The sequence below is a fragment of the Pleuronectes platessa genome, chromosome 23 (assembly GCF_947347685.1).
Source record: "Pleuronectes platessa chromosome 23, fPlePla1.1, whole genome shotgun sequence".
Classification (NCBI taxonomy): Eukaryota; Metazoa; Chordata; class Actinopteri; order Pleuronectiformes; family Pleuronectidae; genus Pleuronectes; species Pleuronectes platessa.
This window is the reverse complement of record NC_070648.1, coordinates 2,463,795-2,532,659: the sequence shown is the minus strand read 5'-3', so window position 1 is coordinate 2,532,659 and position 68,865 is coordinate 2,463,795. Positions and strand designations below refer to the sequence as shown.

The 68,865-nt window shown below is 43.5% G+C and overlaps 6 protein-coding genes across 7 annotated transcripts; 3 read left to right on the top strand and 3 right to left on the bottom strand.

Moving 5' to 3' along the window:
- The first annotated feature begins 20,320 nt into the window (after positions 1–20,320).
- LOC128430400 (FERM domain-containing protein 7) lies at positions 20,321–26,735 on the top strand. The gene is made up of 12 exons (XM_053416444.1): positions 20,321–20,449; positions 22,715–22,819; positions 22,939–22,981; positions 23,289–23,367; positions 23,470–23,567; positions 23,775–23,889; positions 24,007–24,154; positions 24,687–24,782; positions 24,865–25,028; positions 25,241–25,294; positions 25,333–25,447; positions 25,539–26,735. Exons 1-12 carry the CDS (start codon positions 20,321–20,323, stop codon positions 26,733–26,735), a joined length of 2,343 nt encoding a protein of 780 aa, XP_053272419.1.
- Positions 26,736–27,711: 976 nt separating this feature from the next.
- Positions 27,712–42,041, bottom strand: stk26 (serine/threonine protein kinase 26). 2 transcript variants are annotated; one of them, XM_053416446.1, is made up of 12 exons: positions 41,676–42,041; positions 34,503–34,571; positions 34,228–34,389; positions 34,025–34,081; positions 33,479–33,587; positions 33,237–33,394; positions 31,156–31,341; positions 30,479–30,621; positions 30,283–30,379; positions 29,928–29,990; positions 29,415–29,551; positions 27,712–28,852 (listed from the first exon to the last, which is right to left on the bottom strand). In XM_053416446.1, the coding sequence occupies exons 1-12, from the start codon at positions 41,694–41,696 to the stop codon at positions 28,837–28,839; spliced, it is 1,218 nt and encodes a 405-aa protein (XP_053272421.1). In that variant the 5' UTR covers positions 41,697–42,041; the 3' UTR covers positions 27,712–28,836. The 2 variants fall into 2 exon arrangements, with proteins under 2 accessions (XP_053272421.1, XP_053272422.1); XM_053416447.1 differs by having other exon boundaries at positions 29,424–29,551.
- Positions 42,042–42,733: 692 nt separating this feature from the next.
- On the top strand, positions 42,734–48,604 carry zgc:77880 (zf-DHHC domain-containing protein). Its single transcript, XM_053416443.1, has 9 exons — positions 42,734–42,883; positions 43,446–43,534; positions 43,667–43,740; positions 43,957–44,069; positions 44,170–44,231; positions 44,582–44,702; positions 44,785–44,857; positions 44,970–45,150; positions 45,243–48,604. The coding sequence occupies exons 1-9, from the start codon at positions 42,759–42,761 to the stop codon at positions 45,332–45,334; spliced, it is 930 nt and encodes a 309-aa protein (XP_053272418.1). The 5' UTR covers positions 42,734–42,758; the 3' UTR covers positions 45,335–48,604.
- A 190-nt stretch (positions 48,605–48,794) lies between these two features.
- Positions 48,795–53,914, bottom strand: LOC128430481 (uncharacterized). The gene is made up of 11 exons (XM_053416558.1): positions 53,646–53,914; positions 53,000–53,187; positions 51,941–52,081; positions 51,704–51,842; positions 51,439–51,616; positions 50,554–50,695; positions 49,950–50,093; positions 49,785–49,837; positions 49,627–49,683; positions 49,209–49,288; positions 48,795–49,126 (listed from the first exon to the last, which is right to left on the bottom strand). The coding sequence occupies exons 1-11, from the start codon at positions 53,760–53,762 to the stop codon at positions 49,058–49,060; spliced, it is 1,308 nt and encodes a 435-aa protein (XP_053272533.1). The 5' UTR covers positions 53,763–53,914; the 3' UTR covers positions 48,795–49,057.
- Positions 53,915–53,978: 64 nt separating this feature from the next.
- On the bottom strand, positions 53,979–59,367 carry LOC128430480 (location of vulva defective 1). The gene is made up of 12 exons (XM_053416557.1): positions 59,327–59,367; positions 58,808–58,943; positions 58,162–58,349; positions 57,753–57,893; positions 57,514–57,652; positions 57,249–57,426; positions 56,463–56,604; positions 55,860–56,003; positions 55,695–55,747; positions 55,393–55,593; positions 54,992–55,071; positions 53,979–54,689 (listed from the first exon to the last, which is right to left on the bottom strand). The coding sequence occupies exons 1-12, from the start codon at positions 59,350–59,352 to the stop codon at positions 54,621–54,623; spliced, it is 1,497 nt and encodes a 498-aa protein (XP_053272532.1). The 5' UTR covers positions 59,353–59,367; the 3' UTR covers positions 53,979–54,620.
- Positions 59,368–60,292: 925 nt separating this feature from the next.
- Positions 60,293–65,108, top strand: LOC128430296 (type I phosphatidylinositol 4,5-bisphosphate 4-phosphatase-B). The gene is made up of 7 exons (XM_053416332.1): positions 60,293–60,410; positions 61,608–61,789; positions 62,116–62,222; positions 62,337–62,448; positions 62,523–62,575; positions 62,654–62,744; positions 62,964–65,108. The coding sequence occupies exons 1-7, from the start codon at positions 60,308–60,310 to the stop codon at positions 63,105–63,107; spliced, it is 792 nt and encodes a 263-aa protein (XP_053272307.1). The 5' UTR covers positions 60,293–60,307; the 3' UTR covers positions 63,108–65,108.
- Positions 65,109–68,865: the final 3,757 nt, after the last annotated feature.

The following is a 68,865-nucleotide window of genomic DNA, read 5'->3' as shown; positions in this document are numbered from 1 at the left end:
AGAAAAAGTAGATGGAAGGAAGGAAGGAAGGAAGGAAGGAAGGAAAGAAAGGAAACATTTCGGATAGAAGGATGAGGAAAGAAGGATGGAGGCTGAAGGAAGGAAAAGGATGGATGTTTTTAAAGAAGGGCAAATTGGAGATAAGGAAAAGAGGAGAAGAAACAAAATGAAGTGGTGATAATTATCATCATAAAAGAAGAAAAGAATGAAAAGAGAAAAAGACTCAGAGAGAATTTAGTGTGTGTGTGTGTCTGTGTGTCTCAGTGTGTGTGTGTGTGAGCAGCTAAATGGGATTGAGTGGTGTGGATTACACACAGACAGGGTTTTATAATCCCGTGTAATCTCATTACACCGAGAAACTGCAACTGAATGAAAAGCGAGAGAAATAGACAGAGAGGGAGAAAGAGGATGAGACGGTTTTTCATAAAAAAAAAGAATAAATTGAATCTGAACATCAGCGTCGCACAAACCAATCGTGAGGCTGCGTCTTCACAGTAAAAGATGGTGAAACCCGGGGCTTTTATTGTGAAGGTTGGCGTTGACCCTTACTACGTTTTGATGCTTTATACTGTAAATAAGACCCAGGTGAAGGAGGGATGAGGGGGTCAAGGAGACGAGGTGGGACAGCAAAGAGGAAAAAGACAAAGGTAAAGGTAAAGAAAGGAAGAGGTGGCACGGAAACAGATTTAAAAAAGGAGTCTGAGGGACATAAGAACAATGATTTTCCTCTCAGGACCAATAAAGATCAAGCTGGACTCGAGTTGGAAGGAGGACGGGCGGACAGAGAGAGAGATGAGGTCTCAGTGGAGGTGAATGTCCCTCAGCGGGGTTATAATGACCCATGTGAACTTGGAGTTGGACTTCGGGGCGTTGAGAGCGAGGAGGAGAGGAAGAGGAGTAAACGAGTCGAGATGGAGGAGGATGAGGTGAAGAGGAGGTGACAAGAGAGTGAGAGGACGAAAGTGGAAAAACGTGTCTGCAAAACGCTTCTCGACCCCTGAGAGACGGACTGAGGACGAGACGTGTGTTGTACATGAAAGACCATTTTGCTTTCTATTGTCCTGGGTGCATTAAATAACTGGGCACCTTGCTCCTGCTGTCTCGATCCTTGCAGTGCTCCGACCCAACGAGAGCCAATCAGAGAGCTGCTGTGGACAAGTGGACAGACTCTGATTGTCCTCTGTTCACTGCAGTTCATAACGTGTCTGTCCCTTCTGAGGAGACACAACACACTTTGTGTCGTCTCTGTTTATCACACTTGTCTTCTGAGGCCCGACTGAGCGACGGCAGGGAGGTGAGATAATGTCATTTATCAGCGGAGAGAAACTCCCGGGGCGGCTGCAGGAAGTACAGCGTCCCCCTGACAGTGATGTATGTTCCAGGAAAGTTACCTGGATTTTAAATGATAAGATTAAAGTTTTACAGTGGTGCGATTGGGGGATTGTTGAAGATACAGATGAGGAATTGTTTTCTTCACATGTTCTGGTTTTACCGAAATTGTTGTTACGTTAGTGTAGAGTGGAACAATCATCAGATATCTTTGTGGTGACCTGCAGGTGGATGCTGGGCCGGTGGAGAGGCAGCGAGTTCCTGAATTAGCTCACAAGCGTCGCTCCATCTGTGGGACGTCATTGCTTCCTTTCCTAAAGACTTGCCTGTATGCTAAAGGACATAGGAAAGGAAGCATTGATGCACCTTTCCTCTGTCTTGTATATCAAACCACCATCAAAATCCAGAATGCATCATAAAGGGGGCGGATCAGGCTTTAGAGAAGCTGAAGTATGTGGCTGAGGGGGAAGAGTGGTCGTCCTCCAACCAGAGGATGAGGCAGAAGAGAATCAAGAATAGAAAAGTGCTATATAAATACCATCATCACTGGAGGGCTTTGCCCACTGGGAGCAACTGGTAGCAGCAAGATGATGGATAGCATTGATTACAGAACAAGCATGGGCCAACTATTAATGATAAGAAGACAGTAAAACAGTGTTCTTGGGGTAAAGATGCTAATAGAAGATCATCTAGTATCTCATAGAGGAAATTAAGAGTTTATGTCCTTTCAACTTATTATCACAAACCTTTACTTTACTTTACCCCTTTGATTTCTTTTTATTGTAGCCAAGACGTCTACGATTTATTGTTTAGTACATTTCATTCAGTCTGAACTTCCTCTGGACGTCTTTCATCCAAGGTCGAAGAAGCAAGACCCCGAGTTTGCAAAGGGAAGAGTCTGAAAGAGTGTTGAGAGGGTGTGAGAATGAAAAGAGATGAAGAGTGTGTAGCAGAGCTGAAATGTGAAGAAAAGAGGACAAGAGAGAAAAAGAGAGGGAGAATATTTTAGACTCGAGCGTCGGGTGACATTGGTCTGCTGGGTTTTTATCATTTTCTTTTTTTGTTTCACTTTGGGACGGAAACATGAATGAGAAAGAGCTGCAGGCTGTGTGTGTGTATGTGTGTGTCTGTCTGTCTGTCTATTCGTGTGTGTCTGCGTCTGTATGTGTGTGTATGTGTGCAAACTCTTGTCACATACACACACACACGCTGCTGCATCTCACTCATCACTAGAGGCCATCAGGATTTATTTAGCCTTTATTTATACAAGCTTAAAGTCAAACCATCCATCTCACACACAGTAGCCCCCAGCTTTCATTACCGTGTGTGTGTCTGTTTGTGTGTGTGTGTGCAGGCAGCAGATGACAACGCGTGCATGTAAGCAACTTTGTGTTTGTGATGATATACAGTAATTCTGAGACGACCAGCGTGTGTGTGTGTGTGTGTGTGCATGTGTGTGTGTGTCTTTTCCCATCATCCTCAGCACTACCTCCAGCGATGATGTTGACGACAGCGGCTCAAGTTGTGTTCTTTAATAATCTAATTCAACAACGCAATTACTAAGTGTCAAGCTGCAGAGCGAGCGTCTCCGGGCCGGTCAGAGTGACAGCGGCGCTTCGTCTCTATACGTGGACACGGAGCCTTTTGTTTTTTTCCAGCTAAATTACAAGTCAATAGATCCAACAAACATCCAATAGAATCTCTCATGAGGCGGAAAATGCTTCTGTTGAGGGTGAAATAATACAACAACAACAATTTAATAAATAAAATAGGAATAAAAACCTGTGAATTTAAATTACTGAGGAGGAAGTAGCCTGGTGATCTTGAGTGCAAGCGGGTCGTCCACTGTACAAACTGTCGGCTGTTTGATCCCAGGCTCCTTTATTCTGCAAGTTGAATAAAAGACACCGAACCCCCGAGAACACACCTGACAGCAGTTGGTGGATGGGATGTGTGTGTGTGTGGGGGGGGGGGGGGGGGGGGTATCCAGAAGCCCTGAATGAATGTGTGGAGCACTTTGAGAGGTCGTTACAACTCAGAGAGCTCTTTATAAATGCAGTCCATTTACTGTTTACTGTGCCCCCCCCCCCCCCCCCCCCTGATTCATGTAAAACTATAAAATACCCTTTCAGGAAGCTGTGGGTAATATCACAGATGTTTCAGCCTCGACTCTATTTTTCAAATCAGCCTAAAAGTTTCAAATCCGAAATAAACCTTGAGACCGAAAAGGGACAGACAGATATTTAAGCCGTAAAAAATGTTCTTGGCAGTTTCCAGTCTGGTGTAATAAAGACTGAGCTCATCCCCGTTTCCACTTCTTTCCGTCCCCGTCCCTCTCCTCCTTTCTTTTCCCCCTCTCCGTCCCCCTCTGTCCTCCACCTCTCCTTCCCTCTCTGCCCTTCATCCCCCCTTCTCTTTATCACTCTGCTCATAAAACCCGCTCATCCAGAAAGAACAGAGTTTGGAGGAGGATGGGGGAGAGAGTGGGAGAGAGAGAGGGTGAGAGAGGAAGAGAGAAATGAATGAGGGATAAAGGCAAGGACGGAAGGTAAAGAGGGAAGATGGAGAGACAGGAAGAGGAGAGACTTAAAGGAGGATACAGAGAGAATTAAGTGTCCAATCACAACAGAGTTTGTCAGAGGAATCAGATGAGTTCATTTAAAGATTAAATCACGGAATCTCAAGGAAATCTGCGTTGAGTTTCTCTTGTGGAATCGAACTTTGGGCGAAACGTGCACGGTGGCGCCGCTGAGCGATGCCCCCCCCCCCCCCCCCCCAACCCCCCCACGCCGACCTTTGAGGGAACTCGCAGCCGGAGAGTCCTAAATCGAGGCGGCTCTCATTTTAGCTGAGTCGCATCATTTAATTTCAAATAACCTGCTTTGCTGGCGTATAAACGGTTCCACCAGAGAGGAGCAGCACGGGGCAGTCAGTCACACTCACTGGTCAGTTTATTAGGTACACCCGGAGAGAAGTGAAGCAGGCCGACACAACCGTCCTGCCATAAATCCTGCATTCAAGACAGCTCCGTTTTCATGGAAACTGTTTTATAGAGGTGTTGATGCTTTACAGTCGTCTCGGTGGCTGCAGGTTGTCGAAGTATTGGGACGAAAATAAAAAATCATTAATATTATGGAGGCTGGGATAGAGGGGCCAGAGCTGCTAGAGGCCCCCGGGCTCCAGCCTTCAGTCTGAGGGGAACGTTGCTTGTTGCAAAGTCAACACACTGCCATAAATCTGAGCTCAGAAAGAGACACAAAAACAGATGTAAGCTGACAAACAAGCTAACGAACAACCTAAACAAACGAGATGCTGTGAATAGCTGTTTCCCCTGTGGTCAGTCTTAATGCTAAGCTAAGCTACAGATGACTAAACCTCATACATAGTCCTTTTAATTTCATTCTCACGAGGAAACAATTTTTTTTTTTTACCAACGCCAAAGTTCTCCTTTAGAAAAATATTAAACATCATAGTCTCTGATGTAGCCTGGGGGAGGGGGGGCTTTTACAAGCCGGTATACACAGGTAGTTACCACATCAACCAAACTTTTGTGAATTTCCTGTTTTCATAAATTAATTTTAGCACGCTACTTTTTTTTGATGTGACTGTGACATGAAAAACTGTGAAAAGAGAAGGACGGAGGAGGCAGAGAGAGAGACATAAAGAGAGAGAGAGAGAGAGAGAGACTCTCAAGGTGACGAGTCTTTGTCCTAATTCCTCTTTTAAAACCGCTAAAGAGGCCAAAAACATCTCTCTCTCTCTCTCTCTCTCTCTCTCTCTCTCTCTCTCTCTCTCTCTCCCCTTCATTCTCTTCTAATGCATCTCGCTCATCTCTCTTTTCCTTCTCCCTCCATCTTCACTAAAACAGGTTAAACCATCACCCGTCTGTCCCTCTCCCCTTCTCTCCCTCTTTTTTTTATATTTAACTCGTTCTCTTTTAGCATTTACATCCCTTCATCCCGAAGCCTCCCTCTCCCTCTCTCTCTCTCACTCTCCCTCTCCCTCTCTCTCTCTCTCTCTCTGTTCCTGTCGCCTTTGCCAGCAGCGATGTCTTCAAACTCTGATTGATGATGGTTGCCGTCGGTTAACGTTGTGTCCTGCTTTTCTGTTTTTACCAAAATACTTTTTTTTTTCTTTCTCTCTCTCTCTCATCTCTCGTCCCTCCCTCCCTCTCTCTCTCTCTCTCTCTCTCTCTCTCTCCCTCTCTCTCTCTCTGTCCTCTCAAAACTTTTTCAACTTGTTTTTAAAGTGCTGATATGAAAGCTGCCCCCTGCTGGGTCATGTATGTGTGAGCGGGGCTCAAAGTGACGCAAAGGACTTTCTCTTCACGACCATGAAAAGTATGCAGTTGAAATTACGACGTTGGGTTTAACAGTGTATGTTTGTGGAGTCCAGACAATATGCATTTTTTTTTTTTTTTAAAGGGTCAAGCCTCAGGTTTAATGTGAGGAGGTTTACATCGATGTGTGGGAGATATCGTGAATTCAACGTTTAATCGATTACACAGACTTGATCCTGGATGCCTCCGATTATCCAGATCCAGACGTAGCGTTGTTTGGGCCCCGATTTAACCCACATCACCAAAGACAAAGGATTTGTGCACAGGTGTAGTATAAAGTCGAAAACAGAGGCGGATCGACCGAGAGGACCAAGTCATTCCAGCGAATCAAGAGTCGCTCTCCAGGATCCACAAGATCCAAAACTTCAGCTGGAGCTTCAACACTCCGACAGAGTTCTGGAACAAATCCTACTGAGTTATGGATGAAATCATGGAGCTCGACCTTCATTAATAATGATGCTGAGTTTATTTGAAAGAAACCCAGACAGATGGTCGAGGGCTTGATCCACTCGATCGCTAACATATGTCGTTTTTGGGACGAATCTCTCGCTTGTGATCGCTGAGGGCAAAATAAAATAAATAAAGGGCTCCGCACAAGAAATGTACATAAGAGTGAGACTGAGTGAGATATAGATGGAAAGATGGATAGAGTCATTGATGAAGAGCGTTACTGGATGTGTTTTTTAATGTTTATTTCATTATTAACATATAATCAGTGCCATCAATCACTGTGACAGCCACCTATTGTCAGCCTGACTGTCACACCGCGCCGCTGTGTGTGTGTCTGTGTGTGTCTGTGTGTGTGTGAGTGTGTGATAAACAGAGAGAGGCATGTGAAACAGTGAACGTGCATTTGACGCAATTATAACAAGGTGTGTAAAATCAATAGTCCCCATCTTTGGGCGATGGACAAAGGAGGCAGCGCTAGGAGACGAGGGAGGGAAGGATGAAAGGGAGGAAGTAGCCGAGAGAGGAAGAAAGGATGGAAAGATGAGTGGAAGTGGAAAAGGAAAGAACTGGGATATAAAAAGAAGAGATTAAAAGCAAAAGGACAAAGTGAAGGACAGAAAGACGAAGAACGAATCGATATTATATTTAACTTCATCACTCGGAGCTCCAAGTGAAACCAGTGTCGTGAAGGTCAAAGGTCACGAAGAGGGGTTTAGCTTCCATGCTAATGGTAAAGAGGACATCCAGGATCCGGGGACAAAAAGTGAAGACAATGCAGAAGTCCCTCAAACCCTGTTTTCTGATGTCTCACACAGAGCGTCCCGAAAATATAAATATGCAGTTTTATTTCAGGATATATGTGTGTATTATCATTTACACCTTAGACTTCCCTGTAAAAGTATCACAGTACACTAGAGTCAATTCTGATCCGTGCCTCAGGTACAAAAACAAAATCCCTGGGTGTTGCTGGTTGAAATCCCAGCCAGGAAACTGACATCACAACCTCGGGAATGTCTCAAACTGAGTATTTGATTGAAGGAATGTGTTTTTCAGGAAACTACCACTCGTCCCCTTAGCTGCATTAAACAGAGTCGATCAGGAACTCGTTAAGAAGCAAACATTAAACAAAATAAATCAGAGTGGAAAAACACCTTCAATGGAATAAATCAAACCCAAAGCCGATTGTTGTTGGGGGACGAGGGAGGTGTGTGTGTGCTCGGGCGTCCCCAGGTGGTGCTGCACATTTCATTTCCCCCAAAAAACATATAATTAAATAACAGCAAAAATCAACAGGGACTCGGAAATGGCAGAGGAAGAGGGAAGGCGTTTGGACGAGGGCTCGTTTTTTAAATTCGACTCGGGTAAAAAAGAAAAAACGAACTTTATTGATCCGGGTGCCAAACGGAATTACGGAAACGAACCCGGAGCTTTGAAGAGAAGTTTAGCTGTCGTTATCGTAAGCCCCTATAATCCATCATATCTGGGAAATCAAATTAACATATATTTACACGAACACACACACACACACACACACACACACACACACACACTTAGACACAAGCTCTCACATAATTTCTCTGTCTCTCTCACACACACTCACACAGAGGCCAAATCATTAGTTGTAGGTTAATTAGTGTTATAATGAATAACCCAGCAGACTTGTGTGTGTGTGTGTGTGTGTGTGTGCACGTGTGTGTGTGTGTGTGTGTCTGTGTGTGTGTGTGTGTGTGTAGGATGGGCGTAACGAGGGGTCGGGAGTTAAATCATATTAATTTCAACATTGATTAAGCAATAAAAAAGACTTTTAACTAGCGGGGGTGTATATCACTTCACCACACAGGCATCACAATTTAAATCTATGTATTAATTAAAGTGCGTGTGTAAGTGTGTGTGTGTGTCTGTGTGTGTGTGTGTGTGTCGCGGAGCTTGACGCCGCGGTTTCTAGAGCGAGAAAGGGATCAACACTCTCTAGCAGAGATAAAGAGCGGGAGTGAGAGATTTGAAGGAGAGTGATAGCACAACATGGATGTGATTCAGAGAAAAGGAGCAGAGGAAGTAGAAGAAGAAGAAGAAGGGAGCAGGATCGAGGGGATGTGTGAGAGGTATAGATAAAATGAAAGAAAAGAATGAGGGAGGAAAGAGGGGAGGGAAGGGGGAGACTGACTGCTGTGTGATTGGATAAGCGCCAGTGACTCTTTGAAATTGCGATCTCCTCAGATACGCATTTCAACGTATAGCTTAACTTTTCTCATATAGATAACAGCCTCGTTAGCCGAAAAAACTTTTGCCCGGGCACCAACTTGAAAGCCGTCGATCGAGGCGTTTACGCTTTAATTTCCGATTCGGGATTTGGTGACTGATCTGCTTTGAAGGGTTTTCCATTTTTTTTTTATGTGAAAAGATGCGAGAGGAAGTGATGTTTTTTTATGGCCGCGGAACTTGGTGCAGGTTCACGTGGCGGCGACGGGGGGTTTCTCAGAGAACCGGTATGGGACGCAACAAGAGGTGGAGAGTAATTGAGTCCTAACCGCGTTGCTGGAGCGCCGCGGTGAGTTATTGGCTGTGTGAGGCTGCCAAGGCTTTCCCGAGACCCTGCGAGGCCTCGCTGAAGGTAAGCTCAATAAAACACCGCGAGCTGGAAGGTTAAACCTGCGGCAGGTGAGATTCTAAGGCTAAAATATGCTCGTCTTATCAAGAGAGATCACAAAGTTCAGTCTGCGGGAGGAGAGAGCTGGAAGAGAAACAGATTCCAAATGACCTTTATTTAACCTCTATCCAGGAACGACAAAGAAGAAGACAAGAGGAATACTGTAAATACACGGAACATGGAACCAAAATAAGAAAGAGGAATGAAAAGAAATCATGTCAAACAAACAGATTGATGTTTGCAGTAAAATTAGAACGGGAGTATTTCAGATCGTCAGTATCCCATCAGAACATCCTGGATACGTTTGCCGCCATCTTGTGTTGTCTACGTAATCCGGAGTCAGAGTCGTACTGATCAGGTGATGAGGTATCAACACTCGACCAATCACGAGTCAGTCTCAGCTGTCAATCACAACATTTCCATGGTTGTTCTTCCTCTTTATTCGTGGTCTTTGGGTTCGAGAGCAAGACTTGTTGATTTCACGTTCAGAGTTTAAGTCGCTTTCACTCTAAACCCTGCGCTTGTTCTCAGATATTTTGTCGTTTGTTCAGTTTATTCAGCTTCAGCTCTTCTCTCAGTACACCTGGTTGGAGAATCGAGCGTGAACGCAAGGAGGAGAGCTGAAGCTTGAGTGCAGGATATTTGAGTGCAAGCTCACAGTTTGAGCAGAAGCAGATTATTCGTATTCTTTTTCTTATCCGTTAACCGTACGTCTCTGTTGCTTTTGTTGAGTTCAGAGCAGTTGAAGTTCTGGGGCTTCATTAGAAGAGCTCACATACTTCTGTTAACGCCCAGGTGAAATTCCAGCTTTGAGTCCACCTCGCTGTGTGTGTGCGTGTGTGTGTGTCTCTCTTTGTGTGTGTGTGTGTGTGTCTGTGTGTGTCAGAGAGAATATCCTTTAAAAATCCACTGTCTCTTTCTGGCAGGTTTGAGGAGGAAACACTTCAGCCGAGCCAGTTTGTCTCCATGGAGATCGGTGTTTACCAGCAGAGACACCATCAGGACGACGTGAGCAGAACATCAGCATCGCTCTGCTACACCAGTTCAAACTGGTGTTACACAGCCAAGGAACAAAGTGAAAGACTCGTCAGTTTAAAGAATAAAACTAAAATGTGGCATCCAGTTCTATAGTTTATTATATATATGTTACATATTCTTATTAACTTCTCTCTGTATGTTTTATTGCATTGTGAACACATTTTTATTTAACTTTTATATTTCTTTAAAAGGTCTGTGTGCATATTTCTATTTTTGGTTGGAGCAATTGTCACAAAATCCAATAAAATATTTCTGATTAATTTGATTAATCAGATTATTTGATTTTAGTGGTGTGTGTGTATTTTAAATGTGTCTCTTTGCACAAACACATTTGTGTTTGTTGCGTTTTACGTGTTAGTTTCATGTTACATGTTTTTTGGTGTTTAATTGAATCAACCATGAAACTGATCAATAGCCGATGTAATGTATTGGTGTTCAGGTTTTAACACAGTCCACTTTTGTGTGCGTGTCTGTGTGTGGGTGTGGATGGGTGTGGGTGTGTGTGTGTGTGAGTGTGTGTGTGTGTGACAGTGAGTGTTAATCTAACCAGTATAGTTAATATGTTGTTCTCATACTCTATTAGCCACTGTTGACAGCTGATGATTGATCTTCTCATCATTTCTCCCTCCAACACCCTGCGGAGACTCTGTGTGTGTGTGAGTGCGTGTGTGTGTGAGTGCTTGTGTGTTTGTGTGCGTGTGTGTGTTTGTGCGTGTGTGTGTGTGTTTAAACCTGGCGTGTCTTTGCCTGAATTCCCGTGATCTGAGCTTGTTTGTACCAGCTCTCATTTCACCGCTGCTGTAGCTGGTTGAGATTTTCTGATTAAACATTCAGTTGAAAGAAAAACAAAGTAAAACGACTCCTTGACGTTTTTTTTAAATCGAACCATAAAGGAGGAAATAGAACATTTGTTTGGGACTACTTTCAGTGGTGGATGAATCCACGTTTGCTTCACGGGACAGTGTGTGTGTTCACAGTAACGAGGGAAACACGTTTTTGGAGAGTAACTGCTTTGGATATACGCACACACTCGATACGCACACACTCCAACAAACATGTATGTTTTTATTCAACTTTAAATCAATCTTTACAAGCTTAACATTTTTGGGAGCAGCATCTAGTGGACGTTAGTGGTACTGTCTATCATGAGAATCCACAAACATCTTAATCGCCCCCTGGTGGCTGGCTGCAGTATAGGTCATAAACCCATCTCCTCCATGTTAGCAGATAGGACATGGACAGTAGAAAAATTATATTTTATCAGAGCAATTACCCTATTTGGAACAAATACACACTCATCACTCAGGTGTGTGTGAGGGTGTGTGTGTGTGTGTGTGTGTGTGAAGCGGCATTAATGGAAAAATCGCATCAAACTAAAAATACTATTGACTCTCAAACAGGAAACTACAGCAGCACTCCTTTCTTTGACCTCCTTAATGATCCATTACAGCAGCTTGTTTGTGTGTGTGTGTGTGTGTGTGTGTGTGTGTGTGTGTGTGTGTGTGTGTGTGTGTGTGTGTGTGTGTGTGCGTGTGCGTGCGTGTGTGTGTGTGCGTGCGCTCTGACCTTTCCCCAGTGTTAGCCGGTTGGAGCCATCACAGGAGGTATTAATGGACTAATCACATTAAACAGAGAATCATTAATCATCTCCCCTCAGCGCTGTCACTGCCACGCAACGCCTAATCAACTCTATTGTTTACACACACACCTCACACACACACACTCACACACACACTGGCATGGGGCTGCCACTGAGCACACACACACACACGCACACACACACACAAACTGTGTGCAACTGTGCATACAGGACACACAAAAACATGAAATGTGTAGTTTTGTAGCAAAAAAGACAGAAAATGCATCAACCTGAATCTTAATCATCTTCTTTCTTCTATTATTTCTCTATTATCACATTTTACGTCCTCTGATAATTTTTCCTGTCCATTTCTCTCCATTTTCTGTCATTTCTTTTCTTTCCCTCTCTCTTCGCTCATATCTACTGTCCATCTTTATCCTTATCACCCCTCTTTCTATCTCTCTCTCTCTTCCCTCCCTCCCTCTCTCTCCATCTTTCATCCTCTTCACTTTGTACCGTTTTTTGCTGATTCAGCAGCAGCGTCATTAAGATGCCGGGTAAAAGGCAAAGACGCACACACACACACACACACACACACACACACACACACACACACTTTGCATCTCTAATAAACACACACATACAGCTCTAAGTGACACGATGCTGAGTGAAGCTAAACGCCTGAAACTTTGTCTCAGTTCTTATTGAAAGATGTTTCAGTGAATGTCACTAAAATTATCTAAAAAATGTCATGATGTCTCAGAATTGATTATTTTAGAAGTTTAAGCTCCTGTTTAATCACATTTTAACCTAAATGGACAATAACTCGGAAAAGACATAACGTAAATCACGTATCAACACTTCCTCCTCCCTCTGTACAAAAATGAAGCCAAAACATATCGGATCTGAACGCTGCCATCTTTAATTCTTTTGGAGTCAGAGTCTCTGGAGTCGTGATCGTGGAGCAGAGTCACTCACGTAACTCGACACTGAGAAAACCACAGAGCAGCGTTTCAATGGGAGGTCAGAGGTGGAGGGATGAATCCAGATGTGACAGATGATGAAAGTAAAACAATTTGAAGCTGATATTTTCCTGAGAGACGGAGGAATGTTTTCTCTCTCTCTCTCTAAAGAGCTGCCATGTGAACACGGCTCAGATCTTCCACCTCCTCGTCCACGCCGACCATCAAAGTCCTGGAAAGAGTGAGCGTGAGAGTGATTAGACACGGACGGAGGGAGGAGCGGAAGGAAAGAACGGGGGAATTCCTTCACTGGAAACCTCCGTCTGCTGCACCTGCCGACACACAGGACAGGACAGAATCAAAAAGAGGGGAAGGAGAGGAAGAACAGACCAAAGGTGTCAGGGAGGAGATGAAGAAGAGAAGGAGAAAGAAAGAAAGATTCATTTGAATTTGAAAAAAAAATACAGGAGATAAAGAAATAAGAAGAAAATAAACAAGGAAAAAACAATGGATGGAAGTCGTATGAAAAAAGGAGGATGAATAAATACATATATAAATGAATAACAGGCAATAAATAAGGTAATTTTTGTTGTTTCCCAGAGAAATTAAATAGATATTCAGTGAAAATAAAGGTCATAATTACAAATCTCACAAACAAGCAAAGTTATTGTTGAGACCAGGAAACATTTTTGTGGTAGAGAAAGAAAGAAAAGGTTGACAAAGTGAAAAGAGAGTAAGAGCTGAGGGAGGAACGCAGAGAACAAGGAAGAGTGTCGGTGTCTAATTTGTAAGATGAGAGAGGGAGAGTTAACCAAGTGGAAAACACCATCTAGAAAACTATGATTAAACCCTTCCACTGTAATAATGAGATCTACCGCAATCCTTTTAACATTTTCTGTAACCGTATAAATTTGAGGTCAAGTCAAATCATTTTAAAGACGTGTAATTTAAGTCTGAGTCTTACTGTGTTTTAATCACTTTGTGGGCTATTGAAGTGTGTGTGTGTGTGTGTGTGTGTGTGTGTGTGTGTGCGTGTGTGTGCGTGTGTGTGTGTGTGTGTGTGTGTGTGTGTGTGTGTGTGTGTGTGTGTGTGTGTGTGTGTGTGTGTGTGTGTGTGTGTGTGTGTGTGTGTGTGTGTGTGTGTGTGTGTGTGTGTGTGTGTGTGTGTGTGTGTGTGTGTGTGTGCGGGTGTGTGTAAAGCTCGTCCAAATTCCTGAGCACAATCTCTTCTTTTCTTCCTTTTTAATCTTCTGCGTGTTTTCATATTGAATTTTTTGGCATTTCCTTTGATTTCTCTATTTGTCCTTTGATGTTTGTTTTCGTCGTGATTTGGGATCTTAGGATTAAGCCCTTACGTGAAACTGTACGAAGTCTAAAGGTCACTTTCTCAGCTGTTTCTCCGTCTTTTCACCAACAAGTGACAATAAGCTCCGCGTGTTCTCCACGTTTGAGCCAAACGACTCGAAGAAGAAGTCTAATTTTCTCGGTGTGAAATCGTCCGAGCTCATTCCTCTAACTGGCTTATGACTCGTGCACAGATTAGTCTTCGGGAGCCGTTTATGTACCAGCAATATGTGAATTAAATCCAGTGTCATGCAGCCGTAATTACTCGTTTCTCCTTTTTTCTTTTTATCTGCGTGGCTCGTGGTGAATGCGGCTCTATTTTCCGGGTGTGAAATAGGCCGCGCTAACGTGCTAACTGGCTTAGCACTGCTCTCCGCTGTCTCAGAGACAAATCCTGTGTTCTGCCCCAGAATGAATGAAAACAGATTCAACCCATTTAAATTAATGTCATTCACTCTCTCTTCTTCTGCTGCTGACTCGAAAGGACACGTTACTTTAATCTGTTGCAGGTACATTTAACTTTATATTTCATCGTAAAACGTGTAAAGATTTATTGTGGATACAAACAGGAAGTTCTGAATTCAGCGAATGCAGCTTTCAGTCAGTTCTGTGTTCGATTCCCTTTCTGCTCCTGGACTCTCTCTCTCTCACTCTTTGAGTTTGGTTCTTGTCCCATTTACTAACATGGAGGAGGCTGGGTTTATGACCTTTTCTGCAGCCAGCCTCCAGGAGGCGATCCAGACGCGACGATAACACAACAACTTTCATTTCATTTATGTCCCTTCTCCGAACTACAACTTTCTGTTTAATCCTTCCCGATGTGCCCGTCGTTAAAGTCGTCACCTCGTGGTCTCTGTTGTTGTCGAAGCTTCGCAGCCACGTCCGTCCCCTCAGTGTGAAACAGGCTCTTCAGTCGTCTTAACTGGCTTAAAGACGTCCTCTCTGTTTCAAAGACAAATCCTATTTTCAGCCCTCATCAGTCAAGAACAAACGCAGAGGATGTCTGCGTTTCAATATCTCATTTAGCCGCGCACTCACACTCTCACACATACACACACACACACACACACACACACACACACACACACACACACACAGCCTGTTGCTACAGCTGCATTTGGAGACAAATCCCTTTTTCTGCTTTGCCCTCTCAGACAAAAAACACTCGTCTCATTTCCTAACCCTGCCTGTTGCACAAGATAAAAGAGGAGTGTGTGTGTGTGTGTGTGTGTGTGTGTGTGTGTGTGTGTGTGTGTGTGTGAAATCAAATGCCTTCGTTTATGTTCCCTCTCTCCCTTTTCTTTCCACCTCCCTCCATCCTCTTCACCTCCTTTTGTTTCTTCCTCCTCGAGGCCGAGTTCTGCTCAGTGCGTCAACACATGCAACACATTTATTTCTAGAAGCGACCGAGCCTCCAGCAAAATGTGTATTTTAGATTAGATGGATTATAACAATATTTAAAAAGTATAAAAAGGAAATAAGTAATAATCATACAATGAATATTTTTCAAATCAATTAATCTGAATATTAATTAATGATATTGTAATTAGATTAAATGTCAAATAAAATTTGAATAAAATGGGTTTTACCAGCTATCGGGACAAATGTGGAAAAGAAACAACTTGAGTATTTTTTAATATCCTGGCTTTTTGGCCACTAGGGGGCAGTGTAAACAAGCTGTAAACACCAAACTGACACGATAACAAACTATAAGGTTTATAACATTAAAATAAAATAGAATAAAATAATCGTACACACACTCTCACGCTCGTCTCATTTCCGATCAGCAGCAGTACACATTTAATCTCCATGTTTGCTCCTGCCGTTGTGTTCTTCTTCTGCTGCCACCTGGTGGACTGGAGTGGAACAGCTTGTTGTAGCTGATGGTTATGTTAATGAAAAATGTTTCCTCGTTATGTTAAAAAAGAAGCTGGATCCACTTCATCACTTTCACACTGTTTGGTTCTCTGAGCCCCTGTGAAGATGAAGATGATGATGAAGAGTATGATGATGCTATCTCTCTCTTTACACTTGTGACCGAATGCTCTTTTAGTTTGAAATCCAAGTGAACCGTCCCTTTCTTGTGATCGGCTGCTGGACGTCAATCAGACACATCTGTGAACGATCTTCATCGTCTTCCTCCTCTGATGAGAAATCTAGTTTTGTGCTCGAGCCAGGAAACTGGTCAGATGTACAGAGTTACTGTTCAGCTGTGGGGCATTGTGGGAAAGGGGCGTGGCTTTGATTGGTCTAAAGGTCAAAACGTCAGAATTATCATTAAAATGCTTTCAATGATCTGACGTCATACTTGGGTCGAGAATCAAAATTCACGTGACCTTTGTGGATCATGAAACTTCGGTTCAGTGAAAACTTGTTTCACAGAGTTTATGTTGAACTTAATTTGATTCTTTATTTCGTGATCACATCTCTTTTCTCTGACAGCTGATGGACGACCTTCATCGTCTGAGTCGTTTCCTGTGAGCGAGTCGTTAAAACTAAAAATCTGTGATGTGTCACGTGCACGCCGCTGCAGCAGAGCGCACGTGGTTTTCAAACAGACGTAGAGTTTGTGTTTATCAGTGTTTCCGTCTCTTACGCAGATAAAGCAGCTGTGATTCCAACATGTGGGAAAACGGAGAGAGCTGATGACTGAGATCGTATCTGCTGGGAAAGTCCAGTCAGACGCACTCGTTCTCTTTTCCTTTCTCCATCGCTCTCTCTCTCCCTCTACATTCGTAATCCTCGTCTCCTTCACCTCCTCATCTTTCCATCCTTCTGCTCTTCCCTATGTTCACTTCTCTCTCTCTCTCTGTCTTTTGCTTTATTTCATTTCTTATTTTTTCTTTCGTTCATTCTTGTTTTTTCTGTTTTCCCTCATCGCTTCGATTCTCAACTCATCTTTTTATTATCACGTTTGTTTTTCCATTTTTATCTTTTCCTTTTCCATCTCTCTCTCTCTCCATTCGGAGTTCTCTTCTCTTTGACCATTGGAAAACAATGAGAGAACATTGAAGAGGAGCAGGTATCTAAAATTGTCGGGGGGGGGGGGGGGAGGTTGTTTTGAGTTGGAGGGGCAGGTGGGTGGAGCTTAATGAACCAGCGTGGAAACAGTGTTTTGATTCGATCGTGACTTTAAATGTTTTCCTCTGATTGTCATTCTCATCATTTCATCACACACACACACACACACACACACACACACACACACACACACTTGATTCTCCGTCCTGTGGTTAATAGTTTGCACCTGCTTTGCTCTGCCCAGTTTTTTCCAGCTCATCGTCCATCATTTCTTTATTTTTCCCAGTCCTCTCTTCTTCTTCTTCTTCTTCTTCGTCTTCTTCTTCTTCTTCTTCTTCTTCTTCTTCTTCTTCTTGTCGTTACTCTGCGTCTCGTCTTCACTTCGCTCTGTTCAGCCTCACACACTCTGACATGTTGGATTCTTTCCCTGACAGATGTCGACATCAGGCGTTTGTCCAGATCCGCAGGTCAAAGGTCACGACGGCTGAGTGAAGACATGAAGTTGTTTCAGAGTTTGATTCACACGACAGCGTCTGAATTTGAAACTCTGACGTGTTTAAAGTCGTCCAACCACCATCTAGCTTAAGTTTCTGAACGTTTGGTTTGGTGAGTATATGAATTGTGTAGTGAAGCAGGGACAGAACTTCCTGTTGTGTTGTTTGTGTGAGAGGAAAACTGTGGATCTCTGGACCCGACTCTCCAGAGATCCTCCAGACGTCAGGTCAAAATATATCAACTAAAATCAATGAGACTAATGTTTGTATGGGACAGTTACTGACCTGATAACAGCCTTAATATATACAGTCTATGATAACAACACAATCAGGTGAATCAAACACAAAGTAAGCTGTAGAGAAAATACCTCTGAAAACAGGATCACACACACACTCAGTATTTATATCAGATATTTGTCTTACTGTTGTTTTGATGTGTTTGTCTCTGCAGCTTGTTTCAGGAGCAGAGTGTGTAACTGAAGAGCCGGAGCTTTTAAAATGTTTTCACTGAGGCTCAGTCTCATTAAACTGCAGGTGAAACATGGAGGTGCTGCGTTAGAGGACGACACACTGCTGCAGTGGAAAATTTATATGAGAGGGAAAGCTGTCAGTGTGTGTGTGTGTGTGTGTGTGTGTGTGTGTGTGTGTGTGTGTGTGTGTGTGTGTGTGTGTGTGTGTGTGTGTGTGTGTGTGTGTGTGTGTGTGTGTGTGTGTGTGTGTGTGTGTGTGTGTGTGTGTGTGTCTCAGGAGGGAGGCGGCAGCATAAAGACGCCAGATGCTACTGTGTCAGGCAGGTTTGTGTGTGTGTGTGTGTGAGTGTGTGAGAGAGAGAAAAAGTGGGGAGACTGGAGACAGTGGATGGAAAAATGAGTGTGTGTGTGTGTGTGTGTGTGTGTGTGTGTGTGTGTGTGTGTGTGTGTGTGTGTGTGTGTGTGTGTGTGTGTGTGTGGCAGATGGTGAGTAGAGATGGATCGAGGCAGGTTCATGTTACAGTATCAAAACTACTCCTGTTTACTGGGCGAGCAAGCGAGAGAATGTGTGTCGAGAGAGAGAGAGAGAGAGAAGGAGAGGGTGTCCGGTGTGTGTGTGTGTGTGTGTGTGTGTGTGTGTGTGTGTGTGTGTGTGTGTGTGTGTGTGTGTGTGTGTGTGTGTGTGTGTGTGTGTGTTAGAGAGAGAGAGAGAGAGAGAGAGCGAGAGAGAGTTTGTGTGTCTTATGCAGAGAGTGCATGTGTTAAAGAGAGAGAGAGAGAGTGTGTTTGTGTGTGTGTGTGTGTGTGTGTGTGTGTGTGTGTGTGTGTGTGTGTGTGTGTGTGTGTGTGTCTTAGAGAAAGAGAGAGAGAAAGGGTGTGTGTGAGTGTTACTGAGCTCCTACCATCATCTCTGAAATATCCTCATGTCGTTAGCTCCATCTAGTGGTCAGATCTGAGTATCACTCTCTGATCGGGACCTATATGTAGAAAAGCTTCGATAAAAATATATAAATATATATATATAATAATAAATATTCTACAGATTCTAAAACTTGGAACAAATTTAGTATTTAGTGTTATGTGGCGTGTATTGAATGTTTTAGTACTGCTCATGAATGTCACTATTTAGTAACAGTAAAATCAACTGCATTAAAAATGTGTAAAGATAAGTTAGAATTCAGGGAGAACAAATTGATGTAATAAATTAGAACACAAAGAGTTTTAGTATATTTTTCTTCCTCTGAGAAATATGTCAAATGGCTTTAATCCACTTCCTCAAAGACACACATCTGAATGTGTTTAGTACATTGAATAATTAAATCCTCACCACACACACACACACACTAACACACACACACAGGCACACAATCAATAATCTGATATTAGTGCGTTGGTCATCACATCTCCATCGTCTTGTGTGTGTCAGTCACATAAAGAGACAAAAGAAACAAGATGTGAGACGCTGCCTCGACCAGGATTAAAGATGTGTGTCATCTCAGTGTGTGTGTGTATGCTAGACACACACACACCCACACACACATTAAGTACTCAGTCCATGCTGCAGGCGAGTGAAGACATTGCACTACTAGCCTACTTAAGGCCAGGTCACTTCTCTAAAAGTGTCCAGCCACCGTGAAATTCATATTATTCCCATGGAGAACACACACACACATACACACACAGACACACAAACAAACTGACACACACACGGCTGAACATATTGAGTGTGTAGGATCCTCTTTGTGTTTGAAACATGTCAGAAAACACATTTATTGTAAAGTAACATTAATAAAGATTCACTTTATGAATCCCATTAAATATGTCTATCTTTGAAATACTTTAACACAACAATTAGGATCAATATAACTATAGTCTGATGTTATAGAGGAAATCTGATACTGTACTTAATTAATTATTAATACAACAATATTAAAGTACTCCCTGTATTCAAAGCCATACAAAAGTTTGTCAAATAATGTTACTTGGAAAAGTGGCTGCCCTACGATAGATTATATAATATAGTATAGCTATATGATATGGTATGTGATATAGTATATAGAGTATATATCATAGTTAAAACACAATATATGATACAATATATATTATATATATAACATATAAAATAATATATGACATATCGTATATAACATATTATATAATACATGATATATATATTAAAACAACGTTTATGATATGTTGTATGAATATATTAGTTGAGTCCAGCTCAATGTATATAACATAAGTTGTATATCAGTCAGTTCAGTATATTATAGTTTATAGAGTATATATTATAGTACATAGAGTATATAGTATATAATATAATATAGAGTATGTGTGTATATTAGTAGAGTGTACAATAGAAGTTGTGGGTCCGTGTAGTTGTTGGTATATGATGTTGTGTATGATTTTCTATAGGATGAATCCAGCTCCGTCACTTTCAGCTTCAGTCTCTGGAAACAACGTCAGTGCGCCATTACGCATCTGGGGAGCGCGCGCTCCAGCGGCAGCGGCAGGTCCCCGGAGTCAGATGATGAAGAGGAGGATGGTGGTGGTGGTGAGGATGAAGGTGATGAAGGTGACGGTGCTGGGTGTGATGGAGGATTAGACCCCGGCTGCTCGCGGTCCTCCCCGCGGAGGTGAGGCTCGGATGGGGGACGGTCACCGGAGGAGCCGGGGACTCGGGAGTCTCTCCACCGCGACCCGGGTCTCCAAGCAGACCAAGCTCCGGCTGCGCGTGATCTTCCTGGATGAGAGCGAGCGCACGTTCGAGGTGGAGGTGAGTTCTTCACCAGGAGCGCGTGCGTCCACTCCACATGACGCACAGATTGTAGCCTCACATGTCTGATGGTATGTTTCTCTATGAATCATATTTATATCCGACTATCAGCTGCTAGAAACTTGTTTGTGTGTGTGTGTGTGTGTGTGTGTGTGTGTGTGTGTGTGTGTGTGTGTGTGTGTGTGTGATCTTATCTCCACATCAAACTGTATCAATCAGGCGTCTGATTGTCTTTATCTCCATGATTATGAATTCACAGCAGCTCATGAACTGTAACAACAGGTTTGGGAAGCTTCTCAGATCCGGCTCCTCATTATGGGATGGACAGTTTTGTCTTCACCAGATTGTTATGGAGCTGCAGACTGATGCTGAGTGTTTCCACTGGAGCAGGTTACATCTGGACTCATTTCCTCCATCAGCTGCTGAACGGACTTTATAACACAAACTGTTCAAAGCTCATTCACCTGATTTATTGTTAAACTGTGTTAAAGTCATGTGGAACACGTTTAACAAATATAAACCAAGATAAACAGATAAACAAGAGGTTATGATTTTCATATTTGTTAGAAACTAAGTTAAAATAATCTTGTAGAGGACAGATGTTCATGTTATCACATCCACATCTGTTCTGCAGCTCTTCAGCGTTGGAAGATGGAAACACCAACAATTCAACTTTTATGTTAATGAGCAAGTGAACGTTGAGGAAACGCTTCTACCCTCGACTTGTTAAGGCTGCCAGCTGTCAGACAGCTGTGTGACGTGTGCACATCTGGATCGCGAAGCAGCAACACTCTGCTGTCTATGAACTGACATGTGATCCAGCATCCGGGTCAGGAGCAAGACGAGTGACAGGACGCGTCTCCGGCAGGGGGACGTCGCCTCCGAGGCAGTGATCTAAAAAGAGACCCTCGCTCTGTGTGTGTGTGTGTGTGTGAGTGTGAGTGTGTGTGTGTGTGTCTGTGTGTGTGTGTGTTGCAGCATTGTTGTAGCTCCACTTCCTCCGGCCCACGCTCTCTCTCTCTCTCTCTCTCTCTCTGTCAGTTTCCCAGCAGCCTCTGGGACATTAGCAGCATCTTTAGAAGAGGAGAGAGGGATGGAGGAGGGAGGAGGAATAAAAGAAAAAAAGAAACGAATGAGTAGAAGAGGGCCAGAAAGAAACTGATAAATAAAAACGTACATTTTAAACAGAAGAGGTAATAAGTGTGATTTACAGAAATAGGTTTTACGGTTCGCTGTGTTTTTCTCGTCTGACCTCGATCTTCAAACCTTCAGGGCAAAGCAAGGGATTAATGATCAGACAGGGGGAAGAGAGAGAGAGAGAGAGAGAGAGAGAGAGAGAGAGAGAGAGAGAGAGAGAGAGAGAGAGAGAGAGAGAGAGAGAGAGAGAGAGAGAGAGAGAGAGAGAGAGAGAGAGAGAGAGAGAGAGAGAGAGAGAGAGAGAGAGAGAGAGAGAGGTGTGTTATTTTGCTGAGGATTAAATAACTGAGGTAGCGAGGAACACAATTTGTCGTCCCTGTGTCAACAGTGTGGATCTTATATTCAAATCCAACACAAAGTTAAAAGTTAAACTTCCAGACACACATGATAAAGTACTTTTCTCAGAACAAAAAGACCAAAATAAAACATTTATTGAACATCTTGTTTCTGCCTGAGACGACAGTGAAGTCTATTTTCTCCCCGGTTGAAGCTAAGTGCCGTGCTGCAGCCATTAGTCTCCACTAATCACGGGTTCGTCCTGTTCCCGCTCTAATCGCTCGCAGCTGCTCCGTCCCTCCTCTTCCTCCATCGTGACAAGTTAATGAAGGGCGTCCAGTGACCAGCGGCAGGGCGGTAAACACCAGCCAGCAGACAGCGAGCTCACAAGAAAACCCACAATGCACCTCGGTAATTAGAGAGATGAGGGAGGAAGGGAGGAAGATGGAGGGATAGAGCGGGGGAGGGAGGAGGAAGAAGAGGAAAGGACGAGTTTAAAGGGTTCACAAAGGTTATTGAGTTTATATCATCGACTGGAAACAAAGATGGACGATATGACAGCTGCTAAAAGTGAAGCCAGGACAGGAGACGTCCCCCAACACGTCCATGCATAATAAAAACTTCACACAAACTCATTACACTAAGTTCTGGTGAAGCTAAGTCGTAGCGCGTTTAGCCTTGTTCCCCAGAGTGTCCCTGGACTCCAGCTTTAAGCGTTCTCAATTTAAAAAATCCAATTAACCAATTATCCCCCCCCCCCCCTCTCTTTAATTCTCTTTCTGGTTTTCACAGCAAAAGGTTTTAGGAGGCGACTTCTTCAACAAAGTGTGCGGTCACCTCAAGCTGCTGGAGAAGGAGTACTTTGGACTGGAGTTCAGACACCACAGTGGAAACTACGTACGAGACACAAACACACACTTAAAGTTAACGTGTCTGTTGTTGTTGTGTCTGTGCTACACACAAACACAACACATGTTAAAATACATGTTCAAACCTCAATGTGTGATGTGTTGCAGGTTTGGTTGGAGCTGCTGAAGCCGCTGACCAAACAGATTAAATGTGAGTCACGCTTGAGAAACTCAAATACTTCTACTACCAGTACTGCTCCTTCTAGTACTACAACTACTGCTACAACTACTAACAATCTTTCTTTATAGTTTACTTTTCAAAATCAGCAGCAATTATAGCAAACAAGTTTTTAAAATCCTTAGAATTCAAAGAAACATTCCTTCTCATCCCATTTTATACAATTCTTCAAGCTTCAGTAGTTTCTCCTGCGAGTGGTTGAAACTTAATTGAAACTGAATCTCATGGAAAAGTTTTCTTCTCCTTCTTCTTCTCCAAAACGTGTTTTTCTCTCCGTCAGACACCAGCGATCTTTTCTTCAGGTTTATAGTTAAGTTCTTCCCTCCGGACCCGGGGCAGCTCAAGAGAGGCCTCACCAGGTAACAGGGTTTAATTACACTGATTAAACACTCATTAAGAACTTACACTGAATCCATAACATGTGTGTGTGTGTGTGTGTCTGTGTGTGTCTGTTTGTGCAGGTATCTTTTTGCATTACAGATGAAACAGGATTTGTCTAACAGCAGTCTGACCTGTAACGACAACAGCGCCGCCCTGCTGGTCTCTCACATATTGCAGTGTAAGCATCCAAATACAGCCCAGATAAAGTGTAGATCTCATATCTGAGATATAAAGTTCATATTTACCGGCATTTTTTTATTTATATGACTTGTTTGTTTACTTGAAGCACATCTGAAAGAAAAGTTTTGGGTTGAACGTAAACACGGCTTCAACAGAATGTGTATGTGTGTGTTTGTGTTTGTGTTTGTGTGTGTTTGTGATACAGCAGAGCTCGGGGACTTCGATGAGGATCTGGATTGTCAACATCTAGAGATGAAGCAGTACGTCCCCAACCAGGAATATCTGGACAACAAGATCATCAAGTTCCACAAGAGACACAGGTACAGTCCGGACGCTGTGAATCCTCAACCTGCAGGAGTTCTTCTTCTTCTTCACCCACTGGTGCTGTGTAAATGTCTCATGAAGCCTGTTGTCTTCCCTCGTCTGTCTCTGTGTAGAGGTGCGTCTCCAGCAGACTCGGACATCCACCTGCTGGAGGTGGCGAGGAAGTTGGACATGTACGGCATCCGGCCGCACCCGGCCCACGACGGGGAGGGGATGAGGATCAACCTGTCAGTCACCCACTCCGGAGTGCTGGTGTTTCAGGTTCGTGCTTTCATTGAAGATAAATGTGCAGACTGACATGCCACCACTCTGCCAACAGGGGGCGCCGTTAGCAGCTTGGCACTGCAAGAACATGTCCATGAAACATTCACTGGCCATCGAGGATCAGTTTCATATGTTTGAAGATTCTTTACCTTTTCATTTGATGCAAAGCAGAGGACCAGAGTTTGGATTCTTGAAAATAAAGAAAGTAAAGAAACAATAAAATGTCCCTGTTGAAACCATAAAGATGGACGACATGACAGCTCTGAAAAGTGAAGCCAAAATATACACGATTGAAAGCTGAGACTGACTCCCGATTGGTCGAGCTAGCGAATGGGCTGCGCCTCGTATCCGGGATATTTGGGATTCATTTCTGTTCAGTAGAAGGACGTGAAGACGCGTCGTCCATTTCTATTTACAGTCTATGGTTGTTAACAGGATGGTGGATGAATGAAATGAAAGAGGAAGCTTTCTTTAGCCTGTTATTAGAACTTAAATATACATTTAATCCTTTTATCTCTTTGGATTCCAGGGAAACACCAAAATAAACACTTTCAATTGGGCGAAGATCCGGAAGCTGAGCTTCAAGAGGAAACATTTTCTCATCAAACTGTACGACAAAGTGGGGGTGAGGACGAGAAGACAATTCCTCTAAAGAACAGAATACGTGTTGTGCGTCATTGTTAATCTGTTGTGTGACGTCCATGCAGCCGTCCTGTAAAGACATTCTGGAGTTTGCCATGGCGAGTCGGGACGTGTGTAAATCCTTCTGGAAGACGTGTGTCGAGTATCACGCCTTCTTCAGACTCGCAGAGGAACCGACGGCGATTCACAAAACAGTGTTGTCCTGTAAGGGCTCCAGCTTCAGATACAGGTAACACACTATCACACACACACACACAAACAGACACACAAAGCAAATTCCTCCATCGCTCCAGTAGCCTAAACTACTAAAGTTTTTTCAGTACATCATTCGTTAACACTGTTGTTCTTGGAAGAAACTGAAAATGAAGCATTTAACGACATATGAGGAGTTCTTCTGTGACACAGTCTGGTTTGTATTTAATGATTTCTTCTGTGTGGCAGTGGGCGGACACAGAAACAGCTGCTGGAGTGTTTGGGATCAGGGGAGAAGAAGAGGTGAGAATAGATTCATCATCATCAGTCGAATGGACCAGACAAACCCTTAATGCTGAGTCATCTTTTCCTTTCTCCAGAACTTACTGTCAGTCGGACTACGATCCCAGACAGTGTCGTTCTTCTCCTGATCTCCTCACCGACGTCTCCAAACAAGTAAAACAAGCTTCAGTTCACTGTTTCAAACAATCTGCACATATTCAAACTGAATTGCTTCTCTTGATCTTTGTGCGTCTCCCCTCTCCAGATGTATCAGGACTCACATCCCTTCCCCCGGGCGACCCGTGCCTTGGCGCTCCAGTGTCAGAAGGAGTTGGACCCACATCATCGAGGCGTAGACGACCTCAGGCGGGGGAGGGCCAAACGCAGCCAATCATCTGTGGAGGTCGCCCGGAAGCCGTGGCCTCTGTCCCAGGTCTCGCCCCTCTCCCCTCTGCACCAGTCAAGCCCCTCACCGAAGACGAGATCGGCCTCTACGTCCCTGATGGAGGACGTGAGGGCCGGACGCATCGAGACGCAGCGCCAGGCCCAGCGGCTGGCCGGGGTCTACGGCAACCGATCGAGACGTCGGCCCAACCCCCAGCCACACCCGGACGCCGCACAGCAACTGGTTCTTCTCTACCCAAACAGTCCTGCCTACCAGTATCGCCCCATCCTCCCATCATTCCCATCAGCTGGGTCCTCGCCGCTCAACCGTTACCCCTACCTGACGGACTATGTTGCCGTTTCTTCACTGGAGCGTTTCCCGCAGCCAAGGAGGCGGGACTATCTGACCACGGAAGGCCTATCGCGGCCGTCCTACTACCCACTAGGCCACGATTCGCCGTCTGCTTCACCAATCAGGAGGAGCCTCCGCCCCGGTGGCTCAGGCGGGTTGGCCAGAGTTTACCAGCAGGGAAGCAATGGGGGAAGGTTCTTGGGCATTGAGGCCGGCCATTACAGTGACGACTGCAGTTTCCTCCCAGGGCTACCGCGCCGCGTGGCGAGCCAACCAGATGTCAAGTTCGGTCTCTCAAGGAGTTCGAACCCCGCCTTTAACCCCGCCTCTGAGTTCCGGCCACTTGGTTACTACCCTCACCTGAACCGGCCAACCAGACCCACCTACCTCCCACTAAACTCCTCCCCTCTGCCACAACGCCCCACGTCGCTTTGCATGATCGGAGGCACGACAGGAAGCTACAGCGACTCGGACCCAGAGGTTTTCTACCCATATTACTGCCAACCACCCCCGCTGGGGAAGATGGCTCGGTCCGCTGGTCTGGCCAGGATGAGGTTTTCCTCTGGAAGCCTCCAACTAGACGAGGAGGAAGAGGAGGAGGAGGAAGATGATAGAGCAGCAAGGGAAAAGGCCAAAAAGGAAATGAGGAGTGAGGAGGAGAATAAAGTAAGAAGTGATAGAGAAGAGACGAAAGGTCTTCTGAAGATGACAGAGGTCACATTGTAGATTCGACCGGAGCACATTCACACCTCATGGATCAAATGTTCGGTCTTCGCCTTGTTCTAGTTTTCAGAAACTTAAAAATTAAATCCAGAACAAGCTGAACCAGCCTCAGCTTCGTCTCTAGAAGCTTTCAAGTTTTAAAGCCTGGGTCAATGTCAATGACTTATGACCTTCTGGACGTTGAAGGAAAACTAGTTTTGTGTTGGGTTCTGTGCTAGAAAACTGTGGTTTCTTCTTCTGCTCGGGGTCGAGTCTCGTTCACGTCAGTTTCTCATTTGAAACCATCCGTCACGGATACGTCTGGTGTCACGACTCCGGAGTTTGAAACTGAGATGTTTGGAAACGATGATGTTAAGACTTTGCTGTGAGGCTCCTATCACATAACCCCTCTGGTGAAAAAGCAGCTAGCAGTATAGAAAGCAAAATGGATAATCAACTACAAGTGGATCGGTGAAGCATCAGAACTAATGTGGTTGTTGTACGTACAGACAGAACTGGACCAGTAGAAAAAGCCTTTGATTTACCAGTGGACCCACGTTCCTTCCACTGGGAGGGCCGGGGGTTTCCCTGTTTGGAGCTGGGACATCTGGAGGGAACTCGATCCTGAGCTTCAGACGTCTGATCAGGATCCGTCTCTACTGGAAGTTTACCAGTCCAACTTCCAACTGGTGGAAGACGCAGGATGGACCATGAAGTCTTTTTAGTGTAAACTGATTATTCTCTTATTAATTTGAAGAATTGAATATGGAATTTAGAGTGTTCTGGCAGTGTGTGAACTTGATTAATGTGTTTGTTGATATTACAGCTGAAATCGTGAATAAATTATTCTGCAGAAGAAGAAAATACCTCATTCCTAATCTAGTCATGGGGAATGTTCTATGTTCGAATAACACAAATTAAAACTTTTCAAATAAGAGAAAGGAGTGAGATGAAAGCTTGTGAGTGGAAACAGAAAGATATTTTCTTGAGAAACACAAAGTTTTGAATCAAACTTAAATATTTATTCATAAAACTCTAAGTCCCGCTACAAAAAAAAGAACATTACTGTAAAATCGTACATCTTCCATACATTTCCCCCTCAACAAGCATTATTGTATCCCTTATGATATATAAAAAGTTTGATAGTGTCTTTGGTACAAACGGTCGGTAAAACCTTTATTTACAGCTCCCGTCACTTGTTAGGTGATAAAACATCAAGGATTAAGTTTTAAAATGTGGAAACTTTGAAATATTTAACGTATGAATCAATTGTATTTTAATCTTAAGAGATTTCCCCTCAAAGTTTGAATGTGTGTCAGATCTGAGCTGAATTCCAGAATCGAGGAGCTGTGAGTGAAAAGTTTTACCGAAGACAACAAAACAAAATGCGATATTGGCAGAGAATCTGTCTCAAGTGCTACCGAGCAAACACAAAGAAATATACAAGGTCCAGGCCGACACACTGGTCACGCAATGACAGGACGACAACCCCTCGTTACACGTCGTTAATCTGTGTGGAACAAAAACATCTCCACTACACAAAAAGTGACAACTTTTAGAAAACGACAGCATCGACAATTAAGGCACATGGCGGCAAATCAGGGCGTCGGGGGAGATTATTCATTGAGTTTGAGTTTGAATGAAGTCGGACTCAAGGCGCCGCCTCACTTTGCTTTCAAAACTTAAGCTTGAGAAGTGATTGGGGGGAAAAAATGAAAAAAAAAAGGCGGAAGAAAGAACCGGAGAAAGTTCTTGACCCTGAAAACGGGAAACGAGAACCAAAAGTCCGACCGACTCACAAATATCAGTTCATCCAAAGTGCAGCCGTCTTTCGATTCCGACGTGGGGGGGGGGGGAAGGTTCAACCAGCGACAGTGAAAAAAAATATATACATAATATATAGTGTATATATTACATTAGTAGTGTGTGTGTGTGTGTGTGTTGGTGTGTGTGTGTGTAGGTGTGTGTGTGTACAGCGAGGAGACATCGCACAGCAAATCTCCTTCGTATCCGATCATCCAGCAGCGTCACCGTACGGGGACAGTCTTCACTTCACGCTCGTCCTCCTCTCCGTCCCTCCTTCTCTCCTTCTCTCCGTCCCTCCTTCTCTCCGTCCCTCCGTCCTTCAGTTGGTCGTGAATCTGTCCGAGAGAAACGAGAGCGTCAGTGAACAAATGATCCGGAGGAGGAAGATTGTCTTTTTTAAAAACAACACAAGAGCCTGAACTTTCTCAGGTTTCTCCAGATCTGTCGGGCTTCTTCAAAAATTTTAATCGTTAGAAGTCATCTCGAGCTTCAGGGGATAAAAAAAAAAAAGGGTATTTTTTCTCTATTAACTGACGATGTATTGATAATGAAAATAATTGCCGGCTGCAGCCTCCAAGTTCCTCTTTGATGGAATAATACGAGCCTGCCCCAGTTCTCCTCCGGTTAATTAGGAAAGAAGAGAATCAAAGCACTTTGATGAAGAACAACTTTACAGCAAGAGGAGCTCAACGAATAATTAAAGTCTTGAACTACATGAGAGGCGACATGAGGTCGAGGCCCCGACACGAGGTCGACTCAACTATGAGCTTCACTTTCAATCAAGAGAACTTAAACGAAGACGACAAAAGAAATCTGACAAAATGAAGAAATCACAGAAGGAAACAGACAAAGTGAAACTAAAGAGTTGATTGGTTTAGAAAACGACCACAGACGTACTTCTGGTACCTGGCAATGATGTGTGTGACCATCCTGTCCGTGATGCCTGGACACACGTCCTCGGCCAATCGGATGTTGCGCTCCAGCTCCTCGATGGCGTGGCGCTGCTCGGAGTGCTCCTTGTGCTGCTGCTTCAACTGCACCAGAGAAACATCCAGAAGTGAAACATCCAGAAGTGAACCAGGGGAACCAGCTGCACCGCGTGATTCAGGGACATCGTTTGAATCAGGTTTTAAAACTATGACAAATTGTTCTTTTTCTCAAATCATATTTTTTTAAAGGGATAAATCTGCTTTTTTCTTCCCAAATGTTCTTTGCTTTAGTCCTGAAATGTTTTATTTCCGTTTTAAACAAGTTTATTGTTTCTAAATTTGTCTTTGACCAAAAGCTAAAATTATAATAATCTAATTTAAATGTTCTCATTCAACCTGATGCTGTTTGTGTCTCAGAAAATAAAACAAAGAGAGAAGTGCTTTACTTTATATTTATCTATCTGAGTGTCTGTTCACTGACCTCGGTGAAGACAGGAGAGATGACTGTGGTCAGACTGGTTGATTTACTCAACTGTTCCGGAACCTGATGAAGAGGAGGAGGAGGAGGAGAAGGAAGAGGAGGAGGAAGAGGAAGGAGGGAAATAAAGTATGTTTAACAATTCAATCAAGGCTATTTTTAAAACTGGCATGATTGAAAGCAGTTTCTACTTTGGGTTTTTGTGAAATTTAAAAACTTGTGGATATAGAAGATGTTATTTTATCATTAACATGTCGACGATGCTCTGATGCTCTTGTTGTCATGTTGTGATGTTCTGTTGTGATGTACTAGTTGTGTTGTTCTGATGTTCTGAAGTTGTGATGACTCGTGCACTGACCGTTCCGTTGAGAACCTTCCTGCCCTCGGTCTTCTTCTTACGAACGGTGGTGAAGGACCATTCAGGAGAATCACTGTTCTCCTTGTTACTGGACTCACTGCGCACACAGACACACACAGACACACACACACGTTACTCAGCGAACAAGATTCCGGCGATGAGAAGTTATTTTCCTCAACGGAAGTAATCTGATTACCTGTCGGAGTCGTCGGAGCTGCTGCCGCTGTGCCCCTCCTCCTTCCACCTCCTGTAGCTGTCAATCAACTCGCTGAGGTAGGACGTCTTCTTACAGTGTTTGATGATGAACTTGTGTTTGAGGAGCTCCTTCGCTGTGGGACGCTGCACACACACAGACACACAAACAGACACACACAGAGACACACACACAGAGACACACAATGTACAGGTCGTTAGTCGACTCACTTCACTATAATCAACTGAAAATACTTTTGTCAATGACCACGAGAATTTGTTGGAAATTAATTATTAAAAATTATTTCTGAATCGGTTTATATGTTGAGGAGCAGAAAATAAAAAAGGGAGAAAGAAGTGGAGCTATTTGTCCACCAGGGGGCGGCAAGATGCAACAGCAATTAAAACAGAATAGAGAAGTTGCTCCCAATGAAAAACACAGGTAATAAAATATTGTTTTTTTATTGTTTTTAACGAATAAAAAACTGTTAAAAAACCAAAAACTTAATAAATATACCTTTATCCAAAGCATTAACATTACAAAACTCTACAAACATTAAATATAAAGTAAAACATAAGAAATTAAAATAATATAAAGCGTTAAGAACGACTTGACATGCAAGTCTACGTGTTTGTTTGTTTGATAGTGTGTGTCTGTGTGTGTGTGTGTGTGTGTCTTACGAAGGTGGGGTCCTTGTTGAGACAGGCCTCTGTGAACTCTTTGAAGCTCTTGGAGAACTCTCCGGTGAGCGTCGGCGGTGGAGACTTGGGGATGTGGAACAGGACTCGCATCGGGTGCATGTCCGAGTTCGGGGGTTCACCTTTGGCGAGCTCGATGGCCGTGATGCCCAGCGACCAGATGTCGGCCTGGTAAGAGACACACAAAGACACACACAGACACACACACAGACACACACATAATAAATATAGGTCGAAATACAGAAGCAGCTTTTTCATTTATTTATGTTTTCTACTACTTATTTACACTTGTGTCATTTTGTGTCCTTTACAGTTTGGAACTGAGCTGCTTCAACTCGCAGGTGAACGCACCTGCAGTCAGGTGTGTGTCTTTTTTTTGTGTAACACCCACAAACCATATGTCAACCTGAACGCGCACACACAGAACAAAAGTAAACACAAAGACACACACACACTCTGGACTTCCACATGCACACAGTTTGAATGTCACGTCTTCTCAACTTGCTACAGCAACCATGTGTCGAGCCCAGGTTAACAGACGTGATCTCACACACATACACACACAGACTCACACAGACACACACAGACAGACACACACAGCAGTATCATGTTACAACAGGATGCTCGGTCGCTGTTTGACTGTTAACTCCAGTGGCTCCGACACTGTTACACGCTGAGCATATGGCAGCTTGTGCTCAGAGCACAGACACACAACACGACACAACACAACATGCATTTTCTTGCTGTCTTGTTTGTTCTTTATTCTACAAAGACAAACTTTCTGAAGCAGCGCCACACGTGGTCGCACTAAAACTCTACGGCATTAGAGCATTAAATTAAATATGAAATATAAATAAATGAAAACTGAAGCCACACACACACACACACACACACACAAACAGACATGAATCAAACCACATCAGGACATACCCTGTTTCCAAAGCACACAAAACCACACACACACACACACACACACAGACACAGGTGACGTCAGCTCATTATTTCATTTTATTTGTTGACTTTGTACTTGGGCGTCTTTCAGCTCTTTAACCACTGCGTTTACGTGTGTGTGTGTGTGTGTGTGTGTTTGTGTGTTTGACGACAGCAGCTGCAGCTCTGAGCGTAGACAACATCTCATTGTTCCACTGTTTGGATTTCATCTCTTTGTGGGACTCGACCCAAACAGAGAAAAGACGAGGGAATCCCTCAGAAACACAAAAGCAACTCGAGCTCAGAGATTTAAAAATAAAAACACACTTTGTTGTCGCGAGTTTCCTTTTTGTCGTCCGCCCAGTTTAGTTGTTTCTATGCAAATAGACGCAGGGAGGCTCTGGAAATAATGCAAATGACCTGGGGGGGGGGGGGGGGGGGGGGGGGTGACGACAGAGATCCACATGGCCGACGCCGTCAAGGCAACAGGCAAACACGAAGGGAAGCATGTTGAATCCAACATGTCAGAGACTCAAGGCCGAGTGTCGGATTTAGAAATATAAATCGTGTGTTGTGTGTCGTGTGTTGTGTGTTTTACAACCGACTGGAAGTTATTTCATCCACTTCCTTCCTGCTGCCGTCGAATCAGCCTCCACTCGCTGTCAGGAGGTCACCATCATGCTTAGTGCACGTGAACAGAAACTGTCCGTGTGCACGTGTCTGCAGAAACTGTCCTGTCACCGACATGAGTCTATCCAGATGGACGCACAGACGTTGTGTGTTTGTCCGTGTGCGCTTCTTGTCTCGGGTTCTTTTGCACAATGCAAAGTCTATTGACGTTGTGCAGCAGCGTGGGATCATGGGAGTTGTTGTCTTTACCACCGTTGCTGACGTGACTCGGGTGCAAATCAGGTGAATCCAGTGGAAGGAGCAAACCAAACAGCTGACTGGCTGAACTGGGAGTATCTCTTCGGTCATGCGTCATGTGAAGTTACAGCACAGACACACAAAAGCCACAGGGGAAGAGGATGTGGCACAACTGAGAGGCGAGTACACAAAACTTCCCGTCACCTTGAATAAAAGATCGGGGATCTGAACTGAGGGTGAAGGAGTTGTGATGATAAACAACCGACCTTGGAGTCGTAGGCGGACTGCTGGATGACCTCGGGGGCCATCCAGAAGGGCGTGCCCACGAAGGTCTCCCTCTTGATCTGCGTGTCCGTCAGCTGGCCGGCCACGCCGAAGTCCGCCAGCTTCACCTGGCCGTGCTCCGACAGCAGCACGTTGGCGGCTGCGGAGAAATGACACAACGTCAGACCGGTGGAGAGAAACCCCTGAACATTTAGAAATGTGAAGTTTTAAATGTCAGTCACACCTTTGATGTCTCTGTGGATCTTCTTCTCTGAGTGCAGGTAGTCCAGACCCTTCAGGATCTCCTTCAACATGGTGGCGATCTGAGACTCGTCGAACGGACCCGCCCGCAGCTGCACACACACACACAAACACACACAGACACACACAGACACACACAAACACACACAGACACACCCAATGTGAATTTGTACCAGTTTTCCATTTTAAAGCTGCTGATTCATCGATCAAATGTTTCTGTTTTGCTATTTGTTTGTCTTATTTTCATTAATTTGTTGATTTATAAGGATGCAAATCTTTATTTATCACTTATTAAAAATCTACCAAACAGCAGAGTTGCACAATCTCATTCTTAATGTTTCAAACTAAACTGAGGGAATCATTTTATTTTCTAATTCATTATTACGATCAACGACTCCTGAAAAAAACTAATCCACTCGTGAGAAAATCATAAAAACTTAAACCAGGTGCTTTAATTTTGCATTTTACTGTCCCAGTTCAAATACAGTTTTCTGAATTTGAATCTTGTGATATCTGATTCAACACTCACCAAGTCCAGAGCTGAGCCTCCACCCAGATACTCCATGATGATCCATAGTTTACTGCCCTGAAGAGGAAAAGAACTCTCTTCATGTACAGATAATGTAATAAATGAATTAAAGGTGCTGTTCTCACATAATTTATCACAATCATCTTTAAATTAAAAAGGTATCCAGCGATGTTTTAATGAATCTAAACGCGTCCGGGCCTCACCTTCAGGTAGGAGCCGAAGTACTTGGTGATGTAGGGGCTGTCGCACTGACTGAGGACCGTGATCTCCTGCTGGATGTCCTCGATCTCGTCCTCCGCCTCCTCCAGGTCAATGGTCTTAATGGCAACAACGCTCTGAGTGCGGTTATCGATGCCTTTGAACACCTGCAGGACGAGGAAGAGGAGGAGGAAGAGGAGATTAAACACACACCAGTAAAGATTAAAATAAATAGGTAACAACTGGAACAATTAAATAAAAAGTGGAAGTTCGGCCGTACCTCTCCAAACGATCCTTTTCCGATTCGATCTAGTTTAGTGAACAACTCCTCAGGATCGATCTGGGAGCTCTGAGGAGAGGACGACAGACAAGAGGAATAAAGGGTTAAAAATGATATAATAATAGTTATAATATCTTAATTTAGCATTAGAATTAATAATAAAAACAAAACCCAACAGTACAACCTCTAAGTACAACATTAAATCATGTAGTTACTTTGAGTTTGAGTTCACAAAAGTCAAGTAAAGATTCTAAAGAGACGATAAAAATGTTTTCGTCCCATTCCCTGTGACTCTCGTTTTCTCACACACACACGCACACACACACACACATCACAGCCATGTTGTCACCACTGAGCTACACACACAGACACACTAAACTACACAGAAGGAAACAAGCATGACAGTTAAAGATAACAGGAACTGAACACACAGCTGCCTGAACCCGCGCACACACACACAACGCACACACACAACGCACGCACACACACAAACACACGTACACACACTGTTGCTGTAAAAGTCAAAAAGCTGAAACTTTACAGGATTAAAAGTCACAGTCAGAAACTTATTATGAACTTCACGTTTTTACACTTTGTGGTTTTTAGAGTTAATTATTTAATTTAGGGTTTTGGCTCTTTTTAGTCAGGTCCACGTCCCATCCACTAACATGGTGGAGGTGGGGTTTACGCGCTGCAGTGCAACCAGCCACCAGGGGGCGATGGTGAAAACTCTGCTTCACTTTCAGGAGCCAACATGTCGTTCATCTATATTTACAGTCTGTGGTTTGGACTGGAGAGAGTTTGAGGCCCTAAAAAGCACACACACACAGACCTCAGAGACACACAGAGACACACACAGACACACACAAGCTCCTAAAAGGTTTGGGAGAACATTTAATAAACACACTCCCACAGCAGTGTATGATATTCCTGTGATGCTGCTGCCTGAACTTCCTGTGTGAACTAAAAAAAGGAACAGGCACGCACACAAGAACACACACACAAGAACACACACACAAGAACACACACACACAGAGAGCGACCGCAGCGCTGCCACACCCTCTCAGCAAACACAGCAGTTACTGTCTAATGATACTTTTGACTTTCTCAGCAGGGAGACGGGAGGAGGAGGAGGGAGGAGGACGAGGGAGGAGGGCGAGGGAGGAGGAGGAGGGAGGAGGACGAGGGAGGAGGACGAGGGAGGAGGACGGAGCAGAGACAGAGACAGAGAAGACAGACAGCGTCTTCGTCTTCCTCGTGTTCGGCTCCTCTTCGTCATCATGAGGGTTTAGAGTTTCACGTCTGTCACGTGTTAGAAACCTCATCAACACGCTTCCAGACTTTTCTCCTGCTGTTCTCTCACGTGGACATTTTTACTAGAACCAGCTCCAGAAAAGTGTCCAGAGCAGTTGACTCACTCAGACATGTTGTGTTCTCACAGAACCTCCAGAACCTTTCGGGAACATAATCAAACTTCAGTGCAGTTCTGTCATCACAGTCCAACCGTCCAATGAGCATTCAGCTGAAATCTGGAAAAGAATTCACACATTTCTCCAGACGTGTCGCACAATTTAAAAATCACATGCCTCCCTCGTCACCTCGAGCCGGCGAGGAAGCTCCCAGACGAGCCACTGAGTTATCGATTGTGCGATGATGTAATAATCAACCATTGGGTTTCCCCCTGCAGGGCACGGGCGAGAGACAACTGACCCTCTGTCTGTCTCTCTCTCTCTCTCTCTCTCTCGCTCTCTCTCCAATCACAGCAGCATCTATTTTGGGATCCTCAGCTCCAGTTGTGTAGTTTTTACCTTCAAGCGTCACAAGTTGGAAAAACCTCTCTGTGATGTTGCTGAAAACATTTAATCATATTTTCTTATTATTATTAATATTCTTATTCTTCTTCTTCTTCCTTCCAGGTCACGATTTATCCCGAGAAGCATTTTCATATTTATGAAACGCTGATGATTATATGACGTAAATGAAACTTTCTGTGCAGAAACCGGATTCGAATGAGGAGCCGACACAAAAAGCCTGATTTCACTAAAACACACAAATTTAAATCATTTCATCTGTTAAATCAAATAACCTGAGGCACTGATCTAAACCAAAGGATTTGAACTTCCCTCAGCAGATCGAACAGGACAGAGCTTTGTGTTTAAATAAAAGGTATAAACGTGACGGACTGAGCTCTGAGGACGGATCAAGTCAAACTTTGACCTCTGCGTCTCAGTGTGGTGAAACAACAACAGTCAGAGACAAGGAAGTTAAATATTCCACAGCGGCTCAATCATTACAGAAACATGTGCGCCGCCGAGTCTCTGCAGGTAAATTCTGTTTGTTCAACACACGACCTGGGAATTTTTTAATTTCAGCTTATCGTCAGCTGCATTAGACGACGTTCAAGGGGGAGTTTGAGAAAATGCAAACAAACCCACCTTCCTGATTAAAGAGGGAGAAGGTGTTTGGTGTTAATGTTTAACCGAAGACAAAGTTCAGATACAAAAGAATCCAAACGAAGAGCAGAGAGAGAGTTGTTCACTAAAGTCAAGACACAGAACCCGAGAGAAAAATCAACCAAGCCCGACACACTTCCTGTTTTCTTGTGTCAGTTGTATATGATGTGATTTTTAAATGTGTCTGGGGACTTGGAGCTTCTCTTTCCTCCTCCTCCTCCTCCTCCTCCTCCTCCTCCTCCTCCTCCTCCTCCTCCTCCTCCTCCTCCTCCTCCTCCTCCTCCTCCTCCTCCTCCTCCTCCTCCTCCTCCTCCTCCACACATGTAACTGACTTCAGCTCTTCCCCCGGAGTCTTTGCAGATCCGGGATCGACGCTGCGGCCGCACCGTGAATCATTAACTAGATTGTTAGATAAACAACCGTTGATTGATTGATTGAACATTTTTGTCAGCGTCCCAAATGGCTCGGGTTTGGAACCCACACTCCAAAAAGCTCAAAAGATTAAACTAGATCCACTGTTGTAAGATTAGATAAAACCATCAGGACAGGTTCTCTGATCAAGGCTCATTACTGACGTTTCATGAGATTTAAATAAAAAGGGCGTAGCAGAGGTGAAAAGACACAAACACACACACACACACACACACACAGCTGGAGGTTAAGTGGTGATAAGGGAACAGAGGTGCTCAGAGGTAGAATCAGGCCAGAGCTTCACACAGAGGAAGAGAAGGAGCACAGACGGAGGCGGGGTCGGGTTTTAAAGGTCAGTGAACTCCTGCCGCTCCGTCTGACACGCAAACATTCAGCTGCTCAGGAGAAACTTGGACGACGCCACGGAAACTTTGTACCAGTGAGTGAGTAAGAGAGAGAGAGAGAGGGAGAGAGAGAGAGAGAGAGAGAGACACCCATGTTTTTACTCACTCAAGTGTGTGTCCAAAAATCCAGACAAAAACAGCACTGTGTATGTATGTATGAGTGTGTGTGTGTGTGTGTGTGTGTGTGTTAGAGGTCAAAGGTCACAGCTGCTGGGGGAGGAAGTACAAACACAGAATTTCCCTGAAAAATAAAGGACGCATCATGTGACTAAGTCGCTTTACATTTAAAAACACGACGTCACCGGTTGAGTTTTTTCATCATTAGAAACTCGTCCAATCAGAGTGAACGGTTCTGGTGGATCAGAGTGGATGTGAGTCTTTCATGGAGGTTGTGTCTCTGAGTCGGAAACAAAAAACTACTGAACAGACCCTGATTCCAAATGACAGGTTCACAGACTTCAGAGAGAAAACTAGTTTCATCATCTGAGAGAGAGAGAGAACTGAGCAAAACTATGAGATCTGACTGTCTGCGTGGACGGTAAAAACTTCATGGCACCAAGCAAATAGTGCTGCTGAACCACGCAGAGGGAGAAATGAATCCTCGGGGGGGTTCAGGTGCAGCAGCAGGAGATCAGGTGATTCACAGCTCATCAACTGCTGCGTTGTGAATCGTCCGGATCAACGTAGGAAACCTTGAATTGACTTGTTGTGAAATGAGCTTCTCTTGTGTCTTCATCTTTATCCAGGAGGGAAACGTGGGACTTTCTCCACTCGGACGTGATGTCGTGACGCGTTCTTCAAAACGTCGTCAAATTCAGCAGCTACTTGTGACACAGTCGAAAAGTTCACTCCACTGACTCGCTCACCATAAATCAACACACACACACAGACACACAGAGCAAGTGAAGATTTCAGGTTTCAGTCGGGCCCAGCCTGTGATTATGTCACGACAGGATTCCTGAGGAGCTGAGCAAGGTGCAGCCGTGAAAATCACAAAGAGCCGAGGACGAGGAGGACACTCCCCGGTGACGCCTGCCGATGGCCGCCCCACGATGTCAGAGCCGAGTCCACGGTTCAACACACAGAGCGCGGGAAAGTTTAGCCCGAAGCCGCTAAGTCGATCCCCGAGGGGAGTTGGAGTTTACCAGAGAGACAGGAAGTCAGGGTCAGAGGTCAGCTGACAGTATCTGCTCTAAAGCCAGAGGAGATTCAGCTTCTCATTTAAAGGGATTTCAGCTCCGAGACGTTTGAACCCTGATGTTGTTCTAAAAAACTTTATTCTGGGAAAGTTCCTAAAGTTTTTTCAAAATACAATTTAAATACAACAGGTTGTGTTTTGTGTTTAATTTGCTAGTAAAGTACTTTTACTCAATAAGAGTAGTTTCCACATTTGACGTGAATCTGTGTACAGATACCACGTCTTAATCTCGGTGCCTCCTGGACATCTTCCATTGGAGGTTTACCAGCGACCTGGGGGAAGAGTCAGAAGTCACTGGAGGGACTACATTTCCCATCAGGCTTAGGGACGACTCCGGATCAACCAGGAGGAGGTGGAGAGTGGGTCCGAGGGGGGTTCCTCAGCGAACACAGCAAAACAAAATGGATGCATGGATCAGAACATCCACCTCCAGTGTTTCTTTGTTGCCAAATGGACGTTCTACCAGAGAGCGAGCATCAAACCATCACGGGACTCTGACCCAACGATTACATCACGAGCAGCAATAAAAGGGTGCTTCAGTGAACCTGAGTGGGCGGAGCCATCGTCAGGGTTTTCCCGTACGAGACCTCATCAATCAGTTACACAATATAATTCTAATCGCAGATGAGTCCTATCAGCTGAGAGATGCTGAGTCATCGTCAGGTGACATCAAGAGGAAACAAGCGAACACCATCAACCTCCAGGGATCCATTTCCTGTTACTTGTCTTCAGTTAAGTTTCTCTATCGTCGACCTCTCTTGCAACAGACTCGTTTGTCTGCCTCCATGTTGAAACAGCTGCCGCCAGGTGTGTGTTGTTGTAACCAGCCTGTGATGTCACCACCCCCCCCCCCCCCCCCACCCTGCCGACACCCCGCCCACCTGGGACAAACAGAGCGAGCTGACAGCCAGTCCCACAGGTCGACACGCCTGAGAGCCGGACAAACAGGAGGCAGAGTGTTCGCCTCACACACCTTGTTCAGCGGCTCGGTCTATCGCCTGGTTTACCTCCAATCGACAAGCCTGGTCCCACACACACACATGTCATTTAAATCTGATGTTACACAGAGAGTGTGAGAGTCACATGCAGTTACACAACAACAGGAAGTCCAATAAAAAAAGATTATAAACCATGCTGAGCCACAATAACACAACACAGGTCACTGTCCCAGAGGCAGACACACACCCCGTACTGAGGGGGCACAGTCCTGCTATAGTCCGTATCATAAGTGGATCTAGATTATGAGCTAAAAATAAAGTTATAATACACAGTGAGTCACCAGGGGACACATGATAAGTAATTATAGGGTATAAATATCATAAGTATAGGAAAAAGAAGCATAAGTTATCATAAAGTCTGTGGCAGCAGAGGCCTCAAGTCACTATATCAATAACAGAGACATCTTATGAATATAAACACCATTATATCTCTGTCAACTCAGTGTAGAGCATCACCATCATCACATTATAATAATATAAGAATTTAATAAACACGACAGCTACATTATAATTCACTGATTTTGTCTTATGGGGCAAATCTTCAGAGAAATACAAATTAAAAGTCACATTTTAAAGCATTAAATTAATATTTAAGGGTTATTTTAGTGACATAAACACAGAGACATAACTGTAAATTCAACCTGCAGTGTCGTCCAGGGAGATCTGAACATCATTAAGTGTCATAAACTCAAACTGGAGCAGCACAGACACGTATCAGGTCACTATATAAACACAGATATAAACACTGTAAACTCACTAATAAGTCAGTATGAACAGCCTTAATCACATAATAAGCAACTATAGATTCACTATAGGGATATTTTAAGAGATTAAAACAACATATATTAACTTTAAAGTAAATATGGAGTCACACTTAAGTCATTTAATTAATAATATGAAATGTATTTAGAGGGATGAAACTTCTGTAACCTCACTGGGGAGTAGAAAAAGTACATTTGAAAAGAACTTTAGGTTTTTTATAAGACACATAAATAAAGTCACTGTTAAGTCTGATATGATATCCACATTATAAGCCACTGTAAATGTATTGTGATATTTTAAACTCACTGATGAATAGAAAAGTAACATTTTAGGTCAATTAGTTGATATCTAGCTTTTATTTATAATCATAAAGTCACTTTTAAGTCGGTGTGAAGATTTAAAATCTCATTTTAAGTCACTTAATTGATAAGGAAAGACATTTAAGTAATAGAAACACCATAAAGTCTCTATAAACTCACTGTGGAGTAGGAAAGGCCCATTTGAAGACCTTTACTTAATAATATAAGTATATTACAACACATTTAAACACCATAAAATCTCAATAAACTTAATTTGGAGTAAGAAGATCAAACTTGAAGTCACTTAATGAATAGTGTAGGTATATTATAATACATTTAAACACCACAAAATCCCTATAAGTTGAATAGAGAGTATAAACCCAAACTTTAAGTCAGTCCATTAATAGAATACGTGTATTTAAAGTCATATAAACACCATAAAAACAACTTTAACCTTCCAAACTCAAGTCTGAGTCAGAATAATGTTCGGATCTGAATCAAACCGAGAGTAAACGCAACGAGCTGAGCCCGAGGACAATATCCGGGAGTTCACAGAGTTTGGTTTTCAAGCAGCTGCTGGGAAACAGATGTGGAGCAGAAGGAGCCGAGCGGCCGAGACTCGAGCTGAGAATCCACCTCCTCACTCACCTGCATACCAGGAACCTCCATGGCCACTTCGTCCGAACGCCCTGTTCCTCCTCCACCTCCTCGTTCTCTCCTTCTGCCGCTGCTGCTCCTTCTCCTCCTCTGTCGCCTCCTCTTCTCCTTCTTCTCCTGTTAGTCCCACTTCGACCTGAACTCGAACGTGTCCCGCGACCAAAGAGACGAACACAGTTTGTTAACCTGGTGCGGTTCGAATCCGAGCGAGCAGCAGGAGGAGGTTTGTTTGTGTCAGAGGCCTCAGAGAAAAAGTGAGGAAATGAACCAACTACACACACAATCACACAACCGCATACACACTCTCACATACACGCACACACTGACAGAGTGTGTACTCACAAAAAGTGTCGAACGAACGAGGAAGACGACGAAGTGGTTACTGCCCCTTTAAAAGGAGGAGCCACCCACTGTTCCACTGCAGGAGGTTTTACTGCCCCCTGCTGTTCATAAACCGTCAGTGCATCAATCGATATATCTAGCAATGTTTAAAAAAGTTTGAAATTAATAAAAAAAAATAAGTGAAACTCGTTAAGTTCCTTTTTTATACTTTCATGTACATTAACAAAAGAGACCGAGTATACTCTTTAGATAATTCAGCAGTATTTTTACTGTAATAGTTATGATCATTATAATTCATATATCCATATAGCATAATTAATTAATTATTAGCATAATTTTGTATGTAATGAAAATTCAAATGAAATTAGACAATTTTCTTCGTGCTAAAACAATTTATTTTTTTAATTGGGGGGGTGAATCAATAAATGATTTGAACGTGCTGCCTTCACGTTCAACTTAGAAAATTCAAGATCTACACTTTGTGTTGTTTATGTACAAAACAGAACAAAATTGCCAAATAGAAATTAAAAATTCATGTTTTCAAAAATATATTTAGGCTCAGGTCGCCTTCAGGGGAAACTCGGAAACTCCACTATCCTGGATTCTACTGTATGAACAATTAAGTTCTGGTCCCCTGATGATAATTGTTTCCTACGGTCCGGGAATGCACCGTCAAGGTTCTGTGTGACGTCAGGCGGAAGTGGGGTGACAGGGGGCGGAGCCCGGCAGAAGATGGCGGCTCCTCGCTGCAGGTTCGACTTGTGCGGCGTCGTTTGCCTGCTCCTGACGTACTTCAGCGTGTTCTACGCGGACTACGTGGTGGTTCGGTATGTTCTCATCCCCACGTTCTCCGGCAGGTCGGTACTTTCCCTCTTCATGTCGTTAGAACCGTACAAACATGGCGCCCGCTGCTCCGCGTCCATTCATCTGACAGCAGCAGCCGGTTCTGGTTCCTGTTTGTTTGTTGTGTCTCCTGTTTGTTTGTTGAACCTCGTGTTTGAGACTCACGAGACTTCAGTTTGTTTACGAGCTTTAGAACCTGCGGCTTCTTCTTCTCTTCTTCTTGTTTACTGCTCATCTGCAGAGTACGGTGGCCCCCGAAGGGCACCTGACAACAACAACACGGGGAGTAAACAGAGCCACAACAACACAACTGATCAGAAAACACTTTGACAGGTCACAACAACACAACAGATCAAACTTTACTACAAATCAAAATACACAACAGAGCAAAACATAGAGTGACAGTTCACAAAAAACACAACAACAGATCAGAAAACACAGTAACAACACGATACAATAAAAAACACTGACAGGTCTCTCAAAACTCCACAACAAATCGATGTGTCTCTGTGATTCAAACTAAAACAGAACCGTGTGTGTCTGGGTCATTAAAGCTGCAGTTCTTCTGTCCCCCAGCGTGTGGTGCAGTCTCCATGGATCCGTGTTCAACCTGATTCTGCTGCTGCTGCTGGCCTGTCACTCAAAAGCCGTCCTCTCAGACCCTGGTCAGCAAAATGCCCATCAATATTTATATCTAATTATTTGTTTATGGGTTAACAAGAACGAATTTGAGCAGATATTTGGGGAAAAGCATGTTTGTGTTTCCCGTGTTCAGTTGTGCGTTTGTTGTTGTGCAGGTAAGGTGCCTCTTCCAGACACGGCCCTCGACTTCTCAGACCTGCGCTCGCAGTCGACTCGGATGAGCGAGCGGGTGAGTGACACGACACGTCTGTTATTAACAACCCTGTAATTATCTCCGCCTGTCACTGTGTTAAGAAGCTGTTCTCACCCGTGATCTGATCCCAGACCTGTTATCATCAGCTTCATGACACACGTGTTGCTCTGAACGTCTGGGAACACGTCACCGTCTGCTTAAGACCCTGTTGCTTTATTCTGACGTGTCTGTGGTTATTAAATGCACCTGCAGGGCTGTGAGGGCTGGACGGTGTGCAACCGCTGTGAAACCTACAGACCTCCCAGGGCGCACCACTGCCGCGTCTGTCAGAGGTGCATACGCCGCATGGACCATCACTGTCCCTGGTGAGAAGACGCCGTCCGACCTTGTGTCCCTCTCCTGGTTTCTTCATTCTTTAGTCACCTTCAACTTTCTCTCACCCGTTTCCTTTTTGTTTGTTTTTAGGATCAACAACTGTGTCGGGGAACTGAACCAAAAGTATTTCATCCAGTTTCTCTTCTACACCGGTGAGTGACTGTTTATGAACCGGTGGGTCGACGGCAGCTTTATGGCACAAACTCCAGAGACGTCTCCTCTAAACCACTAAACAACCAGACAAAACATTTAAGCATTTCTGAGAATAAACCCTGGCAGCTTCAGGGAGTATTTGTAAATGCAACCAAACAGTTATATTTGTTTAATAAGCGATAAAATAAATGTCCAACATTCAGGGCGTATCTAGAAAACACATTTTCATTAAATATATAAACATCGGATGACTTTTAGGCTCAGACGTTTCAGTTATTGTTATTATTATTAAAGCCAGCCTCAGCCCCAGCTGCTGATAAGGTGACTGTGGTTGTGTCTTCCTGCTCAGGCATGGCCTGCCTGTACTCCATGGTGCTGGTGGTGTCGGCCTGGGTCTGGCAGATCAGGAACGAGAGAGATGGCGACGCAGAGAGAGAAGGAGAGGAGACGCCGAGCAAACACCTGATCGTGTGAGTGTAACAGACGGGATTCCAAAATGAAAGTTCCAGCGAGAGAGAGACTGAATTATTCTCTGTTTTCTCTGCTCCTCAGCGCTCACTACATCATCCTGCTGGTGGAGTCGGTGCTGTTCGGTGTGTTTGTCATGGTTATCTTCTACGATCAGGTACACACACACACACACTCACACTCACACTCACACTCACACACACACACTCCCTCTCTGTGTGTGACTTCATCCCCCAGTAACCTCACTGTAATATCTCGTTTTGTTCCAGTTAATCTCGATTATCACGGACGAGACTCCGATAGAGCAGATGAAGAACAGACTGATGATCAAAGACAGAGGAGCCACATCTACCTCCTCTTCCTCCTCCTCCTCCTCCTCACAGCTGCCCCACCAGCCCCCACACACCCGCAAGCCCAAGATCGCTCTGCTGCGGGAGGTCTTCGGACGAGGTGGGTTCGTGTCCCTCGTCCACATCTCCTGCTCCGTCCAGGTGTTCACGACTTTAGAGGATCTCTGATTTCGATCTGTGTTCTCTCTCCAGGTTCAGTCTTCTTTTGGTTTCTTCCTCTCCACTCCAACCCTCCGTCCGTCGGGGGCGTGTCCTACTCGGCCCTGCCCGACTATGACGTCTGACCTCTGGTCTGTGAGAGAGGATGAGGAACAGATGGCGAGGAAGGTTCTCTGTGTGTGTGTGTGTGTGTTTACGTGTGAGAGTCAATTTGCTGCCTAACTACGATGTCTTATCTCTGGATCTGTGGTGACGAAGAGAAAGGTGGACGAAGGGGATGGAAACCGGGGATGAATGAAGAGAGAGAGTGAGTGTATCAGATGAATGTGTGTGTTTGTGTGTTTGTGGTTTCATCCCCAGGAAAAGAAAAGTTCCGCCTCAGACTCCAGACTCATGGAACTCTCTTTCCTGTCTTTCCTGTGATGGGGGAAGAGCATTGACGCTCCTTGTTCTGTCTCCAGCATTCTCTTCTCATGGAAACTTCTTCTTTTGAGATTCTCTCTGGGGTTTGACTGATGCCGGTTTAGCATCCTGGATATTTTTGACACTAAAACGTTTTTAACCACGCGTTTCCACTTCCTCCCGTTACAATACAAACACAAAATCTTGAAAACGGGCGCCACCATTTTGCCCCAATGAGTCTGAGTCTGTGCAGGAGGGAACGTGGAGTCATGGTTTTGAGGTCCCGCCCATACGCACTCTCAACCAATCGTGAGTCAGTCTCAGCTGTCAATCGTGACAGAAACCATTTTCCAAAAACATGATGTAATTGATCTAATTGTGAAAAATGGAATGTGTTTACAAAACAAGCTGCGACTTTGCAAAACTTTTGATGTAACTCTCTGAAACACAGTAGAAAATGTTATGATGACAAATTAGAAAAGAAATCCAGCGATACCTGCAATGGTTTATACAACTTACCACTAGGGGGACACTGAAAGCGGTACCAACATTCACAATCCACCATCTTCCTTCTACTGTTTACTTTTATCGTGCAGCGCCATCTATTGATGGTTCTGCTCACAACCGGTTCCAGGGCTTCTGAATGGAACCAGTTGAAGAACTGGTTAGGCGTAAAGTAAAGCTTTGCGGGAAAACAGGAAATCTTTGACTAGGAGGACCCCTAGTGGTAGGACGAGATTCTTTGGTGACGATTAACCTACTGATTTCTGGTTTTGATGCGATTTAACCCAAGTGTCAGTCCAACTCCAGCCAGTTTCTTTTTATGCGTGGTTACTGAATTCTGATTATGTTTACCAAAATTACAAAGAAATTATTTAAGTTTATTTATTTTTCTTGCACAGAATCAAATTCTGTTTTGTTTTTTGTTTACAACTCTACTTACCGTTCAGGTCGAGCTTTAAGAAATGACTCTGGATGCACTGATGTGGAGTTTTGAAGGTGATGGCAAATATTTTTAACAAGCTTTAACATTTTTGCCTGTAATCAGGGAAAACACGCACTGTTAACAGTTTTCTGTTAAATCTAAGTGAAGGGATGAATCTTAACTTATTTATTGTTTTACTTCTGTGGAAATTTCTCTATCAATAACTGTATTTTAATGTTACGGGTGGAGCTGCCTTTTGACGCTGATCTGGGTTTAAATAAATCCACTTCTTCTGGTTCTTGTCCCAACCACTAACATGGAGGAGGCAGGGTTGTATGACCTATACCGCAGCCTGCCTCTAGGGGGCAATCCAGATATTTTGGCTTCACTTTTATGTCGGCCGGTGTCACAAAGGCAGTTTCACCCGCGAGTGTGTTTTTATGAATGTGTGTATATAGATATTCTGAATTCGGTGTTTGACCTGAGTTGAACTGTTTATGATACACAAGGGAACTTTATGTTGCAGTGGGTTATATTAATATATTAATTTAAGTAAGTGTTGTGATGCTCCTTTTAAAAACAACAACTGCCAGTTGGGAAATGAAATCACACATTTCCTTATTTATGGACCAATATGACTTTTTTTTAAATATACTTTTAATGTTTATAAGGAAAATCAAATTCCTGATATTAACTAATGATCTATTTTAACACATACTTACCACATAAAAATCATTTGTCCTCTGGTCTCTCAACAAACAAACTTTAAGCTCTGTGAGATGTTGGCAGTGGTTCTAAGAAGTCCTGTAAAACTGCATTCACACGCTGAGTACACTGGCTGATATTCCACTGCGTGTAAAGCAGCTAGCTATGCAGTCAAGTGAGCTTCTGAGGGTGAAGCTCCTGATCTCAGAGCTGGCGGCAAAAATAGCTAAAAACTCGTTGGACGAGAAGCCCTTCAGAGGACACGGTGTTCCCGGCAGCCTTTGTCGAGAGTCCAGTTCTCTATCTGTTCCCCGTCTCACTCGCGATGTGAATGCATGTTTTCGTTTGCCGAGGCTTGGTGGGACAAAATGTCCTCCGGGCTCAGAGGCCTCACGTCTTTCACAGTGTTTAAATCAGGCTGTAGAGCTGGAGCGGGACCTCGAGGGTTGAAGGGGCGGAGCATGTTGCTTCTCTGTTGTACATAAGAAGGTTCATATTTTATATTGACGATGTGAGATTCTCCTGAGGGGAAAATGTTACTGAACTCCGAGCTCTGTGGGAACTGTTGGTTTTTCTATCACAATTTGAGTAAAAACAATGTCATGAAATGTTTTTGTGAATTAAAGAGAGAGGAGGGGAAGTTAAGTTCAGTCCAGTTTCAAACTGAATGTGTTCTGTCCAGGTGTGTGTTATCTATCAGGGGACTGGCTTGCTTGTTTGGTTCTGTTGACAAAATGCAGTCGATATTTATGTTGTTTGTATCAAAGGGGTGCGCTTGTTTCGCTTTGTCCACATCGGTGCGGCTGCTTCCTGAACCACTGATCCGATCTCTCGAATAGTTTGCGTGTCGCAGGAACAGTTCGTAAACAGCTGATCCTGCACAGACGCTGCACTATTCATTTAATATCCAACAATGTTATCTTGCCGACTGTTTAAGGAAGCAAAACAAGCGCACCCCATTTGCTGTTTTACTTGACAGCGGGATGGAATGTGTGAACAAAACAAAGAGGGCACGAAACAAACCCCTCAGCCACCAGCCAACACTTGACTTGCTTCTCCCACGCTGTTTGAAACGCCTTCTCAGAATCAATCAGGTTATTGAGACAACTATGAATGTTCATGTTTTCCACACTCAGCTTTGTCTCCTGAGGAACTTTCCTCAGCCGGTTAAACTTGACACTTGTTGGCTGATTGGTCGAACAGGTTAGTCCTGCCCTGCGAGCAAAACCTACAGAGAATTTGATATCATGTGGCTTCATGATGGAACAAGTTTACAATCTACAAACCGTGACCTGTGTATTATTCCTATTGACATGCTGCTCCTGCTCGTTCAACCAGAAGTAAACTGATGTCTTTTCAACTACTCTCCGACTTTTTGTCCTTTTTTTTAAGTATTGCGAGTGCTTCAGAGTCTTTCTTGATTTTAAAGATTACGCCTTGGGGGATATTTAACAAACAAACAACAACAAGAGTACAAATAAATTTTTTTTTATTTACAAGGTACAATCTTTAAAGACTTTACAATCAACCCCCCCCCCCCCCCCCCTCCGACCACAGTGTCCGTATTAAGAAATTAGTGACTCCCGTCAACCAGGAGCTGTCTTATATGTCTTAGGGGAGATTCAAAGACAAACTATATAAGTCAACAATGTTTATTTTAAAAGGCAACAGCAGCTAAATCAATCCACAGTTACAAGCTTACACGGTTATTCAATTCAAAACTCAGACACCTGAGACCAGTGTAACAAATTAATGACTCCCGTGGATTAGTGACCACACTGAATCAGCAGGGGTCACCGGTGGCTGTAATTTCCAGTTACACCTTCCCCAGTAACGTCAGATTGGTGCTGGGTGGCAATCCAAGTTTCACCAGTTCGTCTTTAAACTGTAGGAGAAAACAGAGCGATGCTGAGATATGATCATATTTGTCTTAGATGTGATGGTGTGTGTGTCGGGAAGACACCGACCTGCTGTAGGACCGTACTCCTGATGTCTTCCTCAGTCAGATTCACCACAGAGATAATCCTTGCTGTCAAGCGAATGACAACTAGAAGGACAGTGAATCAACAGGTCAGGGCCAAAACAGCTGGTTTACTCTCATGCTACTATACACAACATGAATCACGTCTTAATTAAATTAATAACACAGTCCAATCGTCAAAAGAAAAACATATTTTAGAAGGCACATATTTTCTGCAGGGCCCGGCCAACCTGATTGTTTCCTGAAAGTAGGAATGAGGAGTGGAGCCAGAAGTTCTTTCACACAGTATCAACAGTATTGAGTTCTATGGTTATATCTGTGCCAGGACTGGGCCAACGTTTCCTTTCTCACACACTATTTACAGTGTAGTTAGTGGTGTAGTGATAGAGTGAATGGTAGTGTACTTTGTTGGGACGATGGCGTAGGTCCCTCTGTAGTTGGTTCAGCGCTTGGTGATGTATCTGTCGGAAAGATAAAATACGAGCCGTGCTCAACCTTTACCTGCTTATGAACTGAGCAGTGTAATTTGAGTCGTGAACAGATGAAGGAGGATGTATCTCACCGTTTCCAACACTGACGATGACACATCGCTGCTCAGAGTGATACTTTGTTGAACTGAGGAAAAGAATCAAACACAATTAAACCAAATAATCATCCTTTAGAGAACACTTCAGCTTCCCTTCATCAAATTAAAGAAATGTTTGCTTGTACTTGAAGAAGTACTGACTTGGAAAGTGCTTGGACGATGAAGCAGATGGGTTGACTCTCTCCCTCTTCGCTCTGAGACGGCGTCCAGCTCAGGGTAAACTGACCTGGTCCTGATCTGGTCTGGTTCACGTTGTGGGGCCCGCTGACCAGTAGCTCAGAGACCCTTTAACAAGCGGCAGAAGAACATGATCTTGAAACTCAGAGGAGGTGGAGTTTATGACATGTACTTCAACCAGCCACCAGGGGCGATCAAGATGCTATGGCTTTTACTTTTGGGAGCTGTCACATCCTACATCTTTATTTACAGTCGGGTTTAAATTTGATTTGAGCTAAAATGACATACCCAAAAAGTTATATTATTATAAATTCATGATCTTTCACTCTTTGAAAAAATAATTAAGGTTTTTTTAAACTTTTCAAGACATGCAGACACCCTGGTTAGCTTTCCTGGCTAACCAGCTCGCTACCTGCTGTTGTCACCTCCTCCATGAGGATCAAGTTCCTCGCTCGAGTCAAACAAAGTCTCTCCACTGGTTCGAAACCAGAGTTTCTGGACATGAGGTTCAATCCCAGAAGGTTCTGTCCAAATGTCTAAAGAGGATTTTGATTTTCCTTTTACTCACGTGGAGTAAGTTGCAGCTGCTTTAATGCTGATGTCCAGGGTCTGATTGACGGGGGTGTAAAGTCGAGCTCTGTTGGCCGGTGTTGGAGGCAGGAACGTGGGCAAATAGAGTCCCTCTGTGCAGGATGGCACCGCAGGATCCACTGGACACACAAAATCAAACTTCTTGAAGGATGCTTTAAAATCGCCCTGGCTTAGTAACTTCAGTAGGACTAAACAAGTGATAGAAATAGAGAAAGAAACCACAAATCTCTGGTGAGCCAATGGCATTGGTTGCACTTCCATATATGAAAAGTACCAAAAATATCTGTGTAGAGATTTTAAAACATTCTAGTCCATTGACAAAACATCAGCCATCGCTGTGCCACCAAGACAAGTTCATAAAACTCCCTCTGACCACCGGTACTAAGGGGTCAGACTGTTCACTAAAGTCAAAGCTACAAAACAGGCCGTGGACAGCCAGTTAGCATGCTAGCTTCGGTAAAACCAAACAGGCGAGGGACATAAAAGCAACACAAGAGATAACATTGGTGTTAGCGGTAATGCTAGCTATGTAGCAGGGTCTACACACATATTGGCAGTTCTGGGCAGACACAGCTGAGGTTGACGGGAGAAGTAGTGTTGAAAGTTCTGTTGATATTTTGCCGTTTACCAAACAAATTGGAAAACCACCAGATGGTGGTGCTATAGCCGATGTGAATGTTCCTTATGAGTTTCAAGGGACCCTTCCAATATTTGTTGAGACATTTTAAGCTAAACCTTTAATGTGAAGCTCAAAGGTCATTAGGGTTCATCCTCTGGATCATGGTTATCGTGGATCCAGTGGTTGCCAACGTTCCAAGAAATGTATTTTTAATTCTCAGGCTGTCAAGTCAATAAATCTCACCCTGTAGAACAAATTGGACGGGTATTTTGCTGATAGCGTTGTTTGTAGTTATGTTCGTCTGCCCTTCTTTGCCTTGATTCAGGGTGATCGTCTGTCTTGGAAAGTCCTCCATCACCAGCTGGACTGCGTACGGACCTTCATCACTGCTGTTGGTGGCGCTGAATGACAGAGTACACGACTGCAAAAGGATCATGTACAAATTGTAACGAGGTCACCAGTCTCCGTGTTTATAAGATATAAAAGAGAATCCCTGTTGGAGACTCACCGGTGAGAGGCGGAGGACAGACGCTGGCGTGCAGGGGTTACACTCTGACAGTGATGTGTTTCCATACCTACATTTGACCTCGTCTCCGTCAGGGTCAAAGGCCAACAGGTTGAAATCTCTCTGACAGTTTGAAGGAACTCTGGAAGAGAGACATACGCCACTTTACTCCTGCATTAAAATCTGTGTTGTCTCCAGATTATATCTAGAAATTATTATGTGTAGGCGTGAGGAGGTTACCTCACAACTGGCAGGATGGTGGTCTGAGGGGACGCGTTGGCCCTGCTGGTGTCGGAACGGATCCTCAGATCGACCAGCGTCACGGCTCTCCATCTTACAATGCCATTTCTGATGTTATTTATCCAGTTACCACTGTTCAACCTTCAATGGGAGTTGAGTTTAAGTAAGTTTCAAATGCACAGACCCTGAGTGTACCTCGTTTGTGCAAATACCAAAGCCCCAGCATGAAGAGTATTAACTAATCCAGGGGTCTTCAACGTTTTTCAGGCCAAGGACCCCCAAACTGGTGGAGAGATGGAGCAGGGACCCCCTACTAGATATATTGTATAAAATTGTGTTTTATATTAAACTGGGCCTAGTGCCATTTATAAACATAGCTACCCTGTTATTGTGCATTCAATACTAAGTTATTCAAATATAAAACGGGTTCATATATTCATGTTTTTAATTTAAACATGTGCACGGCACAGGGTGGCCATGCCACTGCCATTTCTAAACATACATCTTGCATACAACACTGAGCTATTAAAGTAATTCACAGATTCATGTTTTTATTTTAAACATACATGTAGAAGAGACAGTGAATCCTCAGGCCATCTGTGGATGGCACACATACTCCCACATTAGTGAAATGTCGGACCCTGATGAGTAGCTCACAACTTATATAATCTTGGACGGATGGAGGTTGTCAGGCAGAGGGTCAAATTAGCCTCTCAATATGTTGGATGCCTGTTAATGTGTATTTAAAGAAATCTAAATTTGTGGAAACAAATTGGTTAGAAAATACATAAAAAATTAGAAAAAAATTTAAAAAATTGTCTAATCAACCAAACATTTCGCGACCCCCCTGCCGTACCTCCGCGGACCCCCTGTTGAAGACCTCTGAACTAATCAATGGATTGCTGGAAGATCATGTTTTTGGTTCGTCATTAGTTCAGGTTAGAGGTCATTAGAAATAAACTCTCCTGTGTTGAAGTGTGGCGTTTGTTTCTTTTGGGAGGCTTATCTACATTTTGTCAAATTTCTCCTTTATTTCTTAAAGTGTCATGTTGCACTTACCACAGCTGAAAGGCACCGCTGTCGGGAACCTGCCGAGTCATGACTCCCTCATCCTGGAGCCAGTCTCCGCTCCTCTCCTGGGAAACTCTGTTCAGTGTCAAAGAACTCTGATTCCCACAGTTGCCCCTGAAGCACCTCCACGTGTCGCCGCCTCCCAAGTGGAAGTTTCTCTTATAGCGAAGGACGACCTGTAACGTTACAGCAAAGACCATCGTGATTCTAATAAGATGTGATCTACCTTGATAACAGGATCATCATCACATTGGCCAAAGCTCCACACAGAGACAACAAGAACCAATGTGATTTACTTTTTTCCCTTTATTATTCAGTATTGCCCAATATGTTTGATTATTCGTATTCATATCAATATTTACTTAGACTAATGCACAATAGGCGTCTGACACAACCTGCTCCATTTCCTTGTATTTTAGTTTGTAGAATCCACTTTGTTGAATTGTTCTTAGGAGCTATAACTTCTTTAAATACAGCATTGAACGCATTTTCTAACCTTTAAGAAATATTGATCCCACTTTTTAAGTTCTGCCGTTTTCCATTTAGCCCCACTTTTCTGCATTTGTTACTGAAATCGTTCAAACATCTAATTTCTAAAGATGAATCTATTATTTGAAAGAGAAACTTTACGCACCGTGACCGATCCATCTGGGCTGCGGTCTTTTGGGTAGAAGGTCATGACAGTTCCAGTAAAATGAGATGTCTGGGAGCTGCCCAGCAGCAGCAGCAGCAGCAGCAGAGACAGCGACATGGTGCAAGTGTTGGTCGCTCTGCTCAAACACAGTGATTAACAAGCCAAGCAGGAAATGTTCTGGAATGAGGAAACATCCTTGTAGACAAAGGGTCAAGTGTGATCAATATTTTTACCGATAAACAGGTGGTAAAACAGTTTGTACTTCTTACCCTGGTAGAGTAGAAGTACGACACTGTTGTTGTAACTCTGTGTAAGTGAATGAGGAGGCGGAGCTGAGGTTAAACAAATGATTTTTTAATGAAACAAACATTAGCATCTATAACCTGGGATTCTGTAACTGTCACGTACAACATGAGTATAATTCTGTAAAATGTGCAGAATGTAGAGTCGTTGGATTTACTTATTTAAACCCAGAACCTGGTCCATGTCTTTAGCAACAAGGAAATGTTATTTTGTAATTCTGGTTTTAGTCTATGACCTTTTAAAGGTTTAATATAATCTATATTTTCACAAAACTACGTTACGGTCGTGTTTGGTGGCCGGAAAAAAACACGTCATCAGCAGGTGAGCTTCCAGAGACAGGTCAAGCAACAGACTGATAGAAATATGATTTATGATCTAAAACATAACTTTTTTTTAAACTGTAGTGATGATCGTTTAAAGTTTAAACACTGGAAAGAAATTTTAACATTTACAGTTCAATCAATGTCAAAGAGGGCAATCCCATTTGTTAATGAAGATCAGGAGACATCATTAAAAGACCAAGAACAGCGACTGAATGGACATTGATAAAAACAAAACCCAGTTTCCCCAGTTAAACCTTTAGATTAAAATAAAAATTTCTTAGATTTCGTGCACGAGTGGATTAGTGACCACACTGAATCAGCAGGGGTCACCGGTGGCTGTAATTTCCAGTTACACCTTCCCCAGTAACGTCAGATTGGTGCTGGATGGCAATCCAAGTTTCACCAGTTCGTTTTGAAGCTGTAGGAGAAAACAGAGCGATGCTGAGATATGATCATATTTGTCTTAGATGTGATGGTGTGTGTGTCAGGACATTAACTTGAGTAGAGTAACTGAGGACTTGTACTTTCTAAATTAAGGTCTGCTCTTAATATACAGTGCATGCTTGAAACAAATTAAATATCTACTCTTCAGCTTCTTGGTGGAAACAGGATCAGGAAGAAGGTAAAACAAATGAAAACTGGAACAGTGACATATTTGAAGCTGCTGTGTGATATGTGATGCTCTGACAGGATGTGTGGTTTGGATAGGAAGACACCGACCTGCTGCAGGACCGTACTCCTGATGTCTTCCTCAGTCAGATTCACCACAGAGGTAATCCTCGCCGTCAAGCGAATGACAACTAGAAAGACAGTGAATCCACAGGTCAGGCCAAAACAGCTGGTTTACTCTTTGGCTACTATACACAACATGAATCACGTCTTAATTAAATTAACAACACAGTCCAATCGTCAAAAGAAAAACATATTTTAGATGCCACATATTTTCTGTAGGGCCCGGCCAACCTGATTGTTTCCTGTGGAGCAAGAAGTTCTTTCACACAGTATCAACAGTATTGAGTTCTATGGTTGTATCTGTGCCAAGACTGGGCCAAGGTTTCCATTCTCACACACTATTTACAGTGTAGTTAGTGGTGTAGTGATAGAGTGAATAGTAGTCGTACTTTGTTGAGACGATGGCGTAGGTCCCGCTGATGTCATAGGTCCCACTGTTGTCGTAGGTCCCACTGTTGTCGTAGGTCCCACTGTTGTCGTAGGTCCCACTGTTGTCTTAGTGCCCGCTGATGTCGTAGGTCCCACTGATGTCGTAGGTCCCGCTGATGGCGTAGGTCCCTCTGTAGTTGGTTCAGCGCTTGGTGATGTATCTGTCGGAAAGATAAAAAACGAGCCGTGCTCAACCTTTACCTGCGTATGAACTGAGCAGTGTAATTTGAGTCGTGAACAGACGAAGGAGGTTGTATCTCACCGTTTCCAACACTGACGATGACACATCGCTGCTCAGAGTGATACTTTGTTGAACTGAGGAAAAGAATCAAACACAATTAAACCAAATAATCACCCTTTAGAGAACACTTCAGCTTCCCTTCATCAAATTAAAAAAATGTTTGCTTGCACTTGAAGAAGTACTGACTTGGAAAGTGCTTGGACGATGAAGCAGATGGGTTGACTCTCTCCCTCTTCGCTCTGAGACGGCGTCCAGCTCAGGGTAAACTGACCTGGTCCTGATCTGGTCTGGTTCACGTTGTGGGGCCCGCTGACCAGTAGCTCAGAGACCCTTTAACAAGCGGCAGAAGAACATGATCTTGAAACTCGGAGGAGGTGGAGTTTATGACCTGTACTTCAACCAGCCACCAGGGGCGATCAAGATGCTATGGCTTTTACTTTTGGGAGCTGTCACATCCTACATCTTTATTTAGAGTCGGGTTTAAATTAGATTTTAGCTAAAATGACATACCCAAAAAGTTATATTATTATAAATTCATGATCTTTCACTCTTTGAAAAAAGAATTAAGTTTTTTTTAAACTTTTCAAGACATGCAGACACCCTGGTTAGCATTCCTGGCTAACTAGCTCGCTACCTGCTGTTGTCACCTCCTCCATGAAGATCAAGTTCCCCGCTCGAGTCAAACAAGTCTCTCCACTGGTTCGAATCCAGAGTTTCTGGACATGAGGTTCAATCCCAGAAGGTTCTGTCCAAATGTCTAAAGAGGATTTTGATTTTCCTTTTACTCACGTGGAGTAAGTTGCAGCTGCTTTAATGCTGATGTCCAGGGTCTGATTGACGGGGGTGTAAAGTCGAGCTCTGTTGGCCGGTGTTGGAGGCAGGAACGTGGGCAAATAGAGTCCCTCTGTGCAGGATGGCACCGCAGGATCCACTGGACACACAAAATCAAACTTCTTGAAGGATGCTTTAAAATCGCCCTAACTTAGTAACTTCAGTAGGACTAAACAAATGATAGAAATGGAGAAAGAAACCACAAATCTCTGGTGAGCCAATGGCATTGGTTGCACTGCCATATATGAAAAGTACCAAAAATATCTGTGTAGAGATTTTAAAACATTCTAGTCCATTGACAAAACATCAGCCATCGCTGTGCCACCAAGACAAGTTCATAAAACTCCCTCTGACCACCGCTACTAATGGGTCAGACAATTCGCTAAAGTCAAAGCTACAAAACAGGCCGTGGACAGCCAGTTAGCATGCTAACTTTCGGTAAAACCAAACAGGCAATAGACATAAAAGCAACACAAGAGATAACATTGGTGTTGTTGGTGGTGTTAGCGGTAATGCTAGCTATGTAGCAGGGTCTACAGACACATTGGCAGTTCTGGGCAGACACAGCTGAGGTTGACGGGAGAAGTAGTGTTGAAAGGTCTGATGATATTTAGCCGTATGCCAAACAAATTGGAGGTGAATTAGGGTTCAGCCTCTGGATCATGGTTATCGTGGATCCAGTGGTTGCCAACGTTGCCAGGAATTTCTTTCTAATTCTCAGGCTGTCAAATCAATAAATCTCACCCTGTAGAACAAATTGGACAGGTATTTTGCTGATAGCGTTGTTTGTAGTTATGTTCGTCTGCCCTTCTTCGCCTTGATTCAGGGTGATCGTCTGTCTTGGAAAGTCCTCCATCACCAGCTGGACTGCGTACGGACCTTCATCACTGCTGTTGGTGGCGCTGAATGACAGAGTACACGACTGCAAAAGGATCATGTACAAATTGTAACAAGGTCACCAGTCTCTGTATTTATAAGATATATAAGAGAATCCCTGTTGGAGACTCACCGGTGAGAGGCGGAGGACAGACGCTGGCGTGCAGGGGTTACACTCTGACAGTGATGTGTTTCCATACCTACATTTGACCTCGTCTCCGTCAGGGTCAAACGCCAACAGGTTGAAATCTCTCTGACAGTTTGAAGGAACTCTGGGAGAGAGACATACGCCACTTTACTCCTGCATAAAAAAATGTGTGTTGTCTCCAGATTATATCTTCAAATGATTATGTGTAGGCGTGAGGAGGTTACCTCACAACTGGCAGGAAGGTGGTCTGAGGGGACGCGTTTGCCCTGCTGGTGTCGGAACGGATCCTCAGATCGACCAGCGTCACGGCTCTCCATCTTACAATGCCATTTCTGATGTTATTTATCCAGTTACCACTGTTCAACCTTCAATGGGAGTTGAGTTTAAGTCAGTTTTCAATGCAGAGACCCTGAGTGTACCTCGTTTGTGCAAATACCAAAGCCCCAGCATGAAGAGTATTAACTAATCAATCGATTGCCGGAAGATCATGTTTTTAGTTCGTCAGTAGTTCAGGTTAGAGGTCATTAGAAATAAACTCTCCTGTGTTGAAGTCCGGCGTTGTTACTTTTGGGAGGCTTATCTACATTTTGTCAAATTTCTCCTTTATTTTTTACAGTGTCATGTTGCACTTACCACAGCTGAAAAGCACCGCTGTCGGGAACCTGCCGAGTCATGACTCCCTCATCCTGGAGCCAGTCTCCGCTGCTCTCCTGGGATACTCTGTTCAGTGTCAAAGAACTCTGATTCCCACAGTTGCCCCTGAAGCACCTCCACGTGTCGCTGCCTCCCGAGTGGAAGTTTATCTTATAGCGAAGGACGACCTGTAACGTTACAGCAAAGACCATCGTGATTCTAATAAGATGTGATCTACCTGGACAACAGGATAATCATCACATGGGCCAAAGCTACATACAGAGACAACAAGAACCAATGTGATTTACTTTTTTCCCTTTATTGTTCAGTATTTTGCACAGTATGTTTGATTATTCGTAATCATATAAATACTCTCTTATACTAATGCACAATAGGCGTCTGACTCAACCTGCTCCATTTCCTTGTATTTTAGTTTGTAGAATCCACGTTGTTGCATTGTTCTTAGGAGCTATAACGTTTTTAAATACAGCATTGAACGCATTTTCTAGCCTTTAAAAAATATTGATCCCATTTATAAGATCTGCCGTTTTCCCTTTAGCCCCACTTTTCTGCATTTGTTACAGAAATCGTTCAAACATCTAATTTCTAAAGATGATCTATTATTTGAAAGAGAAACCTTACGCACCGTGACCGATCCATCTGGGCTGCGGTCTTTTGGGTAGAAGGTCATGACAGTTCCACTAAAATGAGCTGTCCGGGAGCTGCCCAGCAGCAGCAGCAGCAGCAGCAGAGACAGCAACATGGTGCAAGTGTTGGTCGCTCTGCCCAAACACAGTGATTAAATACCAACACTGTGGATACTTGATGCCACATCCAACAAGCTAAGCAGGAAATTTTCTGGAATGAGGAAACGTCCTTGTGTTGCTTTAAAAAAATCATTATAAGAATAGATAAATGGTCGTGTGTGATGAATATTTTAACCCGTAAACAGTTGGTAAAACAGTTTATAGTTCTAACCCTGGTAAAGTAGAAGTACGACACTGTTGTTAGAACTTTGTGTAAGTGAATGAGGAGGCGGAGCTGAGGTTAAACAAATTATGTTTTAATATATCAAACATTTAGTATCTATAACCTGGGATTTTACTCACGTATAACATGAGTAAAATTCTGTAAAATGTGCAGCATGTAGAGTTGTTGGATTTACTTAATTAAACCCAGGCCCTGGCCCATGTCTTCACCAACAAGGAAATGTTATTATATAACAATAATAATTCCTTGTTGCATAATTCCGGCCACCAACAACAACCGTCGTGTTGTTGTATGTAGCCTGGGGGAAAAAACAGTCAGCAGCTGAGCTTTTTTAAGTCAGCTCTATCAGCCCATCCTCCAATCACCTGCCTGAAACACAGACACAGGAAAACACAAGGCAAGGGGAAAGGCACCACCCCTAGGCAGGGAGGGAGAACTACACATACGCATACACCCACTATGACCCAGAGTGATAAGGGTATAAGAAAGAACCACATCGACCTCTGACCTCTTCTTTTAGTCACTGGTTATTTCCTTAAAATGTATTTATATTTTTCTCCAAATATTAGGACTTTTTCCTCATTAAATTTGAAAGTTATTCTCATATTATAATCGTTTTATTTCTTATTTAATTAACCCCCCCACCCCATGATTTTATGATTTGTTTTTCGCTTATTGAAATAAAATTTTATAATCATAATGTATATTTTGTATATTTTAAAGATTTATCCTCATAATATTATGATTTTTCGCATCAAACACTGATTTAAGGTTTGAGTAAAGAGAGTGTGAGTAGCGAGGACCGAAGGAGGCTGTGAAGTGTCCTAATCCTGTTTCCTTGACGGCGAAGGAGCAGAAACTTCCGGTGAAGGAAGCTCTGTGTGGGAAGAGGAACCATAGGTGGAACGGGACCCGCCCACCCTCGCCGAGCTGTGTGATTGGAGGAGCGCGCTGTCCGACAGAGCTCGGTCATGTGACTGGTTGTTTGCTTCACTTCCTGTTTCGCTGTGTCAGTCTCGGACCCTCCGGAAAGTCTCCGTGTCTCCGGCTCCTTGGCGGCTCCTCCGACAATCTGCAGCGGGGTCCCTGAGCTTCCTCCGCCGCCGGAGACACTCTTCCTGCGGGGCTGCGACGGGGCCGAGTTCCGGGGCCAGTGATGGCGGACGGGGAACGGTCGCCGCTCCTGTCCGAGCAGCACGACGGCACCAACGGCTTCTCTCCCGGGGGCAGCGCGCACGGACATCCGGCTAAACCTCAGAGTGCGTCCCGCCGCTTTCACACCTTCACACGGAACAACCGCGATTGACCTGTAAATCCGACATTTAGCTTTAAATCCAAAGAGTCAACTCTCAGACACACGTTAGCTCCCGATGCTAAGCTAGCGAGCTAGCAGTTTGGCTAACGTCAGCTGAAGCTAAAAACAAGAAGAGCAGAGATTTAACCTTTGAAAAAATCGCTTTATATGCTTTTAATTATATTTTAACAAAGTTGGTTAAGAATATGAAAAGACTGACGCGATGCAGGGACAATACAACCACACAAATACTTCACTTATAGTGAAGAAAGACAGATAATTGTGTGTGATATCGGCTGTTTTGGGCATTTAAAAGTAGAAAATGAAAGTTGTTCATGTAGTTTGACTGATCTGTGGTTTGTTTAGTTGGTGCTTTACATTGTGCATCATCACAATATGTAGTTTAAAACTTGATTTGGACGTTTATGTGTGTGAATTCAAGAGCTGTAGTGAAAAATCCATCAAGAACAAATATATCTGCAGCTTCTTCCATTATCATCGTGTCTGACATGATAAAGATGTATTTGGTTTAATTGGTATTGATTAAGAATCAGAATTTCATTTTTGACCAAGTATGTTTTTTATAATTATTGATTTGGTATTGGGGCAATATAATGAACATAATACACTGACGATTAAAAAAAACACAAGAAACTTTTTATTAAAGTCACACTAATAAAACCAGACGAATAAGAAACCTGAAATAAGTAACTGTAGGCTAATGCTCCGTGTCTCTCGTTTCCTGTGTCCCACTCTGTAATGTTGGTCTTGTGGGTGCGTCTCCTGATAGTGTCCTCATATATTTACAGATTATTGTTTTTTGTTCCATCGGTTCCCAGAGCGATAAGTAAACAAGCTGCAGATAACACGGTCATTTCCCTTATCAAACCGTAAAACCAGGTTTGGTGCTGATAAACACCAGGTTTCACCATAGGACAAGGTGGTGGTTTCCTGTCAGTGTAGAACACAAAGACTCTAAAGAAAGATGGACGACATGTCTCCACTTCCTCCCACTATACAGAGGTGAAGCTAAAATGCTGCAGAATTCTGCCATTTAGCCTTTTTCGTCTACAGCCTTTAAATATAAAGATCTTCATCATCATTAAGGGAATCGACACATGTTTGAAACCTTCAGTAGCTGAGCTGTTTCCTGTCTCTCCAGGTTTGGCGCCGTTCCCCAGCTTGGTGGCTCCCGGGGACGCTCCACCTCCCTACTCGCCTCAGGGCAGCCCGGACAGCAGCAGCGCTCCGATCATCAGCTGCCGCGTCTGTCAGAGCACCATCTCCGTGGAGGGCAAGACGCACCAGCACGTGGTGAAGTGCGGCATCTGTAACGAGGCGACGGTGAGCAGAACTTTATGTTTAAAACACGTTTTGGCTCTGGAATATTTAAAACATCACAAAGAAAAGCGCTGAGTCGGCCTTCTAGGAAGCACAGATCTGAAAGCTTCAAGAACGACTGCGCCCAGCAACCATAAAAACATCAGGCGGTTGTTCTCAGTGTCGTGTTGCACATCCAGACTTCCTCTCAGGAAATCATTCTGTCTGATGTGCAGAGTTTCTGCTGATGAGACCAAAGCTGAGCCACTGAGAATCATTTAGGAAGCAAAGAACGAGGGAACTCTGGACACTGAGTCGTCTCTTTCTGTCTTTATCTCTCGGGTCAATAGCCGATAAAGAACGCCCCCGTCGGGAAGAAGTACGTCCGCTGTCCATGCAACTGTCTTCTGATCTGCAAAGTCACGTCGCAGAGGATCGCCTGTCCCAGGCCCTACTGGTGAGACAGAGACACAGCCACGGATTCGTTTTCACTCGTCTCAGCTGAAGTGTTCGGTATTCAAGATTTCACTTCTTTAAAAACTCTGCACTTTCCGATTGTTTCTTCCGCCAGTAAACGCATCATCAACCTGGGACCAGTTCACATCGGGAGCGACAGTCCTGAACCGCAGCAGCAACCCGTCGGCATCAGGGTCATCTGTGGTCACTGCTCCAATACATTCCTGGTAGGACGCACACAAACACATACACAATCACAGACACACACTCTCTCTGACATTTTACTTCCTCTCTCTCTCAGTGGACGGAGTTCTCAGACCGGACCTTGGCCCGATGTCCACACTGCAGAAAAGTGTAAGTGTCTCAGCTCGTCTCTGCGTCTCCGTCGCGCCATTTTCACTGTTAATTATGTTTCCTGGTTTCGATTTCCAGCTCTTCTATTGGCCGGGGCTATCCCAGGAGGAGGAGCCTGCTCTGTTTCCTGCTGTTCATCGTCCTCGCCGGCGCCACTGCAGGACTCCTGGTGTGTAACAGTGTGTGTAACAGTGTGTGTGTGTGTGAATATATCTTAGGTAATGTCCAACTAAAAGTTTTAGTTAAGTCATGTGTCTGGAGGAAGATAGTTTTGGTTTTAAAGTTTGAAATGTTTCACACGGAATAATGTGTGTGTGTGTGTGTGTGTCTGTGTGTGTGTGTCTGTGTGTGTGTGTCTGTGTGTGTGTGTCTGTGTGTGTGTGTTCAGTTCGGTACGTGGAGGCCTGCACAGAACTCTAAAGGGATCTACGCGTCGTGGGTGCTGCTGATCCTGCTCGCTCTCTTCACCATGGTGAGAACCATCTACTGGAGGTGTCTGAAAATCAGCGATCCAATTTCCAACATCGCGTAGAGGGAGAGGAGAGGAGAGGAAGGAAGGAAGGAAGGAAGTTGAGGAGAGAAGGAGCTGAGAAGGAAAGAAGTAGGTTGTGTAGTTTAAACCGAGAAGCAGAAGCCAGAGTTGACAGCAAAAACGATGAATCATGGACTGGAAGAGCGACGGGTCGGAGGAACGATTTACATTTCACAAATGCTTCACATTCATGCCAAATTAAATTTGAGCTGCTCATTTGTCAGAAAAACACAAACTCTAGTTTGACACTGCGACTTCCGTTGAGCTCCAGAAAGTGGCGTTTCCGTGAACGAGTGGAAAAAGAAAACAAGGGTCACTGGAGGGAAGAGAAAAACATATATAACTAATCTTCATTGTTGGACTAACATGTTGTTTCAGAGCCTGATGCTGCTACGCTGTTTTATTTCACGCTGTTAATTTCTCACTGGAAAAAGGTACATTCTGTTCTATCAGTGCCAGAGAATCATAAAGAGGATTGTGTCTTTAGACTGAGCGTCTGTTCTGTGTAACTCTGGTGAGTGGGTTCCATCTCCTGTGAGAAGAACTGACTGAGAGTCACACCTTCAACCGTCACAGTCAGCTCCAGGTGAAGAGTAAAGCTGAACTGAGATCAGTTAAAAACACTCTGGAGTTATTAAAAGTAGAGTCCAGGAAAACCTTTCGGGAGAATCAGCGCTAAACGCTTTTTATTTTTGAGAAATACGACAAAAAACGAAGCGAAAATATCACACATTGATTTAAATTAACCGACAAATACTCGACTACTTTCAGATGTCTTGGAATAAAGTTTCTGAGGAATAAAACTCTTCAGTGAATCAGTGTTTGAAGTTTATCTGAGATCAGCTGACATCTAACACGGGAGAAGAAACAACTAGTCAGCAGTTAGTCACCTTCTTATCACTCTGTGAACTCACCAATTAATCAAATATCTCCGTTACCACACAAAGTCAAGTGACCAGATCGGGTTTATCAAGTGTTTGCTTTTGTTTTGGGGCATTTTTCATTAAAAGGTATATTTCAAATGAATTGACTAACAAATTGTGGGAAAGAAAAACACTCTAAAAGGCTTCAAGCAAAAAACAGGCAGATTGATGCTGTTAAAACGTAACGAACATTCATACATATATAATATGTTCATGCATAATTTATATACATATGTACATAATGAGGGAGAGTCAGTAAAACTTGAATTGAGGCATTAACTGAGAAAAAGGACATCACCTCGTCTTTCTTGATGTTTATGAAGAAGGTCGAGTTGCGTGTTCATCTCACAGGGGTTCAGGGGAATTTAGATTTTATTTTATTTTTCATCTTCAATGTGTTTATGTTAAATGATTCATAAAACGAAATGATACTAATTATTGTGGCCAAAAGAATTCATGATAACAATATTGTAGCAACATCTATAAAAAGTTTTAATAATGATAATTATACTCTCAGTCAATTTCATCTCGAACATTTTTCGTGTGTTTTATCACATTTTTCATAGATTTTCTCCTCCTTTATAATTTTTCATTTAATATAGCCACCTGCATACAGTGCTGAAAGCAGATGTGTCATATCAACACTATATCAACACATTCTTTTTATTATTACAGTTATTGTCACTAAGTGGACGTCGCATCAGTGAACTTTCTAAATCCAACACAAAAGTGCAGTTTTTTTCCCCGTTTGATTCCGACATGAATTTAACACGAGGAACAAATTATTTATTTTTATTTTTAATTCTGTGTGGTGTCGTCTGAAGGAGTGAAACTGAACTCGTGACAATAGTAAAAACCTGTTTGTGTTAAAGTGTAAATATGAATCAGTTGATTATTTTGGGACTGTACAGAATTATGAGAGCTCCCCTTGTGGCCGATCTATGTAAGTACCCAATGACTGTGAAACCTGTTGCACTTGTACTCGTGTACTATTACTGTATGTTCTCGTCATTCCGTTGGATGGGTTCTGTTTGTTTTTTTCAATATTGTGGAACAAATTAATACTTTTAACAACGTCTTCTGACTCCATGTGTCTTCTTTACAATATTTAATTATACATATGACAAGTTGTAATAATATATCTCACTCTAATTTACTAAACACACGTTTTAAATCAGAAAACTAGAATAGATGGGTGAATAAATAAATGTAAACGTTGTTACATTGCCCTGTTTGGCCTGTAACAGCTTGAGTTGACCACAAGTTGATCTTATTTGTTTTTCAATAGTTAAGCAACTTAAAAAAGAATACTTGAAAGTGTAAAACTTGTAAATATTAATTTCAGATGCAGGTTAAAACGATCTAAAGTATAGCAAAGATCAATTATAGATGAAACTGTATATTCAATGAATGAGAATGTGTTTAGATTTCTGTATTTGCTGCAATTTAAAGCTTGAAAATTCTTAAACAGAACTATTCATTAAAAAAATTCAACATTAGCACCTTTACACCACAAGAGGGCGACAGTCAGTCAGGACCTGCTCCCAATGTGCTTCTTTGGACCTGAAGGCTTTCAACCCTCCTTCATTTACAGGCTCGGTTTTACACAGATTCTGTTTGAGATCTTGTTTTCTGAGTTATGATCTGATGCTGCTGATTGATTTAACTTCAAACTGAACCAAACAAAAGAAAGCTTCTGACTTTGGGAAAGTCGGACATACAATCTAATGTATCTCTGAACTTCAATATACTCGTTTTTTTTACTGTTTCTTCAGTAAAGCCATCGTAGAAACTGAAAAACGTTGAGGTTGACATGAAGTAAACAGTCGGACCTGATATGAGCCTCTGTGATAAGAGCCCGAACCAGTCAGTGCTATTAGATCGTCCAGACCACAGACTGTAAAACAAAACAAAAACAACTTAGAAAACATGAAGGAAATCTGACATTTATGTTTATTAAGTGTATTAATTCAGATTTGTTTTTATTTGCAGCTAATTTCAGTCTCAGAAACAGTTTGACAACATTTGAGCACAGAATGAAAATGCAGATAAAAACCGGAGGATAGAATCCTGCCTTTAGTCGTCTTAAGTCCCTCGCTCTCTCTCTCTTCCCCTCTCTCTCTCTCTTCCCCTCTCTCTCTCTCTTCCCCTCTCTCTCTCTCTTCCCCTCGCTCTCTCTCTCTTCCCCTCTCTCTCTCTCTTCCCCTCTCTCTCTCTCTCTTCCCCTCTCTCTCTCTCTTCCCCTCTCTCTCTCTCTCTTCCCCTCTCTCTCTCTCTCTCTTCCCCTCTCTCTCTCTCTCTCTCTCTCTCCCCCCCCCCCCTCTCCAGCTGCTGCCTCAGAGGGGCGGCTGTGGAGCGTTGCAGCGTTCCTCCCGATTTGCCTTCCAGTCCCTCGTGGCTCAGATCCCGCTGACCCACTAATGGCTTAAGCCTTCAGAAATCCGACCCGCTCCAGTTCGGGCACACCTGGGTTGTGGAACGCCTGAAACTCCAGAATACGAGAATCACGTAGGACTTTACGTTCTGGCCAGATGGGAAGAGGTACTGACTTAGTTTAGTGTTTTTATTTTTAATGTTTGATCCTGTATTAGAATTGGCTGGAGAAGATCTATCGTCCGATCCTTCTGAAACTGGATCGGTCGCCTCAACTCTCTGGAAGATTCTCAACCTTCTTCTGGATTTACTCTTGGATTCAAACAATGATGCATCGTTCTTTATTGGAAATAATCCTGGGAAAGCAACAAGAGAAAACTCCTCTTTAGCCTCATGCTTCCAGAACAATCAGAAGTAGATGTGAACGTGTGTGTGTGTGTGTGATTGAGGACATTTAGAAAGTGTTCACTGTTTATATGTGTGGTTGTGTTGTTTGGCCATGCTGGAGGAACAGAAGGCCCCACAGCAAAGCTCGGCGGACACAGGTCCCCTGAACGTGTCAAAGACCAACAACAGGACCCGGAACATGGCTGCGGGTAAAACCAACAACAACAACAACAACATCACAAACAACAACAGCAGCAGCATCGATGCTGCACGACGGTGAGGACGACAAATATGTCTCGTTTGTGTGCAAGAGAGAAGTCAACCTAACAACGCATGCAAGTCACTGTGTAGCGGGAGCTGTACGAAGATTTGATCTAACCAAGTTCATCATCAAAGAAAATAACTCACTAGTTGTCGAGAAGTGTATTAACTTCATGTATCGGCAGAATAATTCCTTGTTTTCTTAGAAGTGTATATAGTGCAGCACTGACACACACAGGCTAATAACAGAATTGCATCTAAACGTGTCAAATGCTCTGAATGTCGTCTTCCGTCCACAGCGACTCCCGAAGCCACGACAGGCTCCAGCGACCACGTGTGCATGTGGAGCAATTAGCAAGTGTGAAATGGTGGCGTGGTGTTAGCGCTGGCTGACCCCGCTGACCCTACGGCTAAAACAGGGAGACGACTGTGTGTGAGAGCGTCCCGTCCGTCCAAGTCCGTGGCTTTAAGGGATTTCTTCAGCTTTGCATGTCGCACATAACATGCACGCACAAAGAACCGCAACACACGTGTGTTGGTCCATGTTGGCCTTGTGTGTATCTGAAGGAAACACGCCTCTTACCTTTAAATGAGTGGGACACCAGAGATGGATTTGAATGTTGGGTCTGAGTCGTCCTGTTTTTAATTTTCAGCTTCAGCTTACATTTCTGTTTTATTTTCCTGGTTTTGTCTCAGGTCAACATTTTCCTTCCCAGAGAGACAAATCCATCCGTCTGTCCATCAACACATTCATTCATCCATTTAATCATCCAATCATTTATTCAACCATCTATTCATTCATCCATTTTTATTCATTTATTAAGTTCATTTAACCAGAGGTCTCTAAATTTGTCAAACACAATTTTTACAAATAAAAGGCCCTAAAAAGTTATAACATTCACTTTCAGAATAAAGTGAAACAGCTGAGTCGCTGGTTGAGGTGTTTATTAATATGTGTGTGTTTTGTGTGTCTGCCATCTCGTGCCTCCTGTGTGTTTCTTCACTGTGTAGGTGTGTGTGTGTGTGTGTGTGTATAAAAACTATATTTGATTTACTTCCATGTCCTACTTGTGTGTATTTTAAGATAGACATTGACATTAGAGGAATATCTGCTCAAACTCTGTGTGTCAAAGTTTATATGAAGGCTGATACACACACACACACACACACACACACACACACACACACACACACACACACACACACACACACACACACAGTACACCCACATCCACACACACTCTCCTGGCCAAACACCTCATAAATGTTTAAGAGGGTTTTAGTTTTTCGGAATGCGATAAAAGTGCAGCTGCTGCTATTCGACCATAAGACTAACGTGAGGTTCCACACAGTCGTCCTTCGCTCTTACTGGTTTTACTGGTGACTCTGCTTCCAGTTCAGCATCAAACATGAGGCCGAGTCATGGTCTTGTGTGTTTTACATAATTTGACTCGTCTAAGTTTTAGATTTTTATGGAGTGATTAATCTGCTAACATGGAGGAGGCGGGGTTTATGACCTGTACTGCAGCCAAGATGATTTGGCTTCACTTTTGGGAGCAGTCATGTCGTCCATCTTTATTTAATAAGAGAGTAGTAACGGTTCTCTCCTCTTGTGCGAGGTTTTAGATTCCTCGTCTCCTCAGTACAGACTCGTCGACTTGTAGCCTCCACGTTTCAGAGGAGTCACTTTGTGTTTGACTCCATTAGTTCATCCACTCGTAAAAAATAAAAAAGATCTGGGTCGAGCCTCAGGATCACGTTGTTAGCAGTGATAAGAGAAGACAGGAAGTCACAGCCCAACTGTCCCTGACTGA

What these genes read in the sequence shown, in the direction of transcription:
- LOC128430481 (XM_053416558.1), bottom strand. Translation starts at nt 53,762, where the DNA reads ATGTCGCTGTCTCTGCTGCTGCTGCTGCTGCTGCTGGGCAGCTCCCAG. An exon ending in AGCGGTGCCTTTCAGCTGTG is followed by an intron (nt 52,082 to 52,999) that starts GTAAGTGCAACA and finishes CTCCCATTGAAG; the next exon opens with GTTGAACAGTGGTAACTGGA. An exon ending in ATCGTCCAAGCACTTTCCAA is followed by an intron (nt 49,838 to 49,949) that starts GTCAGTACTTCT and finishes TCTTTTCCTCAG; the next exon opens with TTCAACAAAGTATCACTCTG.
- stk26 (XM_053416446.1), bottom strand. Translation starts at nt 41,696, where the DNA reads ATGGAGGTTCCTGGTATGCAG. An exon ending in GAGGCTCAGCTCTGGACTTG is followed by an intron (nt 33,588 to 34,024) that starts GTGAGTGTTGAA and finishes GTGTGTGTGCAG; the next exon opens with CTGCGGGCGGGTCCGTTCGA. An exon ending in GGAAGGTTCTCAACGGAACG is followed by an intron (nt 29,991 to 30,282) that starts GTCAGTGCACGA and finishes CCTCTTCATCAG; the next exon opens with GTTCCGGAACAGTTGAGTAA.
- LOC128430296 (XM_053416332.1), top strand. Translation starts at nt 60,308, where the DNA reads ATGGCGGACGGGGAACGGTCGCCGCTCCTGTCCGAGCAGCACGACGGC. An exon ending in TGTCCACACTGCAGAAAAGT is followed by an intron (nt 62,576 to 62,653) that starts GTAAGTGTCTCA and finishes TTCGATTTCCAG; the next exon opens with CTCTTCTATTGGCCGGGGCT. An exon ending in GCGCCACTGCAGGACTCCTG is followed by an intron (nt 62,745 to 62,963) that starts GTGTGTAACAGT and finishes GTGTGTGTTCAG; the next exon opens with TTCGGTACGTGGAGGCCTGC.
- zgc:77880 (XM_053416443.1), top strand. Translation starts at nt 42,759, where the DNA reads ATGGCGGCTCCTCGCTGCAGGTTCGACTTGTGCGGCGTCGTTTGCCTG. An exon ending in CCGAGCAAACACCTGATCGT is followed by an intron (nt 44,703 to 44,784) that starts GTGAGTGTAACA and finishes TCTGCTCCTCAG; the next exon opens with CGCTCACTACATCATCCTGC. An exon ending in TGGTTATCTTCTACGATCAG is followed by an intron (nt 44,858 to 44,969) that starts GTACACACACAC and finishes GTTTTGTTCCAG; the next exon opens with TTAATCTCGATTATCACGGA.
- LOC128430400 (XM_053416444.1), top strand. Translation starts at nt 20,321, where the DNA reads ATGGGGGACGGTCACCGGAGGAGCCGGGGACTCGGGAGTCTCTCCACC. An exon ending in CTCAAGAGAGGCCTCACCAG is followed by an intron (nt 23,368 to 23,469) that starts GTAACAGGGTTT and finishes CTGTTTGTGCAG; the next exon opens with GTATCTTTTTGCATTACAGA. An exon ending in GGATCAGGGGAGAAGAAGAG is followed by an intron (nt 25,295 to 25,332) that starts GTGAGAATAGAT and finishes CGAATGGACCAG; the next exon opens with ACAAACCCTTAATGCTGAGT.
- LOC128430480 (XM_053416557.1), bottom strand. Translation starts at nt 59,352, where the DNA reads ATGGGCCAGGGCCTGGGTTTAATTAA. An exon ending in ATCGTCCAAGCACTTTCCAA is followed by an intron (nt 55,748 to 55,859) that starts GTCAGTACTTCT and finishes TCTTTTCCTCAG; the next exon opens with TTCAACAAAGTATCACTCTG. An exon ending in GGAGTACGGTCCTGCAGCAG is followed by an intron (nt 54,690 to 54,991) that starts GTCGGTGTCTTC and finishes TTTCTCCTACAG; the next exon opens with CTTCAAAACGAACTGGTGAA.